This window comes from Pleurodeles waltl, chromosome 1_1 (genome assembly GCF_031143425.1).
Source record: "Pleurodeles waltl isolate 20211129_DDA chromosome 1_1, aPleWal1.hap1.20221129, whole genome shotgun sequence".
In the NCBI taxonomy this organism is placed as follows: Eukaryota; Metazoa; Chordata; class Amphibia; order Caudata; family Salamandridae; genus Pleurodeles; species Pleurodeles waltl.
In genome coordinates, this window is record NC_090436.1 from 276792568 (window position 1) to 276864656 (window position 72089).

Below are 72089 nucleotides of genomic sequence, written 5' to 3' on the forward strand. Positions count from 1 at the left end.
CATTCCTTCACTGCATCAAGGCTGCTTGCTGTAGAGAATTGTGTGGCTGTCTGTCACATATTAGCCCTTGGCCACATGAATGCACAAATTGCATTCAATACAACACTACAAGGCAGATTGGCATGGTGCACAGTGTGAAAGGCAGAGTGATGGACCAAAACTGATAGATGACCAAACTAACATCACTTTGTTAGGGCCTGCGGGCTATGTAATGGCTAGAGGGAATTGAAGGCACCCTGGTGACATGGTGCAGTGTTCTCAGTAGTGGTGTCCATAAGTGAAACTTACATAAATATAGCCATGATATGAAAATAAGTCCATCAACATGGTAAATGAGGCCCTTACATGCACTCACCCTTTCAGCAAGGACAGGCCAGAAAGCTGTGTAACTGCTGTGCAATGTCTGCTATGACATACAAATGCCCCCCTTGTGTTTCAGTGGTTGTGTGAACAATGTCCATATATTGCCATTTGCAAATCAAAAATAGTGTAACTTTCCCTGATTTTTTGTTAGTAACACATGTTCAGCACATCTATGTGTAACATAAAGTGCAGCTGATAATGCTTAACAACAGGCCTCAACATCTGACACCAGTGAGGTTGCCACAGAGCTGGGGACCATCCTTACCACCATGGCATCTATGGAGCGCACCAGAGACGTTGTTGCATTGCTGAGAAATCATCAAACTCTTGTCAGTGATGTGATGCCTCCCTTGCTGGCACAGACAAATTCAGGCTGGGCCAGTGGAGCCACATCTTCTGCCGCTGATGTGTGTGTGTCTGTGTGAGCCCAAATGCCTCCCACACAAACACCACCAAATGCAGGTGAGGCACAGCACCCGTCAGAGGAGGAAGATGTCAGCTTCTCTAATTACCGTTGGCAAAGAGCCAGGTAACATTTGTCTGTGGTGCCTGGACATTTCCCCAGTGGTTCTGTGTCTATCATAATGCCACCTCCTTTGCTACCCATGAGTGCCCCTTTTTATTTGTCCATCTGTTAATCATATCCACTTGTGTACTGTTGAAGTGGCCTACCTTCCCTACTGGCAATTTGCATCTCCTCACTGAAATTTTCATTACCTCTACATGTCACATGACATGCCTCCCAAATGGACTCTGCCTGGACATCCTTTGCTCACTTTCAATTTTGGTGCCATTGCCCAAACAATGCAAAAATTGACATGCTGACCAACCCTCGCTTGTAAATACATGCACTCCTATTAAACTGAGTGTTGTATGTCTGGTGCAGAAATTACTACTTATACCATGGTGGATGTAGATATACAAAACCCACTTAGCATCTCAAGGAGATTGAGCTAAAGTCACTATCACCTGCTCTTGTTGTATATACCCAAACATCATGTACATCCACTGCCATGGTATTATGCAGAATGTCTTGTCTAACAATTGAACATCATGGTGTGACAGCTTCAGTTACTTGACTGGCACAGAGTGAAAATGCCTTACTAATCTCCTAAATGCCTACCTGTTAAAAATGGTCTCTGTGAGGCATGTGAGACATAACACAGTTTCACTCATCCACATATATCTAGCCTAGTGAACATGACAGTGTGATCAAGCATATATGATAGCCTCAATGCTTCCACTGAAGAGATCCTAAAGCACCTAATTTATGCTTGCAGTGATAATATGCAGATACTCAGGCCCATACTCCTTCTGAATTTACATCATACCTATGCCACACAAGGATGTACAAGGTCGGTCAAACACCTTGGATGTCAGTATGCATGAAATGCAACTAATTATTTTTGGGGTCCTGTATCTACTGATGCATTGGGTTGAAAGGTACACTGGGATACGTATGATAAATGTGTTCCTCTGCCCCTGAGGGGCCTCACTTGTATTTCCTGTGAATTAAGTGTGAATGTAACAACACATGACATCAGTTGTACAAAATACACACATATTACTGATTAGGAACCACAGCACAGATCCAGGAACAAATCAACACCTTCACAGAGTAAGAGGAAATGGTAGACTTGTGGTTTTCAAACTTTGCAAGTAGTTGCACAAAGTTACATGCATGTAGTGCCACACTTAGCAAGTAGTCAGTACTTAGTTCTCCAAGTAGGTGGGGGTCATATTCATGATTTGTAGCCAAATAACAACAATGACCTCTTTGCACAATGGTGCAAGGGTGTGTGTTAGTGGCAGGCATCAGTGTGTGTCCTAGCACAGCCCGGAATCAGTAATCTGTAGTGACAAAGCCATCTGACTTATACATGCTGTATCTCTTTCACACACAGTGCTACAGTAGGTAACTATCTGTCTTAGGTGGACTGTCAAATCATACTAAGACAACCACTTACAAATGCATTAAGATTGTAAAATGGGGGGGTAGCCAACCTTTGATGGCGCCGGATGTGTGCCCATGAAACTCTGCAATCCGGGCCCTCCTGGTGGCGAATGTTCTGCACAGCAGGGGTGCAATCAGTGATGGTGGGGCCCCAGGTCACCTAGTACCCCCCTGGGACTGAGTGGAGTTGGACCACTGTTGGGGAAGAGATGCCTGAGACTGCTGAGAACCGAATCATTAAGGGGGCTCTTGCAGTAATAAGGCTGTGGCAGGGAAAGAGGTGGGGCAGAGTAAAGTCGCCAATCTTATGGCACAGGAAAGCTCCGGGCCAGGCCCCTCTACTGGAGGGCTTGTGCAGCCTGTGCCTGGTTCCAAGGTTAACAAGACTAGGGCCATGAGGAGCACCCTAAAGTGGTTAGAGACACCTGCCGGCACAGAATGGCCCGTTGGGAGGCCCAGCGAGACTGGACTCCCTGCTCCAACCTGGTGATGCATGACTCCTGAGGGCCCAGTGGTGGGAGAGGCCAGCTAGGTTATGGCACACAATGTGGGAAACCAGAGGAACGGGCCCTCTGGTGTTAGAGGTGCTGAGGCCTAGCACTGGGGATTTACCCTGCGGCCTGCTCGGCAGACTGCCTAAACTACTGGAGAAGCAGGGACCAGACTGACCTGTCTCCTGAGGTAGACGCATCAGTTTGTGGACCCCAAATCAGTGGATAAACTGGGTGGATGGTGTCTCCAGTGTCATCCTGCATCCGAGAGTGGGAGCACTGGTCCACTGTTCCAACAGATAGGGATTGAAGGATTGTGGTGACCCCTGGTGCTAGGTGCCCCCTATGCTCTTGGCTGTGCACACAATGTCCTGCAAATGATTGCTACTGCCTCTGCATCCATGATGGTGTGCATCAAACAATCGGAGACCGGCCTGCTACCGGAGGTTGGAGGGGATGGAGGGACCATGGGGAAAACTGCTGGTCCAGCGCTGGGTGAGGGATTGGAGGCCTATGGAGCAGAAATTCTGGCTGCCATAGGGGATACCAAGATGGCACTGGAAGGCAAGATCCAAGCTGTGGCCATAGACTCCAGACTCCTGAGAGTGGAACACCGCAAACTGTCTAACAGGGTGGAAGAAACTGAGCAAACAGTACAAAGATGCAGCCCACATTGAAAGACTATGACAAGCAAATACAGAAACTGCGGCACAAAGTGGGGCCTATTCAGGACAGGATTGAATATGTGAAAGGCCGCTCAGGCTATAAAAATGTGCGAATAGTGGGCCACCCCAAATGTAGCGAAGGGCCCCGAAGGAACCTCTCCATGGAAATGTGACTCCTGCAGGAAGTTCTGGGTGGCTAGGACTCAAAATACTTTACTGTCGAGAAAGCACACAGGGTGCTGGAGGACCCGCTAAAACCAGGGACGCCCCCTAGATCTTTGGTGGTCAGTCGCCTCAATTATCGAGACAGGGATGACATCCTCCAGAGAACATGGGTACACGGTCCATGGCAGGTTGATTGGGGACTGGTAAACATTTACCCGAAGTACACCCAGGCAGTTTAATGTTGGTGAGAAACCTTCATGGGCATGAAACAGCAGCTGAGGGCACTTGTTTTGAAATATGCACTCTGCTTCCCCACTAAACTTCATGTGGTGGACCATGGAAACACACATGTTTTTACCTCTGCTAAGGAGGCATGGACATGGCTAAAGAGCAGGGACTGTGCTCCGCTGACGGACTCCAAAACTGCGGCTTGGGACAAAAGGACAGTGCTCAGATCAAAAAAGAATGCCCGTTGTCGACCAAGAGCAGCCCCATAGAGGGCACAGGCAGAAACAGAGCAATCAAAGGTTGTGAAGGAAATACAACACACATACATCCTACCATTGTGTATGAAATGAGCTGAGCTAGATCATACTTCCGAGCACCAGGATAACTCTTCCCCTGAATCCAGGCCCAGCGAGGAGTTTAAGAAAGGGCCAGTGGTGACTTCAATGACCGTGAATCTGCTCAGGTGAGGATGTGACTTTTAGGGGCCCACATGATGGGGCCAAGCAGCTGATTGGACACAAAAGACCAGTGCTTTTTAGGGCCTGAAATGGACACACATGGATGTACCAAAAGGTCCACGTGCTCCCAAGCAAATGGCCATCTGAGATTTTGCTTTAGAAGCACAATGTTCTGAATGATTTCCATCTTGATTGTATCATTGGTGTGTCAGGCATCTCGGGCACTGGGGTGGTGGGTAGTTTTAGGCCCGGAGTGCGAGATGATTGGGAGGGGGGAGCTGGGGCTAGGGGGCTTATTCTACTGAAGACATGGGCGAGATTAAAAAGATTTGGAAGGGCCAGATCAGATGGACACTGCGAAATCTCCAAGGGCTAATGGAGGATGAAATAAAAGGGGTACAGCACTGAGGCTTGACCATGAAGCTTCTCTAGTAGAATGTCCATGGTCTGGGGGATAAGCAAGGGATGGTGAGAAAGTACCTACTCTGACATAACACAGACATAATCCTGCTACAAGAAACTCATCTGCTAGGCAATAATTGTGGGTTCCTGTATAGAGGCAGATGAAAGGTACTGGCACATGCAGGCTTCACGAAGGGATCAAGGGAGGTGAGCATCCTGATTTGCCACTCTTTACCCATGGAGGTCATCCATACTTGGAAGGACACACAGGGTTGCCAAGCTGTGATCCATGGCCGTTGCTGTGGAGAAGATGTGGTCATTGGGTCATGGTACTTCCCCCGACCTACAATCTAAGGGTTTGGAGCGCATGGGGGCCTGGCTGACAAGCTATCTGGATGTGTTGACCATCATAGGGGGGGTCTCAATCTGCCACTACCGGGGTGAAATGGACAGGGTGACTCAATCCAGAGATCTGGGGAGACCCAACACAAGACTTGTCGCGCCGCGTGGTGCGGCGCGAGCCGAATGTTCGGCACAAGCCGGGCGTTTGGCTGGGGCCGCACAGCGTGTTTCTAAAACGCGGCGCGCCCCCAGCCTTTCATGCACTTTTCGAGGCCCCAGGCATTGCATGGGGCCTCGCTCTATCGTTTTCCACCGCCTTGCTGGGGTCTCCTGACCCCCCTTACCTGTTCTTCTTTCTTCCTTCTTGTCCTCTTTCTTTTCTTCTTTCTGGGGTCTTTTTGTTGTACTTTTTTTATGTCTTCTTCCCTTCCCAGGTTACCTTTCTCTTCCCAGCATTCATTGTTCCCTATTCTCTATGGTTTCTATTCTGTTTTGTTCTATGTACCTCTCCCTGTCTAATATGGTGTCCTTTTACTTCCTGTGGGTCACTTCCTGTCTTTTGGTATATAAGGGCTGTGTTTTCTTCATTTCCTTGCGCTGCAACACTTTCTGCTCAGTTAGTGTCTTCGCTCCTGATTTCCTCCCCTTTTGGTTCTGGATTTCAGCATTCTGTGTTTCCTGACTTTTGCTCCTTTTGGATTCCTGTTTGTTTGTTCTTGTTTTTTCCAGGAATCTTCCTGTTTGGAGGTTTTTCCCCTTTTCCTAAGGGTTTTTTTCCCTCTGGCGCTATTTTCTGAAGGGCACGGTCTCTTCTTGGCGTCTCCATTGCCTACAGCACCGTGGCTACCAGAAAGAGTCGCCCCTTTTTGGGCCAAAGTCGAACATTGAAGATCCACGCCACCAGATCTGCAAATTCCAGGCGCAAGCAGCACGTGAGTCGTGACAGATTGCAGCGCCCAACCATTCCGACGTCCTCAAACACCATGGATGACTCAGTGGCGGCTGCTGCAGATCCGGAACAATCTCTTTTGACCACGATTCAGCAACAAGCTCAGGAATTGCAACAACTACGCAATTAAAATGCTGCGTTACGACAGGCTTTGGCTCTCCGCACCAGTGATGTTCCAACTATCTCCGCTTCCACCCCTTGTTTCTCTGGTGAACCAACCAAGCTTCGCGAGTTCCTGGATGCATTAACAGTGTACTTCGCCTTCCGACCTACCCAATTCTCCCACGACAGGACCAAGGTGGGTTATCTTATCAGTGCCTTATCCGGTCCAGCCTTGGCCTGGGCAACCCCGATGGTGTCCTCCAACGACCCTGTATTGTTGGACTATTCCACCTTTGTGAGTCGCTTCAAACAGATGTTTAGCCGTCCTGGATTGGAAGCCTCTGCTGAAGAAGCCCTATGTGACATCCAACAAGGCTCGCAAGACGTCCTGCAATATATAACCCGTTTTCGTCAGCTGGCGGCAGAGACCACTTGGGTGGAACGTACTCTGGTAACTTTATTTCGTAGAGGACTCAAAGAAGAAATAAAGGATGAACTAGTACATTCTACCAGAGCAGAAGAGCTTCGTGGCCTGATGGATCAAGCACTGTCCATCGAATATCGTCTTCAGGAACGGAGATCGGAAAAGAAAAGGAGTAGAGGGTTTTCCCAGCCAAGTAGCTCACGAGCTTGCCTACAGCGTTCCGAGGAACCTCGCACTCCTGCTAGAGACATCGAAGGGGAACCCATGCAGGTGGATACTACCCGAGGTCCGCTCTCTGCTAGTGAACGAGAAGACAGACGCAAGAGAGGGTTGTGCCTGTACTGTGGTTCTGCTGGTCACATGCTTCGTACCTGTCCTGTACGTCCGCCCAGGCCTTCGGGAAACGCCACCTCCCGTCCTCTGTAAGAAGGGAGGGGACGGGATCTACAGCTATACCTTCAATCAGCTCCTTTAATGACAATACAACCGCCTTGTTCATTTTTCCTGTCCTGTTACAACTTCCTGACGGTCGTCAAGAAAAGACTATGGCATTACTAGATTGTGGTGCTAGTGGTATATACATGGACAAGACGTGGGCTGCTGCTCACCAAGTTCCTACACAAGCAAAAGAAGTACCCGAACAGGTACACACCGTGGATGGATCCTTGATATCCTCGGGTCCTGTAGACACCACTACCCTGATGTTAAGTCTACAGGTGGGAAACCATCAAGAACACATTTCCTTCGATCTCATCACGTCCCCCAACCATACCATCATTCTTGGAATTCCGTGGTTCATCAGACATAACCCGTATATAAATTGGGTAACCCGGACAGTTTCTTTGTCTTCGCAATTTTGTCATGAGAACTGTTTTACTTCCGACAAGTATTGGTCTCCGAAAAGATCCTTAGATACTGAAGGTGCCACTGGTATGTCCATTAATACGGTCCAAGGGGTCCCAGACCACTATTTGGAGTTTCAGGATGTTTTCCAAAAACCGTCGAAACCTGTGCTACCTCCACATCGAGAATATGATTGTGCTATTCCATTGGAACCCGGCACAATTGTTCCTTTTGGGAGGATGTACTCTCTCACGGAACCCGAAAGAGAAGTTCTAAAAGAGTATCTGGACGAAAATATACAGAGTGGTCTTATTGTTCCATCGTCGTCTCCGGCTGGGGCTCCTCTCTTTTTTGTGCCCAAGAAGACAAAGGATCTTCGTCCTTGCCTGGATTTTCGAGGTCTGAATAAAATAACAATTAAAGATCGTTATCCTTTGCCTCTCATCAGGGACATACTAGAAGCTATCAGAGGGGCTCAACGTTTTACTAAATTAGATTTACGAGGAGCTTACCACCTTTTACGCATAAAAGAAGGCGACGAATGGAAGACAGCTTTCAGGACTCCATTTGGCCATTTTGAATATAGGGTTATGCCGTTTGGTCTCACTAACGCCCCCGCAATCTTCCAGAGATTTATGGACTCAGTGTTTTCAGACCTTCTGAATCAGACAGTCGTGATCTACCTAGATGATATTCTTATTTATTCTAGAAATCCTGAACTCCATTCTTCCCATGTGAAACAAGTTCTTCAAAGACTTCGTGCTCATCAACTATTTTGCAAACCAGAAAAATGTGAGTTCGAGATGACGGAAGTCAAATATCTGGGCTATCATTTAAGTCCCACTGGCATAGCTATGGATCAAGAAAAGGTACAAGCTATCCTAGAGTGGCCTTCTCCTTCTTCCATAAAAGAAACACAATGTTTCCTAGGGTTAGCAAACTTCTATCGACAATTCATTCTAGACTTTGCCAGACTGACTAGCCACATAACTCACACCTTAAAAAAGGAAAATTTAAAGAAAGGGTTTGTCTGGACTGAGGCGGCTGAAGCAGCCTTTCAAGAATTAAAGAGAGTCTTCACCCAAGCCCCCATCTTGAGACATCCAGATACCACCAAACAATTTATAGTCGTTACTGATGCTTCTGAGAGAGCCATCGGAGCTGTCTTACTCCAACGACAAGAGGATGATGGTCTTGAACATCCTGTTTTCTACTTGTCTCATATCCTTTCCTCAGCTGAACAACACTATTCTGTACTGGAAAGGGAATTATTGGCTCTGAAAACAGCCTGCCTTGAGTGGAGACAGTTTCTGATGGGTTCCAAGGAACCATTTGAGGTGAGGACAGACCACCGTAACCTACAATGTTTACGAAATTTTGTATGCCAGAATAGTCGTCAGGCCCGCTGGGCCTTTTTCTTCAGTCAGTACGATTTTTTTATCACATATATTCCTGGATCTCAAAACATTCTGGCTGATGCTCTGTCTCGCCGATATCCAGAGTGTACTCCTTCCTCATCTCAGTATCTTCTGGAACCCCGTAAGATCATTGGAGTGGCTCAGTCTTTCCTGGAAGAAGTACAACTGGAATACGCCAACCTATCGGACCACAACATTGAAGAACTAAGACCATTAATACATAAGAAACAAGGATATTTTTATTATCAAAACCTGATATTCCTCCCCACTAACAAGGTGCAAGAAAAAGCATTACAAATGTGCCATGATTCACCTGTAGCTGGTCATAGAGGCATCAAGGCCACACAAGAACTTCTTTCACGATTTTTCTGGTGGCCTACCTGGAAGCTGGATGTGGAAAGATACGTTCAGGCCTGTCCCATATGTGCCCAAATCAAGATACCCCATACCAGACCGGCAGGATTACTACAGCCTTTGCCTGTTCCACCGGCCCCATGGCATACCATCTCTACTGATTTTATGTGTTGACTCCCACCATCAGCAGGAAACCGGGTCATCATGGTCACGGTGGATTCTTTCACGAAGATGGCTCATTTCACTGCCCTGAAAAGGCTACCCACTTCTCAAGAACTAAGTCAAATATTCATTGATCATATCTTCTGTCTCCATGGACTTCCACATACCATAATATCTGATAGAGAACCTCAGTACATTTCCCGATTTTGGAGGCATTTTTGTAAAACATTAAGGGCCTGATTCTAACTTTGGAGGACGGTGTTAAACCGTCCCAAAAGTGGCGGATATACCACCTACCGTATTACGAGTCCATTATATCCTATGGAACTCGTAATACGGTAGGTGGTATATCCGCCACTTTTGGGACGGTTTAACACCGTCCTCCAAAGTTAGAATCAGGCCCTAAATATTAATAGAGCCCTGTCTTCAGGATTCCATCCTCAGACCAACGGCCAGACCGAGCGTCTGAACCAAGGACTAGAGCAATATCTTCGATGCTTTTGCAATTCTACCCAAAGTAACTGGAACACTTACCTCTCTATAGCAGAATTTTCCTACAATAACTCAGTCCATAGTGCCTCCAAGGTCACTCCCTTTTTCTGTTCATATGGTTTTAATCCTACCTCTTTTCCTACTTCTCCACAATCCAACTCTCCTCTACCCGCTATTACCTATTTCTCCAAACGCCTTCTCCAAATCCATAGACTAATTCGATCTAATTTGTTACATACCAAGAGATATATGAAGAAGGCTCTGACAAGAGACGTGCTACCAATCCAGACTATCATCCGCAAGATAAAGTCTGGCTCTCCTCCAAATTCTTACCCTCACGTCTTTCTCAAAATAAGTTCACACCTCGTTACTATGGGCCTTTCCGTATTCTTCAGTTGGTCAATCCTGTCACTGTCCGTCTTCACTTACCTCATACATGGAAGATTCATCCGGTCTTTCATGTTTCTCAGCTTAAACCTTATGTGCCTGACCCTTACTCACGTCAGTTTCCTTGTCCACCTCCTGTACTCGTGGATGATGTTCCTGAATATGAAGTACAGGAAATTTGTGACTCTCGTCTTTTTCACAAACGCCTTCAGTATCTGATTCATTGGAAGGGTTATCCTCTCAGTGAATGCTCTTGGGAAGATGCATCTCGCCTGATTCAACTCTTTCACCGTTTATTTCCTCTCAAACCTGGCCCTTCGGGAGGGGGACCTACTGTCGCGCCGCGTGGTGCGGCGCGAGCCGAATGTTCGGCACAAGCCGGGCGTTCGGCTGGGGCCGCACAGCGCGTTTCTAAAACGCGGCGCGCCCCCAGCCTTTCATTCACTTTTCGAGGCCCCAGGCATTGCATGGGGCCTCGCTCTATCGTTTTCCACCGCCTTGCTGGGGTCTCCTGACCCCCCTTACCTGTTCTTCTTTCTTCCTTCTTGTCCTCTTTCTTTTCTTCTTTCTGGGGTCTTTTTGTTGTACTTTTTTTTATGTCTTCTTCCCTTCCAGGTTACCTTTCTCTTCCCAGCATTCATTGTTCCCTATTCTCTATGGTTTCTATTCTGTTTTGTTCTATGTACCTCTCCCTGTCTAATATGGTGTCCTTTTACTTCCTGTGGGTCACTTCCTGTCTTTTGGTATATAAGGGCTGTGTTTTCTTCATTTCCTTGCGCTGCAACACTTTCTGCTCAGTTAGTGTCTTCGCTCCTGATTTCCTCCCCTTTTGGTTCTGGATTTCAGCATTCTGTGTTTCCTGACTTTTGCTCCTTTTGGATTCCTGTTTGTTTGTTCTTGTTTTTTCCAGGAATCTTCCTGTTTGGAGGTTTTTCCCCTTTTCCTAAGGGTTTTTTTCCCTCTGGCGCTATTTTCTGAAGGGCACGGTCTGTTCTTGGCGTCTCCATTGCCTACAGCACCGTGGCTACCAGAAAGAGTCGCCCCTTTTTGGGCCAAAGTCGAACATTGAAGATCCACGCCACCAGATCTGCAAATTCCAGGCGCAAGCAGCACGTGAGTCGTGACAAGACTGGCCACTTTGGTGGATGCTATGGGCTTGGTTAACTTATGGCAGGAGACATGCCAATATTCACATGCAGCTAAATCAATGAGAGCGATGTCCCACCTGAATTCTTTTTTCATGCCCACATTTCAGAGTACTAGGTACTCTGGGACCGCCTTCTTCTTCCCCTGAGGTATATCAGACAACTCGTCATTGCTCACTAAGGTTCACAACAATGTCCCGAACTGGATGGAAACATGGAGACTGGATACGTGGGAACTGGAGGGCAGAGAAACCAAAACAATGGTGACCAAGGTGACAGCCAGATACCTCACCAAAAATTAAGGTACCGCCTGCTCGGCCACTGACCCATGGGAAGCATATGAAGCATTCCTGCGGGATCAGTTGATTGCCTGCAGGGTGGGCTTGAGAAGGGATAGGAGGAATGCCAGAAACTGGAGGAGCAATTATTGCAGCTCGAGGTTGATTATGTGGCCACATCTGATGGGGACTGGGCACGCAGAATTGGGAAAGTCAGACTGGAATATGAAGCACTAGTGCATCAGGAGGCGAGAGCCCAATTTCTGGCCACTCAGGGCCAGATATATGAGGTTGGCAATAAGGGCAGCAAACTCCTAGGGTGGCTGGCAAAAAAAGGTTGGGAGAGGTGTTGGTAGCTACAGCACAGCTGAACAATGTTAAAACTCCTGGTCCAAATGGATTCCACACAGAATTTTATAAATGTGTCAACTCACAAGCGGCGAAGCCCATGCTGCCAATGTTTAATACGGCTAGGGAGGCGGGTATCCTGCCACCTGACCCCTGAGAAGCCACAATTGTCCTGAGTTATAAAGAGGGAAAGTTAGCTGATGATTGTGCCTCAAAAAGGCCAATTTCCCTATCAACCCTGAGATTAAAGTTTTGGCTATGATTCTGGCAAATCGTCTAATACAAGTGATCAAATCCCCTGTTGCTCCAAACCAATCTGACTTTATGCCTTATAGAGCTACATGGCTTAATCCGAGGCAATTGATGGGATGCTTTGTGCGCAGTGGTTGCCTGCAGGAGCCTGGAGTCTTCTAAGACTTGGAAGCCGAGAAGGCCTTCAAGTCAGTAGAATGGCCATACATGATGGTCATCCTTTGGAAGATAGGCTTCTGCAACTATTTTCTGTCCTGGATCAGCCTACTATACACAGACCGGTTGACTCAGGTCCATGTGAATTGGGTACTCTCTGAGTGAATCGACCTGTCCTGGGGTACCAGTCAGGGCTGTCCACTCGCCCCTCAAACACCTGGCATAGTGGATCAGGGTGGACGCATAAATTAGGGGCCTTTGATGGGACCTGGGCAGGGAAGACGTTGTCTCCCTACACACCAATGTTTTTCTTTATCTGGTGGACCCCCAGCACTTAATACATAGAATCTTGGATATTTTAACAATTTGTTTCATTTGCAGATTTTCGAATAAATTGGCATAAATTGGTCACCTTTCCACTGGGGACTGATACCTCAGCAATGGTGGTGAATTGCTCATTTCATTGGGCAACCCAGGGCTTGCGATAGCTGGGTATTTATGTTACAACTAATGTAGTAGCCCTCTTTATGCAGGAGAACATGGAAAGCATATTGTAGGTCTACTGAAGGGATGTAGAGAGAGGGTGAAAGATCCTGATCTCAATCTTGGGTTGAGCAGCCCTCTATAACATGATATACTTAACCAAATTCTTATTCATCCTGCAGAACACCCCTTATCCAGTCCAAGTCGCGTTCTTACGAAGGGTGGATAAAACTACAAGAGTGTTTCTCTGAGATGGGGATATCCAGAATATCCCAATCCACACTGACTAGACACCAAACAGATGGAGGCATTGCCCTCCTAAATCTCTGGCCCTACAGCTGGGCTGCAAAGTTGTTGACTGTCAATGACTGGTTCTTCTTATCCCAACAGGAACCTTCCCTGCAGGCAGATGGTACTGCCATGACCTCAGAGGAGTACCTCCAAAGACTGTATGGAAGGAGGGCGCTCCCTTTCACCCCGTCCCAATGAGGACAGTGGTCCACATTTAGTTACAGGTGATGTGTGCTGTGGGATGGAAGGGCAAGGTGACATTATGTACTCCCCTCTGGGTCTCAGATCTCCGCCAGGGCCTAATGAACATAGAGGATCATCAAAGATGGGCCCTGCTCGGGATATCATACTTGGAGGATGTCTGGAGGGATGGTGATGTAATCCTGTTCAACAAACTGCAATTGGAGTACAAATTATCTGATAGCCAGTTCTAGTGATACAACAAATGTCGTTTCTGCTCGGCAAGTGTGAAGCATTGCAGGCCAAGATAGAGGAGGAATTACAGTATGGGGTAGAGAGATTTTAGTCATTAATTATTTACATAGTTAACAGTATTGTCTTATTGTATTGAGTAGTGGTTTCTTATAGATATTGTGTGTTTTTAATATAGTTATTTTATTTTATTTTTTCAGAATGGAGGAGTCCGGATGCATTCCTGATTCCGGAATACACAGTTGTTTGTTTGATTCACGGGGTGTCAAGGGTACCGGATACTTAGAAATTGTGTAGGATATGTTGTTGTTATCTAGATCCGGAGGGGAAATAGGTCTTTAGTCATTTCAGGGAGAAATATAGGGATATTTGAATATGGATTAAAAAAAATATATTGACTAAGTGAATTCTAATGTTTCAAGTGGGAGAAATTAAATTCAAAACTTACAATTTAAAATTAAAAATTTAAAGAATGGTTCCTATTTATATTTATATATTTATATATTCATATACAATTGGGTACGTTGAATTTTTACATATTTATACTTGTTAAAAAAAATATTGAATTCATTAAAACGAATAAGTATAAGTTATATTAAAGTTTTATAATTTGGTATTTTATATTTATATTTATATATTTATATGGGTATTGATTAATAGTCAGTCAAGAAATTGTATCATGTTTAATTGGGTGTTTATGATAATATAATCCCTTAACTTGTCATTCATGGAAGTAATGTGCTCTTTAATATAAGGAAAAGTATTAACTTACTTATTTATTTATCATGAATAAGTTGTATTTAGTAATTTTCTATAGATGTATTCCTATTTTTCCCATATTTTGAAAGTCAATACAATATGTAGTCCTGTTTCTATGTTTGTATCCGGGGGGGTATTTAAACTAGGTGTACATTGGTGGAACTATACACGTGATCAAGGCTGCTTGACAGCCGAAACGCGTTGTGTTTATAAACACTCTGTATACTTTTTTGTGAATTCCTGAGTGTGCGTCTCTCTGTGGAAGTTTTTTGTATTGTATATATATATATATATATATTTTAAACAAAAGCGTCCTCTCTGTGAAAGCGCACTCCCACCAGGTTAATTTAGGAAAATCGAAATTCAGCAACTCACAGCGAATTCCTTTCAGTCTTTTCAAAATATATGCAGCTAATTTGAAAATTCACGTCGAATTCGCCTACTAAGGAATTGTATTCTTTTCATGATTTTGTCTGGCTCCAGCAACCCACTTTGGGTGCAACTACAAATGCGCAGGACTACTGTAACCAGTATGCACTTGGGCTGGTACTTGAATATATTAATCAGGTGCTTGCAATTGAATTTGCTGAACGAGCCAGGTATGTGGTCTTTAAAAGGAATGAGAGTCTGGAACACATCCAGCAATGGCTGCACCTACGAGGGTGATATATTTTTTAGTTTCTCTGCTGATGAGGGGATCAACCCCGAAACACGTGTCCAGAGATGTTTTTTCGATATAGGCCTGAATTTTGAAAAGACTGAAAGGAATTCGCTGTGAGTTGCTAAATTTCGATTTTCCTAAATTAACCTGGTGGGAGTGCGCTTTCACAGAGAGGACGCTTTTGTTTAAAATAAATCACTGGCTGGTCCAGCCGGGAAAGCAGCACCACTGTGTTCTGAGCAGGTCGGTGTGACTAAAATGGATTGTCACACTTCGAGCAGCAGGTTGGAATATATGCAGCTAATTTGAAAATTCACGTCGAATTCGCCTACTAAGGAATTGTATTCTTTTCATGATTTTGACTGGCTCCAGCAACCCACTTTGGGTGCAACTACAAATGCGCAGGACTACCGTAACCAGCATGCACTTGGGCTGGTACTTGAATATATTAATCAGGTGCTTGCAATTGAATTTGCTGAACAAGCCAGGTATGTGGTCTTTAAAAGGAATGAGAGTCTGGAACACATCCAGCAATGGCTGCACCTACGAGGGTGATGTATTTTTTAGTTTCTCTGCTGATGAGGGGATCAACCCCGAAACACGTGTCCAGAGATGTTTTTTCGATATAGGACTGAATTTTGAAAAGACTGAAAGGAATTCGCTGTGAGTTGCTGAATTTCGATTTTCCTAAATTAACCTGGTGGGAGTGCGCTTTCACAGAGAGGACGCTTTTGTTTAAAATAAATCACCGGCTGGTCCAGCCGGGAAAGCAGCACCACTGTGTTCTGAGCAGGTCGGTGTGACTAAAATGGATTGTCACACTTCGAGCAGCAGGTTGGAATATATGCAGCTAATTTGAAAATTCACGTCGAATTCGCCTACTAAGGAATTGTATTCTTTTCATGATTTTGTCTGGCTCCAGCAACCCACTTTGGGTGCAACTACAAATGCGCAGGACTACCATAACCAGCATGCACTTGGGCTGGTACTTGAATATATTAATCAGGTGCTTGCAATTGAATTTGCTGAACAAGCCAGGTATGTGGTCTTTAAGAGGAATGAGAGTCTGGAACACATCCAGCAATGGCTGCACCTACGAGGGTGATATATTTTTTAGTTTCTCTGCTGATGAGGGGATCAACCCCGAAACACGTGTCCAGAGATGTTTTTTCGATATAGGCCTGAATTTTGAAAAGACTGAAAGGAATTCGCTGTGAGTTGCTGAATTTCGATTTTCCTAAATTAACCTGGTGGGAGTGCGCTTTCACAGAGAGGACGCTTTTGTTTAAAATATATATATATATAGATATATATATATATATATATATATTTATATATAGTAGTTAGTTTATGTTTAGGTTTATTGTAGGTATTTTTATACAAATACTTAACATCAACCTCCCACCCACCAAAACAATTAAGAACTGAGAAAAACATATAAAACATTTACCTATAAAAACTATTACAAGCTAAAACCTAACTACACTAAACCTATCACTAATTAACTCTATGCCATTAATCCAGGACAGAGTTTGGATGAGTTGGGAGCACCTGTACCAGGGTCTCCCCCATTGTCTCTACTCATTGCCTCAGACTGGCCTGCCCCCCCAAATCCCCTCTAGCTGCAGGTTAATTCTGTTCTATTTCCTCTATATACAGTACTTGAATAGGGAGTCACATTATCTTCTGCACCTCCTGACCCGTGTGATTGTGGGCTGGCTGGCTGCAGGTGTTGTGGCTGGCACGTGGGGTTGGGGTGCCTATTGGAGGCTTGGTCCCACTGTGGTTAGGTTTGTTGTAGAGGTTGCTGCTGAAGGCGTTGTGGTCTGAGGGACATTCCAGAACCACGCTGCCTTAGCTTGCTAATACAGTCTTGACACCTTGCAGTAGGGCTTTGAAGTATTTGTTATGTGCCGGTATTGGTCCCACCACATGTCAAAGGTCCTGACCTCTTCAGCTGTTGTGTTATCTAGAGTGGTAATGGAAAACATTTGTAGCACAAGTTATACATGTACATGTTGTGTGTGAAAATAGACTGATATTGTAACACAAACATATGTGCCTGACCAGTCCAACTAAAGAATTAGAGGTGGATATATGGGCAATATTCTAGCACTACATAGACATCCCCTACTTGATCAAGGTAAACATAGTCAAGTGCCATCTGTGTAGGTGCACAATATATAAATGTGGTCACAATGAGATTAAAACCATATCGTACAGAACAATGATAAACACTTATGAAGATGTCCAGATTTAAAATTTGACACATGGTCCAGATTTTGGAAATTTGGGATTTGAAATTGAATCGTGCAAGTGAGCTGGACTTTGCTCACAAACATAAGTAAACATGTTTAAGGTGATACAGTCCACACAGTGTGGCTCTGCATTGCATACCCCATTTGGAGGACGAAGAGGCAGCACACATTACTGGCATTTCTTATGCTGTGTCAGATAGCCAATACATGGATAGGAGGTTGGTATTTATCTTCCACAAAAAATGACTGTTGTACATTACAATTATATACCCTCAGGCAAATGTATGGAAATGTGACATGTAGCTTCTGGTTCACACTTGTAGCCAAAAACATTGTGCGCCATACTTAAACATGTTGCTGTACACACATCATCCCAAGGCTGCATTTGTCAGCACTCATTATAAATTAGACAATGCATCTCAGTAGTATATGTGTACAGGCTGAAGTCCTTCTCTGACCAAGAACGTTTTTGAATATAATGCAGGGACCCTTGTACCATGACTCCGAAGAAGGCTCAGGTACCCCTGAGGCTGGATTACAACACCTATACCTCGTGGTAGGCTTAAAAATTGAAGATCTGTCCATGTGATAATGTACAACTCATGAACAAACACACATACAGCCATGCCATTTGTTGTCTGTCACGGGTCAAATACATTGATGAGGAATAATTTTGCACATCTTAAAATATATGGCACATCTATCAGAGTCAAAATTAGTTAGATTGTGATGGCTACCCTGCTGACAGTGCCATACATGTATTTAAAATTCTGCTTTGATTTGTCATACTGCTGCAGGGACAGGTATGTTGTCTACAAACAAATTAGGTAAAGAGCAGGTATGTTTGGGCACTTTTATGGTCAGTCAAACTGAAAAGTTGTAGCTGGAGATCTCAAAAGTATGCAGCATGTCCGAGCAAAGTATGCTGCATGTTGATGGAACATATGTGGCATAATCACATAGGCGGTCGGTGTTAATATGGAGGAAAGCACTACCAACAGGCTGGCAGTACTTTTTTCCATGTTATGACATTGGCGGTTTGGTACCACATCGACCGCCACTGGGTTAACGACCGCCGGGCTGGAGACTTCATTCTCCAGCCCGGCAGCCGACACTTGCCTGCCTGTGAGATTATGACCCCGCCTACCGCCATGGTTTTCGTGGCATCCTTACCGCCATGAAAACCATGGTGGTAGGCACTATCAGTGACAAGGAATCCTTTGCCTGTCACTGATAGGGGTATTCCCCACCCTCCTCCCCCTCACCAGGCTTCCCCCCTTACTCTCCAGACTCCCCTTCATACACGCCTCTCCCTTCACACACGCACCCATGCATACACACACCCCTTCCAACATTCCACGCAAGCATACATCCATTCAAACACACATCCACACACACTTACATACATACACGTAGACATGCATTCACACAACTCAACATACACGTGCTCACTCCCCCAAACATGCTCACACATACAACATGCAACTTACACCCCCAATCATGCATGCACAGACATACACACACACCTCCACTAACACACACAACACCCCCCACCAGCTTCCCCTGTTGGAGCACCTGACTTACCTCTAGTCAGGAGGTCCTCCGGCAAGAGACGGGACGGGGCTCTGCTGTCAGCAGCAGCGTCCACCAGCAGAACACTGCCAGGCCATATTATTCTCATAATACAGCCAGCGGTGGTCTACTGGCGTGCTGCTGCTGCTGGCAGCAGCACCTCCTTACTGCCATTCCGCTGGCATGGCCACAGCCGGATTTCCGCAATCCGGCTGTGGTCATAATCCAGCGGATGGCTGGTAGCCGCGGCGATGGTCTTTTGGCAGCCGTCGCCATGGCGGTAGGCGTTTTTTACCGCCATGGTCATAATGACCCCCATAGTTTGTGACTCATTTCATGATTTTATAATATCTACCTGTTAATGATTGCTAACAGTGTTTGTGTTTTATTATTGCACATCATCTGCACCTCTGTCATACACTATTTTGGACATATGCACCAGAACCCTGCCCAGACATGCTTAACACAACACACTTTACTATGCTGCTACATAAGTTCAAACATGATTGTTTAAGTTTGTGCCATTTGTTGCACGTGCTAATGTGTTTGTGTTCAGTGCATGTAGATTATGCACAAGATTATGCCAAAAGCTGCATTGAGTATACAATTGCGAACATTAACACAAATGCAAAGATGCTTAGACCCTGTGGGCCTGTTTATATACACCCTACATTCACAATAAAATTCCTCCTTGTTCATTCCAAATGAATCTGTGGGCAGGTTCTGTTGTGTTTCACACAATGACAGCAAATTGGTATTAGGTGATTGTTACCTTCCACAACATATCACAATGCTACATTTCACATAGACCGTACACAGACTTCAAAATGCTACGTACATGTACTAATAACACTTACTGATAACACTGGGGCCATGGAAGGAGTTTACCTCTGCACGGATAAATGGTAGATGTCCATCTAGAAGACATGATTTTGGATAATGCATTGTAAATTTTGCTTTTACATGTGTTTACATTTATATCTTACAGTAGTTCTGATTTATACAGCAGCTTAGACACACATATCTAAATATGACCAGACAATTGGACGCAGCTAGTCTGCTTGGAGGCCTGAGCTGGCTGGATGATGAAGTTCATATGTATCCATCATCACATGCTGAAGCATGCCACAGGCATGTGGCATATATTGTAATGGTGGCCGCCATCATGCCAGACTCCTTTATACCATGATACACGGGTTTCAACATTGACTCTCAGAATAACAGAGTGGTGTTATGATGAAAAAGGACAGGCATACACTATATTTAATATACTGTAAGCCATAAAAAGGCTTTACTGACACTGGTGCATAGAGTGTAGACTAGTGTTAAATCTTTGTACCTTCCAACTTTGTACAAGGATGCATACCTTGTCAGCTGGTATGGTGTTTTGGTGTTGCCCTGTAAAAACACAGTTCTGCACACATAGACATGTGTAATGCATAGACATCTGTGTACATGTGTAGCACAATCCATCACACATGGAAAATGTAACTTAAATGGTGTTTGGACATAGATCTCCAGCTTAGCCTTTAACAGTGGGTACTCTGGCAATTTGGATGCATTTTCAGGTCATCCAGGTATGTAACATCAGAAAATGCTCATAATTCCATGCATTTTCTCAAGAATTTCCACCCACTAACCATTGAGCAGCCCCCATGCCAGGGTATGGCAATGGAGCCATTGTCACTGTGCTTGCTTTATGTTTGCTTAATGTAGGCACACAAAGTCCACAGAGGTTTCATCATTTATTTTTATTATTTTAGTGTTGCTATACATTGTACATGTTGCAGTAAGAGGAAACAACTAAACAAAGGAAGTACAGTCCATGTTTATGTTTGGCATTACTGATATAGCTACATCAAAATGCAGAAGGAACATATATACATACCTACAGGTCTTCCAATCTCCAGCCCAAGGAGACTGATGAGCACAGCTTCCCATGTCACCACATCACCCCATCAGTGCTTTATTTGGACACTGGTCTGATCAACCAAAAAAGTCTTCTGGTGGTGCCAGCTCACACACTGCCATTGATCCTTCTAATCCTTGACTGGGTAGCCCTGGCTCACCCTACACCCAGCTACCAATATCCTGGACAGGTAATGGACAATTATCCATTTAAGCGCACCCAACTCTGCCTCTGAAAAAAAATATCTTTCTCCTCCCAGACATGTCTCTATCCCTCTGAAACACACTAAACCCTAAATAATGCCCCCTAACAGCTATAACTACCCTAAAAGATTAAACCCAAGACAAATTCCCAACAATACAGTGAGAAATATCTTGACAAAACACTAAAAAAGGACATAAAGAAAGTACACAGACACATGACACAGAGCACACACTGACAAGATCAAAAAACAACAATCACAAAGACACTCTTAAAACACCTACAGCACCCAGCTGAAACTAACAGAGAGTAAGAGAAAGTGAAGATAACTTCACACTTCTTAGTATCCAGCCTGCCACACCCACTGCATAATTTCCTGTGTGTATTACACTCGTTTCCAACAAATACATTGTTTTTTATGATACACCTGTACTGGAATTTCCATTGTCTGATGAACCCACAGTACATTAGCAGCTATGCAGTTGTCTCCATGCGTGGCCACCATTATGCAGCTTATGAATGGTGCAACTGGTGCAATGCACCACGCAACCTGGGAGTTGGTTGGGTTTTGACCAACGCAACAGGCCTAATTTGTGGGATCTAATGTTGAGGACTGTGAAATTTAGGAAATTACAGCTTGAACACGCTTCCATGGGTCCTGGATTTATTGCAGACAAGTTTACAGTTTTGGTATGTGTGACACAATCTGTCAGGAATCCTGCCATAAGATGTGTTATGGATGAAGCACATAATTAGGGAAGCACAGAGGCAGGCTGGCTCACACGTACTACAATGTCTGTGCCACCCAGATTGCAGATTTACTGGAATTTAAAAAAGAAAATTTGGTGTTATTCTAATATGGCACATGTGATTGTCAGGCAGCCATATATTTGCACCCAAAGCTAGGGAAGGTCTGTTATGTAATGTGGTGGTAAAGGCACGTCTTCACTGAGGGCTGTATGTGGGCTGTATGTGGGAACTAATATGTGCGGTGCTTGCACAATACATCATGGTAAGTGTGCTACGCAAATCTATTTGTATTTTGTTTAAGCCAAACAAGCTTAGCTCCGAGAAGTGTCCTTAATACAAGGTATTGCAAATGCCTGCATTTTCTTACTCTGATCCAGAGAGAGGCTCCTTGACACTTGCATGGTGTACCCATTCACATCTGATGGTTATATATGCATTCTCAAACATACCAAACCAGATAAACTTTGAAATGCGTTAATAAGTACTACATTCCCAGGAGAGGCATCACAAGGAGTTAGACCTAAAATACTCCTCCTTACTTCCTTCTTCTATGTGTTCTGTATTCAGCAGCACAGATAGATGGTACGGCTCACAGTATATTCATGTTAGCAAGAAGATACCCCTTCATGCACACATACAATCCTGCTCGCAATAACTGCATCCTTGCTTCATAGTGCAATTGTGCCTGAACTGGCACTGGGCAGCCAAAACAGCACAAGGGAAAAGGCATGAATCTTTTGTATTTGGTTAGCTACAGCTCATTACTTGCAATTTCCTTTCACACAAAGCTATGCAGTAGGGAGACTATCTGTGCTGCACTGTGAGGCCATGAGCATTCTTTGCCCCCCTGTTTACTATCACAGGACATTAGCGCAACTCTAATGTGATCCACTTGTGTCAGACATAAACAAACATCATGATGTACAGAACACACACTCAGTCATCACACATTGTTTGGTTCTACAATCCATTTGAACTGCACCAGATTGTCTGAACATGAACACACTCTACCAGCCCTCACACTTTCAGCATGTGCACACTGTTCCACATTGCAACATTTCTGTTGTGTATGTCTTCCACCGGTACATGTTTCTGCATATGGTGTTATCATGCAAACATATGTCTATCAACATGATGTTGGGCAGGGGTGAGTGTGACACACAGCAACATACCATTAGAATAGGTGAGTGAGCCACCAGGCCTAGGTCACATGATCATGTACACTACTGATGTTCAATGAATATCTTGCTACTAAGCACACATGACCTCTGTCATACTCATAGCCGTACATCTACTCTGAGGGCCGGTCTGTGTGTGGCCCTCCTGGTCCAAGAAGATAGCATTCCCTGACACAGGCCTGTATATTGGCACACACACAAATACAATTTCCCCATTGGGCTCATACAAAATGTATGATCCCTCAACTATGCACTTGTACACTCAGGGCAGGAGTAAACTACTCTTGCCATGCAGATCTAAGTTTTTATCCAAATTCCTCCATCACACCATGTTTAATGAGTAAGTATGTACACATATATTTTTGTCTGACTTATGACATAGACAAATCACACACTTGGCATCTCTGTATTCTTCAGGTGTTATGATGTTTGCAAAAACATCCCTATTGCCATACTTATCTGGGGAATTACTCACATTGCAGTGTCATCTGCTTACATTGTTGTGCAACTGGAATATGAGTTTCATCACATTGCTTGGCAATGCCTGTGAAATGTGCATTTTGACATCCATGGCCTGAAGTGGTATATATGACAATGTGGCCAGGAAATGGCTCATGTGTAATGTTTTGATGACCTACAGACATGCATGCATGCATTCTGTAAAACAAAATTCGATCTTGTACACATCATACTTGGCTTTTGTCCATGACAACTGGCACTCATGATTTAAGAAGATACGTTCAACAGCATTTGCTCCTGCCAACTGATGGTTTTGTGCATACTGCAATATTGGTGTGACACACTACACTGAGTGATTTGTTTCAGGTATGGGCATATTGAGTGATTTGTGTTGCAACACACACTGAATACCATACAAAACACACTTTGCTGCTGCAGAAGACAGCAAGACTGCTAGCTGTGCAGTAATACTCTGCTGAAGAGTATGGGCTAAGATATGTACTATTTAGATGTGGATATGTGGCAAGGCTGGCCTGTCCCTTACATGCAGTACACTACATCACATTGCACTGATGTGTTGGGTGACTGAATCATCGGAGCCATGACCCCATGTTGCTCATCTACTCTGACAACATGATTGATACATGTTTAATCCCTTCCCCGCCAAGGCCTTAGTGGCTATGTCCGGTGGCGCGGCGCTGATGTGCCACGGACATAACCACTATATCTTGGTATAGGCCCTCGGGGGAAGTGCTGGCGCTCCCCCTGAGGGCCTCCCCCCACCTCCCTACAGCAGGGCTGGAAGAGAAATCGCTTCTCCTTTCACCCCCAGTGACATCTGATGACATCAGTTCGCAAATGCACGCTGACCTCATCAGAGGTCAACTCCTGTCAAGCTGGAAGCAATGCTTCCAGCGCGACCTGAGGAGAAACTGATTGGTTTCTCCTCGGTACAGGGGGCAGGGGAAGCAGAGAGGCATGAAAAGGGAAGGAAAGGCCTTTCCTTCCCTTTTTAATATTTCTCTTTGCATTCCTGCAGCACGATCGCTAATGCCCACTAGACACCAGGGACTTTGTTTACTTTAGGTAAACAAAGAAGGGGAGCGGCCCCTTGGGCAAGGGTCGGCCCAAGGGGGGGGTGTTTAATACAAGGCCATTTCTGCCAACCTGGGCACCAAATACATGGGGCCAAAGTTGTGCTGATGGGACAATTACCCCCGATCCACACCTGGGGGGGCAGAAAGTCTACTAGATGCCAGGGAATTAAAAAAAAAAAAATAGTGTGGTGGTGGCTACCAACCAGTATGGGCATGGTTATGCCCCCACCCCAACTGAAGGGGGTAACAGTCTTTCAACTCTCCCACCGCACACTAAAACATCTTATCCCACGGCTAGCAAGAAGACATTTGATAATTTGGGGTATTGGTTTTACATTTGGGCCATGAGAGCCTGGCTAACTCTCAAAATCGTACCACTTGGAATGGTGAGGGCTGCACTTTTTGGACGTTGGGGTGCTGCCATGTAGAAAAATCCACAAGACCTACAAACATCTGAAAACTAGACATCTGAGTGAGCCCAAGGTGGTGTGCTTCACATGTACCCCACACCGTTTTCTTACACACAATGCCCTGCAAACCTCCAACTTTGCTGGAAATCACACATTTTTTCCACATTTTTGTGGTGGAACCTTCGGGAATCTGCAGGAATCCCCAAAATTCCTACGACCCAGCATTGTCTCATCTATACCGATAAAAATTCTACCCCACTTTCAGCCTAAAAATGTTTTTTTTCAAACTGCCCTTTTGGACCCGCTTTTGTTCCCCCTCAATTTCAACAAGTTTTTGGCTCTTCCCTGTCACAGGCACTTGGCCCATCTACACAAGTGAGGTATCATTTTTACCGGGAGACTGAGGGGAACATTCGGTTGTAGGATATTTGTCCCGCTGCAGTGATCCCACACAGAAATGTGGGGGAAATGTGGTTTTTTTAGCTAAATTTGAGGTTTGCAGAGGATTCTGGGTAAGAAAACATTGGGGGATCCACGCAAGTCACACCTCCCTGGATTCCCTCAGGTTTCCCAATTTGGCTGCTGAGCCCAGGACCAAAAACGCAGGTCCCCCCGCAAAAACATTTAGCTCAGTATTTGATAATTTTGATGTGTCCACATAGGGGGTCATTCTGACCCTGGCGGTCGGTGATAAAGCGGCGGCCAACCCGCCAACAGGCCGGCGGTCAAAAAAATGCAATTCTGACCCTGGCGGGAACCGCCACCACAGCCCGCCGCATTAACACTCTGACCGCCACGGCGGAACAAACAAACAGCGCGGCGGTCACCGCCAACAGCCAGGCGGCAGACAATGTACCGCCCACCCTATCACGACCCACCAATCCGCCACCTTTTCCGGGGCGGGAGCACCGCCGATAAAAACACGGCGGAAACAGACATTTCCAATGGAAAACGCTCACCTCGAGACACTCCACGCGGAATCCGGACAGCATGGAACCCGAATCGAACATCATACCTGCTCTCGTCTACCTGCTCATCTACCACGAGTACGAACTCCGTCGCAGACGTCAACGGTGAGTACTGCACCTACGACACACGGGAGGGGGGAGGAAGAAAGGTTACGGGCATACACATATGCGACCCCCCCACCCCCCCAATATGTACACACCAATGCAGAGCAGGAAGTCACAGTGACACCACACAAAGACCCTTTAAAAATACAATGACACAACCAAATTTGGAATAAATTTTCATTTACAAAAAAAGCACCTGGAAATAATTGAGCAACCGTGAAAAACATTTACAAAAACCAAAAAGATATACACATCAGTGTATCACTGAAGTAACAAGTCCTGCACATCCTACGAATCTAACATGTACGTGGGCCAAGGTTCTGCGAAACAAGGGCAAAGCCCACACACGAGACCTGAGTCCTTTGGAGAGAACACTGCAGGGGCATCCGATGTCAAAACTACAGGCACCTCAGGGGGAAGGGAAGGGGGGGCCACCACAGCCACATGAGTCCACGACGCCAGATCCACGAGGAGCCACCATGCCCACTGTACCATCCTGGGGAGTGCAAAGCCACAGTCTCTCAAGTCTCTGCAGTGGGTGGGTTGCCCACTGTACCATCCTGGGGAGTGCAAAGCCACAGTCTCTCAAGTCTCTGCAGTGGGTGGGTTGCCCACTGGACCATCCTGGGGAGTGCAAAGCCACAGTCTCTCAAGTCTCTACAGTGGGTGGGTTGCCCACTGTACCATCCTGGGGAGTGCAAAGCCACAGTCTCTCAGGTGGATTACAGAGTCCACTGGTCAAGGAGGAGGCATGGTGGGCACAGTGAACCATAAACAGTGCCTGAGACGGCGGGACCCAGCGGAGCGGTGCTTGACAGGAAGGGCCCAGCGGAGCGGTGCTTGAGACGGCGGGGCCCAGCGGAGCGGTGCTTGACAGGAAGGGCCCAGCGGAGCGGTGCTTGAGACAGCGGGGCCGGGCCCAGCGGAGCGGTGCTTGACAGGAAGGGCCCAGCGGAGCGGTGCTTGAGACGGCGGGGCCCAGCGGAGCGGTGCTTGACAGGAAGGGCCCAGCGGAGCGGTGCTTGAGACGGCGGGGCCCAGCGGAGCGGTGCTTGACAGGAAGGGCCCAGCTGAGCGGTGCTTGAGACGGCGGGGCCCAGCGGAGCGGTGCTTGAGACGGCGGGGCCCTGTTCAGCGGTACCTGTCTTCACGGCGGGGCCCTGTTCAGCGGTACCTGTCTTCACGGCGGGGCCCTGTTCAGCGGTACCTGTCTTCACGGCGGGCCCTCTTCAGCGGTGCTCTTCTGCACGGCGGGGCCCTCTTCAGCGGTGCTCTTCTGCACGGCGGGGCCCTCTTCAGCGGTGCTCTTCTGCATGGCGGGGCCCTCTTCAGCGGTACCTGTCTTCACGGCGGGGCCCTGTTCAGCGGTACCTGTCTGCACGGCGGGGCCCTCTTCAGCGGTGCTCTTCTGCACGGCGGGGCCCTCTTCAGCGGTGCTCTTCTGCACGGCGGGGCCCTGTTCAGCGGTACCTGTCTTCACGGTGGGGCCCTGTTCAGCGGTACCTGTCTTCACGGCGGGGCCCTGTTCAGCGGTACCTGTCTTCACGGCGGGGCCCTGTTCAGCGGTACCTGTCTGCACGGCGGGGCCCTCTTCAGCGGTGCTCTTCTGCACGGCGGGGCCCTCTTCAGCGGTGCTCTTCTGCACGGCGGGGCCCTCTTCAGCGGTGCTCTTCTGCACGGCGGGGCCCTCTTCAGCGGTACCTGTCTTCACGGCGGGGCCCTGTTCAGCGGTACCTGTCTTCACGGCGGGGCCCTCTTCAGCGGTGCTCTTGCAGTATGTCAAGGGAGTCATACCTGGCCTGGACACCCTGCTCAGTCGCCCTCCGACCGTGCTGTGTCAGGCCCCTTCGGGGAGTGAGTCCTGGGCCCTTTGGTGTCGTCCCTTGCAGCCGGGATGGGGCTTGTGGGGCCCTCCTGCTCCGCGCTCCTGGTGGTTGTCCTCTCCGCCCTGCTGTCCTTCCGCTCCTTAGATGGGGCTCTCGGGCCCTTGCCTCCCCTGGCTGCTGTGGCCGGTGAAGTGGCCGGAGTCACCTCCTTGGGGGCAGCCGTCTCTGTCCGCTCACGGCGGCCCTTCAATTTCCGGGTCCTCTTGCCTGGGGGGGGGCTGGCTGTTCCCTTGCTGCTCACCGAAGTGTTACTGCCGCCAAAGGGTGGACTCCACATGCCATGCACCACTTGCACTGTAGTAGTTGGGCTGGTGGTGGCTGAGGTGCCCTTGGGACTTTTCCCAGTTGGAGGGGGTGGGTTGGGGGAGGGAAAGAGGTCAAAAGTGGAGAGGTAATTTTTCTTGGGACCAAGGTAAGGGGTAGGAGTAGTGGTGAGAGAAGTGGAGGAAGAGGATGTGGTTGTATGAGAGCCAGGTGTGCTGTCCTTGGGTGCAGGTGACTGGGACGTAGGCTGTGGTGAGGTGGTTGGCTGTTGTTTGGGTGTCTGCCTGCGTTTATGTGTCTTGGAAGAGGGGGTGACAGACACAGTGGGAGAGGACACAGGGGACGTGTAAATGCCAGTGGGGGTGGTGACTGCAGGTGTGCGGACTGTAGTGGAGGGTTTGCTGGTGGTGGAAGAACTGGCTGATGTTGGGGTGCATGCAGGTGTGAGTGTAGACGTCACAGGGAGGGAGGAGGGAGACGAGGAGGACGGGGACACAGAGGTGGTAGTGACTGTTGATATGTCTGCATCTGTGTGTTGCTTGGGTGAATGCTTGTGTCTTCTGTGGTGCTTATGTTTGGATGAGCTGGCCTTGGGTGTTGAGGTGTGTGCAGGCTGGTCTGATGGTGTGGATGGGATAGGTTGAGGTACAGGAGACAGAGAAAGGGTGGAGGCAGATAGAAGAGGGAGACTGGAGACAGGGACAATGGCTGCCGTCAGTGCTGAGGCCAGAGCAGTGAACGCTCGTTGATGGGCAGCCTGACCCGAATGAATGCCCTCCAGGTAGGCATTGCTCCGATGCACCTCCCTTTCCACCCCCTGGACGGCATTCAGAAGGGTAGTCTGCCCAACAATGAGCGTCCTCACCAGGTCAATGAGCTCCGCACTGAGGGCAGCAGGGGTAACAGAGGCAGGGGCTGAGGTGCCTGGGGCGAAGGAGACGCGCGCCTTCCTGGCCGAGCGGCCACGGAGCGAAGACTGAGGGGCTGCTGGGAGGGCGGTGCTGGTGCGCTGGGTGGCGGCTGTACCTGTTGTTGCGGGGGGCACAGATGGTGCCGCCCCCGCTAGGGAGCTCCCAAACGAGGACGTGTCCGTGTCGCTGGTGTCTCCACCGGCCCCCGTTGTGGTGCTCCCCTCGCCCTCCGGATCACTGGTGCCTTCGGTGTCTGTGTCAGTGCCCACCGGGGCCTGGTGACCTGCAGCTCCCTCCTGCTCCGACGCCAAATCTCCTCCGCCTGATGATGCTAAAACACAAGAAGACAAAGATTTAGGGTGGGGGGAGAAATTAAACAAAGTTGAGTGCATGCCTTAGCAATACCCTTTGCGGAGAGGACAGACACAGGTGCCTCGTGCACTAAGTCGCGAACTTGGGGTACACTACTCAGTACTTCTGACTAGGCAAACAGGTCTAGGGACAACACACGCGCACATGGGTGATGCGGGAGCATGGGTAGCTGCACTTGGCACCCTACAGAGGTGGGGGGCGGGGGCACAGGGCCATGCCTAAGGGAGCGGACTACACTACAGAGAGCGCCCGGGCCTAATGTCACCCACAGCCCTCCTCCCCCACCCAGACGCCTCCAATGCGCATACAGATAGGAGAATGTGCGGATACTCACCCCCTTGTGTCTGCTGTGCTGTCCTCAAGCGCCCATCCAAATTAGGGTAGGCCAACGCCAGGATCCGGGACATCAGGGGGGTCATGGTGCGACTGGCACCCCTCCTAGGTCGGGAGGCCATCCCCAGCAGTGTTTATGCGGTCTTCCTCGTTCCGCGGCGGATGTCCTCCCACCTCTTGCGGCAGTGGGTGCCCCGTCTGTTGTGGACCCCCAAGTTCCGGACTTCCTCGGCGATGGCACGCCAAATATCGATTTTCTGGTGGGCGCTCACCTGTTTGACATGTACAGGGTGGGAAAGAGAAACCGTCACATATCTGCATGTTTGGAGTACATGCCCCCCCTCCCCAACCTTGTCATGGTTCCCATTCTCTCATCTGTCGTGCGTTGCACTCCCCATTCCCTCCACACCCCACCAACTTACATCCCCCCCCTCCACACAGGCATAACCCATTCAATGTGCACTGAGTGTACTCACCTGTTGCTCTGGAGGACCGTAGAGTTGCGCATACTGGGGGAGGACCCCGTCCACGAGCTTCTCCAACTCTTCTGAACTGAAGGCGGGGGCCCTTTCACCAGTAGCAGCAGCCATTGTCACTTCCAGACCGAGTTCACAGCAGCACTTGCAGTATAGGTCCTCTCCTGTGGATGATCAGGTCTCGAATGATTGAGCTGATAGAAAATGGCGGTCACGCCCGCGGCGGTGCGTACCGCGGCGGTGCGTCCCGCGACCGCCGGCGCACATCGTCATTGGCTCCTGAAACCCATAGGCTTCAATGTTAACCAATGCGTCTTCGCACAGCGGTCTTCGACCGCCTACCGCCACGGTGTGCCCCGCCAGCGCAGTGACCTCACATCCCATTGTCCCACTTCACAGGTCAGGCATCGGCCATTTCAAGGGCCCACATGGCTTAATTTCTAATGCGTCACACAGGCCTAGGCCTTGCAATGGCACACATACAAACATATCAAACCATAAATGTACCTGTACTGTGCAAGCTGTGTTGTACGTACCTGTGAGTGGATTGACTCTGTACTCCATATTCTCCTTCCTAGGCACCGTCCGCTGGGACTAGCGATGAGAAGGAGGAATCCTCGCGTGTACCGGCCGCTGGTGGACCTGTCGACAATGGAAGAACGCCATATAATACTACGATACCGACTTGACCGTGCCTCCATCCATGAACTGTGTGCCCAGCTGGAGCCAGCCCTGATGTCCCCCATCCGCCAACCCACAGGAATTCCCCCTCTGGTGCAGGTTCTGTCAGTCCTCCATTTCTTTGCAACTGGCTCATTCCAGACAACAGTGGCCATGTCATCTGGGATGTCTCAGCCTATGTTTTCCAAGATCTTATCCAGAGTGTTGTCTGCCCTGATGAAACTCATGCGGAGCTACATCATTTTCCCAGAGGAGGGTGATTTGCCTACAGTGAAAGCTGATTTCTATGCCCTTGGACACATCCCCAACATCATTGGTGCAATTGATGGGACCCATGTGGCTTTAGTCCCCCCAAATGACGATGAACAGGTGTACAGGAACAGGAAGAATTACCATTCAATGAATATCCAGGTGGTCTGTTTGGCTGACCAGTACATCTCCCATGTAAATGCCAAGTTCCCAGGGTCAGTGCATGACGCGTATGTTATGCGAAATAGCAGCATTCCCTTTGTGATGGAACAGCTACAGAGACAACGTGTGTGGCTAATAGGTGACTCTGGTTACCCCAACCTTCCGTGGCTACTAACCCCAGTGAGGAATCCCCGGACAAGGGCAGAGGAACGGTACAATGAGGCCCATGGGCGTACTAGGAGGATGATTGAGCGAACCTTTGGGCTCCTGAAGGCCAGATTTAGGTGCCTGCATATGACTGGTGGATCCCTAATGTACTCACCAAAGAAGGTGTGCCATATCATCGTGGCGTGCTGTATGCTTCACAACCTGGCTTTGCGACGCCAGGTGCCTTTCCTGCAGGAGGATGGTCCAGATGGTGGTGTTGTAGAAGCCGTGGAGCCTGTGGAGAGTGAAGAGGAGGAAGACTCTGAGGACGACACAGACAATAGGGACAGAGTGATACAACAGTATTTCCAGTAACACCCAGGTAAGATTCACCCACGCCATTTCACAATTGCTTATAGCCTCCTGCATCTGTACTTTCTGTAGTTCCCCACAGATGTTTTTCATTAATTTTTGCCTTTCCCTTCCCTTCTCAGTGCTGTCTGACTCAGTACCTGACTTCTGCTTGGTTCGCCCATGAAATACAGCGTATTGCCATTGGTATGTTGTTATGACTAATTGACAGAACAGAAATTGAACAGTAATATGTAATACATTTGTTAATAATACAGCATGACTCAAAACAGATTTGTGTGCAAAATGTGATTTATTTACAGTGCTAGATATCGGTACATGTGATTCTAAGGGTGATGGGTGGGGGTGGAGGAATATCCATGGCAGAGTCCAGTTCTCAGTCTCACAGGTGCATTGTTCTTTTGCCTGTGGAAGGATGGAGCATAGGCAGTTCATGGTTGGACAGGGTGGCAATGTGGGACAGTGGGAAGACTTGAGGGGGTATGTCCTGCTGGCGAGGGTCTTGACATCCTACTCTGTCTTTTTTTTTGGTCTCAGGCTCCTCTTACGGGGTGGTTGTTCTTCAGCAGGAGGTGGGGTTCTGGGGGGCTGTCGAGGTGTTGGGACCTCCTGTCCACTAGCGCCGGCGGAGGTGGTAGGCTGTTCCTGGTCCGGCCTAGTGACAGGGGCCCTGTGTGGTGCACCATGGTCCCGCAACGCGTCCTCTATCCTGTGGAGGGCCAGGACGATGGTCCCCATTGCGGTCCCGATGATTCTCAGCTCCTCCCTGAACCCCATGTAGCGTTCTTCCTGCTGTGCCTGGATCTCAGTGAACCTGGCCAGGACCGTCGCCATCGTTTCTTGGGAGTGGTGGTATGCCCCCATGATGGTGGTGAGGGCCTCTTGGAGAGTGGGTTCCCTGGGCCTCTCCTCCCCCCCCTGTCGCACAGCAGCCCTCCGAGCTGCCCGGTTTCCCCCGGCCTCTGTCCCCTGGACGGTGTGCCCGCTACCACTGCCCCCAGGTCCCTGTTGTTGTTGGGGTGTTGGGTTAGCCTGGGTGCCCTGTAGTGGCGGACACACCGCTGATTGAGCTGTCCTAGAGACAGAGGCATGGGCCCGCTGGGTGGGAGCTGTGCTGGTGTTGGCAGAGAGGGTCGGGTCTGGTGTGGCCTGTGGCTGCCTGAGGGGAACCGACTGCCCAGAGGTCCCCAATGGTCCGGGCTGGTCATCAGGTTCACTGTCGACAGAGCTGCTATCCTCAGTGTGGGCCTGTTCCGGTGGTGGGATGGACACTTCTGGACCCTCCTGGCTGGTGTGTTGTCGTTCGGGTCCTGCATGGGGTAAGAGAGTTTGGTTACTGTTTCTGTGTGTGCAATAGCGTGCGTGTTATGGGTGCCCTTGTCCCCCAGTGCAGGCATTCCCTTGAGGGAGGTGTTGTGAGGGTAGTTAGGGGGGGGAGGGTAGTGCATTGGTCATGCTTAGGTGATGGGTGCCCATGATTTGTGTTGGCATGCAGGAGTTGGTGTTGGGATGGGTGGGTTGTGCTGGTGAGACATTGTCAGGGAGGATGTGTGCTGGGGGGTTGGGGGTGAGGGTGGGGGTGTGGGTTGGCATGCTGGTGGGGTGGGGGGGATATAGTAGTTGAGATTGGACTTACCAGAGTCCATTCCTCCGGCTACTCCTGCGAGGCCCTGAGGATGCAGGATGTTCAAGACGTCTTGCTCCCACGATGTGAATTCGGGAGGGGTGGGTGGGGGTCCGCCGCCAGTCTTCTGTACCGCGATGTTGTGCCTGGAGACCATCGATCGGACCTTCCCCCGTAGGTCGTTCCATCTTTTGCGTATGTCCTCCCTATTCCTGGGATGCTGTCCCACCGCGTTGACCCTGTCCACGATCCGCTGCCATAGCTCCGCCTTCCTAGCTATACTGGTGTGCTGCACCTGCGAGCCGAAGAGCTGGGGTTCCACTCTTAGGATTTCCTCCACCATGACCCGGAGTTCTTGGTCCGAAAAGCGTGGGTGCCTTTGGGGTGCCATGGGGTGGTGTGGGTGTGGTGTGGGGTGGTGTATGTGATGATAAGTATGTTGGTGAGTGGTGCTTTGTGCTACTATGTGGTGTGTGTGATGGTGTAGTGTGCCTCAGTGTGTCTTGCTTTGGATTGTCTGCTGTGTCTCTCTCTCCTTCTCTCAGTAATTATGGTCGCAGGGGTTTGTGGGTGATGTGGGTGTGTGTTTTATAGTTGGTTGATTGTGTGGGAGTGGTGTGTGTATGTGTATCAGGTGTGTGTATTTCAAATTGTCCAATGTGGCTGTGTTTTGGTGATGTGTGTGTATTCTGACCGCGGCGGTGTGTACCGCCAATGGAATACCGCGGTTGAATGACCGCCGTGTGGATTCGTGGGTCGTAATGGCATGGGCGTATTTCTGTTGGCGTGACGGTGGAGGTTTGGTCATCTCCAGTTTATCGCTGCCCGCTGATGTGGCGGCCTGCAGTGGAGGACGGAATTTTGGAGGTTTGGCCGTTGTGGGTCAGAATGACCGTGGCGGTTGACCGCGGCCGAATGACCCCCATAGTGTTTTGAGGCATTTCCTTTTGCAGGCACTAGGCCTACCCACACAAGTGAGGTACCATTTTTATCAGTAGACTTGGGGGAATGCTGTGTGGAAGAAAATTTGTGGCTCCTCTCAGATTCCGGAACTTTCTGTCACTGAAATGTGAGGAAAAAGTGTTTGTTTGGCCAAATTTTGAGGTTTGCAGAGGATTCTGGGTAACAGAACCTGGTGAGAGCCCCACATGTCACCCCATCCTGGATTCCCCTCGGTGTCTAGTTTTAAAAAATGCACAAGTTTGGTTGGTTTCCCTAGGTGCCGGCTGAGCTAGAGGCCAAAATCTACAGCTAGGCACTTTGCAAAAAACAAATCAGATTTCAATGTAAAATGTGATGTGTCCATGTTGCGTTTCCTGTCGCGAGCATTAGGCCTACCCACGAAAGTGAGGTACCATTTTTATCGGGAGACTTGGGGGAACACAGAATAACAAAACAAGTATTATTGCCCCTTGTCTTTCTCTAAATTTTTTCCTTCCAAATGTAAGACAGTGTGTAAAAAAGACGTCTATTTGAGAAATGCCCTGTAATTCACATGCTAGTTTGGGCACCCATGAATTCAGAGATGTGTAAATAACCACTGCTTCTCAACACCTTATCTTGTGCCCATTTTGGAAATACAAAGGTTTTCTTGATACCCATTTTTCACTCTTTATATTTCAGCACATGAATTGCTGTATGTCCGGTACAGAATGAAAACCCATTTGCAAGGTGCAGCTCATTTATTGGCTCTGGGTATCTGGGGTTCTTGATGAACCTACAAGCCCCATATCTTCAGCTGTTATTTTCTGTAGGTAAACCTTGTAGGAGCTACACAAATTACTCCTTGCTGAATTCAAAATGTTGTCTACTTTTCAGAAATGTTTGGCTTTCTGGGATCCAGCATTAGTTTCACACCCATTTCTGTCACTAACTGGAAAGAGGCTGAAAGCACAAAAAATATAAAAAATGGGGTATGTCCCAGTAAAATTCCCAAATTATGTTGTAAAATGGGGTTTTCTGATTCAAGTCTGCCTATTCCTGAAAGCTGGGAAGCTGGTAATTTTGGCACCGCAAACCCCTTGTTGATCCAATTTTCAGGGAAAAAAAACACAAGCCTTCTTCTGCAGCCATTTTTACCCAATTTTTTGAAGAAAAAAAAATGTTGCTGTATTTTGGGTAATTTCTTGGTCCCTTTCAGGGGAACCCACAAAAACGACGCAAATTTGGCATGGATAGCTTAGGTGGGCAAAAAGTTATGAGGGCCTAAGCGCGAACAGCCTCAAATAGCCAAAAAAAGTTGGCCACCTGAGGAGGAAAAGGCCTGGTAGTGAAGGTGCTCCTGTGCCAAGGCCGTAACCATTACGTCCTCGGCACGGAGCACGGAGGGAGCGCTAGCGCTCTCTCCGTGGGGTTCCCCCGCCCCCCCAAGGCGGGGATGGAAGAGGAAGACCTTCCCCTTCCACCCCCTCAGCGCCTCCCACCCCCCCATAATGACGTCAGCGCGCAATCGCGCACTGACCTCATTACCCACTGCCGGTCGCACTCAAAGCCATTTGCTTCCAGTGCGATCACAGAGAAACAGGTAAGTTTCTCCTCCGGCGGGTGGGGGGTTTGGGCCAAAGAGGCACCGGGGGAAAGGAAAGGCTTTTCCTTTCCCCCGGTGTCTCTTTGAGCATTCCTGCTGCCCGATCGAATTGCGATCGGGCAGCAGGAATGCCCACTAGACGCCAGGGATTTTTTAAATTGTTATTTTGATTGCAATGTTTGTGTGTGGGAGCGGCCCCTTGGGCAAGGGTCACTCCCTTTTGGGGGCATGTTTATGTTGGCCATTTCTGCCCCCTTTGGGGGCAGATCGGCCTATTGTTTTTAGGCCGATCTGCCCCCAAGGGGGGCAGAATCCACTAGACACCAGGGATTTTTTTTTTTTTTACTATTTTGAAAATGTTTGTATTTGGGAGCGGCCCCTTGGGCAAGGGTCGCTCCCTTTTGGGGGCATGTTTATTGTGGCCGTTTCGGCCTATTATTTTTAGGCCGATGTGCCCCCGAGGGGGGCAGAATCCACTAGACATCAGGGATTATTTTTTTTTGTTCTAGTAAATGTTTACATGTTTGGGAGCGGCCCCTTGGGCAAGGGTCGCTCCCTTTTGGGGGCATGTTTATTGTGGCCATTTCTGCTCCCCTTGGGGGCAGATCGGCCTATTATTTTTAGGACGATCTGCCCCAAAGGAGGGCAGAATCCACTAGACGCCAGGAATTTTTTTTTTTATTTACTTTAAAATGTTTTGCGTTGGGGAGCGGCCCCTTGGGCAAGGGTCGCTCCCATTTGGGGGCATGTTTCTTGTGGCCATTTCTGCCCCGTTGGGGGCAGATCGGCCTATTATTTGTAGGCTGATCTGTCCCTAAGGGGTGCAGAAGCCACTTAGACACCAGGGATAGTGTGTGTGTGTGTGTTAGTGGGGGGGGCAACCCCTTGGGTAAGGGTCACCCCCCTTTGGGGGCACGTGTACCAAGGCCATTTCTGCCCCCCTTGGGGACAGATCGGCCTATTTTTTAAGGTTCATCTGCCCCCAAGGGGGGCAGAAACCACTAGAACGCCAGGGATTGTTTTTAATATGTTTATTTATGTGGGAGGGTGTCCCCTTGGGCAAGGGGCACCCCCCCAAGGGGGGCATTGAACTGTTGGCCATTTCTGCCCCCCCTTGTGGGCAGATGAGCCTCTTTATTTTTAGGCCCATCTGCCCACAAGGGGGGCAGAAGCCACTTAGACAACAGGGATAGTGTGTGTGTGTGTTAGTAGGGGGTGCGGCCCCTTGGGCAAGGGTCGCTCCCCCTTTGGGGGCACGTGTACCAAGGCCATTTCTGCCCCCCTTGGGGACAGATCAGCCTATTATTTTTAGGCTGATCTGCCCCCAAGGGGGGCAGAAACCACTAGAACGCCAGGGATTTTTTTAAATATGTTTATTTAAGTGGGGGCGTCCCCTTGGGCAAGCGGCACCCCCCCAAGGGGGGCATTGAACTGTTGGCCATTTCTGCCCCCCTTGGGGGCAGATGGGCCTATTTTTTTTAGGCCGGCAGAAGCCACGTAGGCACCAGGGATAGTGTGTGTGTGTGGTTTGTTTTTTGTTTGGGGGTGGGCCCTTGGGGACACACTACTAAAGGTATTTTTTGTCCTCCTTGGGGCAGATAGGCCTATTTTTTAGTAGGCTCATCTGCCCCTATGGCAGAATCCACTTAGGCACCAATTTCTAAATGCTTGATGGTGGGATGTTTGTCAACTGACGAAGTATTTGCATTTGTGATAATTTTTTTCGTCCTTTTTGTTCTAGTTCAAAGCTTTTGCTTTCTTTGCTGTGGCTCCTTGTGGTTTTGGCGATGGTTGACCTGCGGTTTGCATAGTTGCATGTTTTAGGTAAGTAAAAACAATTTACTCCAAAGGAGTATTGTTGCCATGCATGAATGACATGTTTGTAGGTGGTGTACTAAATGCAGGTTTGTGTGAAAATGTCCTTAGATTTGTGCACAATGATATTTGTGTTGTATTATTTCTAATTTGCTTTTCTTTCTTTCTTTTTATTGGGATATCATTGGTGATTGCTGTGTCTGTGCAGAGTAGTTGCTGGTGATTCAAGCTTTTTCAGGCAAGTGAGTGGTATAGTTTTTGAGTTTATAACTCTTACTAATAAAGCTACACTTTATTACTTATCTTACACAGTGCTGGTTGTTGGTGGTGCATTTGTCCAGTTAATTTTAGTAGGAAAGATCACGGCTAGCCGCAGGATGACTGCTCAGCAGGTGGTTGGTATGCTTTTGAGTCATTGTCTGATCATGATTATGAGACAGACTATGCATCTGAGGCAGAGGAGGAAGTGAGGGATTCTGGCAATGAATCTTCTGCCGGAGAGGAATCTTCTGATTTGGAAGCCACACTCAGTGCAGATGAAGGGCCTGTTTCAGAGGAGGACACTGATGTGCCATTAGTGCAGCAACCTGGGGCTGAAAGGTTTCCCGTTAGAAGACCTGAACTCTGGGTTGCCCCAAACATGGACCAGCCAGAGTTGCCTGCCTTTACTGGTCTCCCGGGGTGTAGAGTCAATACTGAGAACTTTTTGCCTGTCAATTTCTTTGAGTTATTTGTGGATGATGTATTTTTGGAAGAGATTGTTGAGCAGACTAATTTGTATGCGGAGCAGTATTTGAGGGACAACGCTGCTAGACTTAGGCTGCACTCTAGAGGTGCCCAGTGGATTCCCACAAATTTGGAGGAGATGAAAAGGTTTTTAGGTTTGACTCTTTTGATGGGGTTGATAAGGAAGCCGTCACTGGCTTCTTATTGGCCTACTAGTCCCTTGATGGCAACAGCTATATTTCCTGCAACAATGAGTCGTAATCGGTATTTGCTTCTTCCTAGGATGCTGCATTTTATTGACAATGCATTAGCCTTGCCAGAAGATCACTCTGATTCTGACCGTCTTTTTAAGATTAGGCCTGTCCTTGATCATTTTGTAGATCGTTTTTCAGAGGTCTATGTTCCAGGCAAAGAAATAGCTGTGGATGAGTCTTTAGTCCTCTTCAAGGGTTGTTTGGTTTTTAGGCAGTACATTCCTAGAAAGAGGGCACGATGTGGAATTAAATTGTATATGCTGTCTGAAAGTAGTACAGGATATGTGTATAATTTCTGTGTCTACACTGGTAGGGATTCCAGTATTGACCCCCCTGGTTGTCCTCCCACTTTTGGAGTTACTGAGAAAATTGTGTGGGAACTTGGTAGACGACTGTTTAACAAAGGTCACCATTTGTATGTAGATAACTTTTACACTGGAGTGCAGTTGTTCAAGGAATTGTTTAGAGTGGACACTGTTGCTTGTGGCACAATTTGTTGTCACTGGAAAGGCAATCCAAGGGAGCTTGTCTGTAAAAATCTTGAGAGGGGACAGTGCAGTGCCTTGCGGAATGATGAGCTGCTAGCTTTGAAGTTTTCAGACAGGAGGGATGTCTACATGCTAAGTACCATCCATGATGAGAGTTCTTCCCCCGTGACTGTTTGGGGCCAGGTTGCTGAAGTGCGCAAACCTGTGTGCATTTTAGATTATAATAAGCACATGGGAGGTGTAGATAGAGTTGATCAGAGGTTGGAACCTTATACTGCTTTTCGTAAGTCTTACGTTTGGTATAAGAAGTTAGCAATTCACCTCTTCCACTTAGCAACTTTTAATGCTTTTATTGTGTTTAAGGATAGGTCTCCAGAGTCAAAGATGACATTTGTGAAATTTCAGGAGTCAGTGACAGAGAGCCTTATTGTGGTGGAACAGGTCAGAGTTCCTAGAGAAGCAGTGGTGGAGGATGTGGCTAGATTGAAAGATCGCCACTTTGCTGAGCACATTCCTCCCACACCCAAAAAAGACTTTCCAGCTAAGAAATGTAGTGTGTTTTCGAAGAGGCATCCGGAGGGAGACTCGAATGTACTGCCCAGATTGTCCTTCAAAGCCTGGGCTGTGTGTGGGTGGTTGTTGCAAGAATTACCACACCCAGAAGAATTACTGGGAACAATCATGAGTGTAAACTCAGGTCTGTTTTGTATTTTCATGTGTTCAGTTTCAAGGTTAGCATTTCTGTCATGTACTTAGTTAGAGCTTTTGTGTTTGTAGTTTTGTAATTATTTCTAATTAGTTAGGGGTTTCTTTGTTTAAAAAAAAAGAAAAGAAAAAAGTGATGCCATTGTGTGTGGAGTGGGGCTTGGCTGAGGGTGTACATAGTGTACATATTGACTTGCTGTTGGCTACTGCAACACACTGCCAGCCAAACACCAGTCCACACACTCCCATCAGCTGGTGTGATTGTTGTATCAGGCATGTGGGCGTATGTAAGTGATGGGCCCTTGAGAGGCGCTGTCTGTCGATGTGAGTGTTGTAATGTGCTGGGCCCGTGGCTGGCGGTGTGAATGGTCTTGTGCTTGTCATGTATGAGAGGTGTGTGAATGGACTGTAAAGCGGTTGGTGTCTTGCCGTGGCTTTACAGCTCACGAGCTGTGAGTCATTGGTTCAGTTTTTTGCCTTTCAGTTATTAACAGTGCATTTCATTTTTGTGAAATCTCTTGTTAATAAAATTTGATCCACTGAACCATCACTCACCCTCGTGCCCAATCCAACCAGTATGTGTGGTAACAATTACAAAACCTGTTCCGCTGTAATCAGGCGTCGCAGCACACCTGTGACACGCTAGGGGCCTCAGGTGGGACCCCGATGATGAAGCACGCCACCAACTTAGTTGGTGGGTGAGGGGTCTTTTTCATATAACCTAAGTGCGCTTCTTTTCACAATTTTAGTGTTTGGCACATCACAGACATATGTGGACACATCAAAATGATATATTACAAAACTGCCTGTGTTTGGGGGGGAGGGGGCACCTATGTTTTTGGTCCTGGGTGCGGCCTTCATCTAGGGAAACCTACCAAACCCAGACATTTTTTTAAACTAGACACCCCAAGGAGTCCAGGGAGGTGTGGCTTGTGTGGATCCCCCAACGCTTTCTTACCCAGACTCCTCTGCAAACCTCAAAATTTGCTTAAAAAATAATATTTTCCTGACTTTCACTTGTACGATCACCGCTCCAGCACAAAATTCCTACTCCCCAGCGTTCCCCTCAGTCTCCCAAGTAAAATGACACCTCACTTGTGTGGGTCCCCAAAGCAGAGTCAGACTAAAGATGTATAAAAGAAGAATATGTCCAACTCGCTGTGCTTTCCTCTCTATCTCTACAAGTTTTGGGCCTTAATCTGTTGCAGGCACCTGGCCCATCCACACAAGTGAGGTATCATTTTTACCGGGAGACATGGGGGAACGCTGGGTGGAAGGAAATTTGTGGCTCCTCTCAGATTCCAGAACTTTCTGTCACCAAAATGTGATTTTTTAGCCACATTTTGAGGTTTGCAAAGGATTCTGGGTAACAGAACCTGGTCAGAGCCCCACAAGTCACCCCATCTTGGATTCCCGGACGTCGCTAGTTTTAAAAAATGCACAGGTTTGGTAGGTTTCCCTAGGTGCCGGCTGAGCTAGTGGCCAAAATCTACAGGTAGGCACTTTGCAAAAAACACCTCTGTTTTCTATCAAAAAATGGGATGTGTCCACGTTGTGTTTTGGGGCATTTCCTGTCGCGGGCGCTAGGCTTACCCACACAAGTGAGGTATCATTTTTATCGGGAGACGTGGGAGAACGCTGGGTGGAAGGAAATTTGTGGCTCCTCTCAGATTCCAGAACTTTCTGTCACCGATATGTGAGGAAAATGTGTTTTTTTAGCCAAAGTTTGAGGTTTGCAAAGGATTCTGGGTAACAGAAACTGGTCCGAGCCCCACAAGTCACCCCATCTTGGATTCCCCTAAGTCACTAGTTTTCAAAAATGCACAGGTTTTGTAGGTTTCCCTAGGTGCCGGCTCAGCTAGAGGCCAAAATCTATAGGTAGGCACTTTGCAAAAAACACCTCTGTTTTCTGTCAAAAATTGTGATGTGTCCACGTTGTGCTTTGGGGCATTTCCTGTCGCGGGCGCTAGGCCTACCCACACAAGTGAGGTATCATTTTTATCGGGAGACTTGGGGGAACGCTGGGTGGAAGGAAGTTTGTGGCTCCTCAGATTCCAGAACTTTCTGTCACCAAAATGTGAGGAAAATGGTTTTTTTTAGCCAAATTTTGAGGTTTGCAAAGGATTCTTCAGTAACAGAACCTGGTCAGAGCCCCACAAGTCACCCCATCTTGGATTCCCCGGGGTGTCTAGTTTAAAAAAATGCACAGGTTTGGTAGGTTTCCGTAGGTGCCGGCTGAGCTAGAGGCCAAAATCTACAGGTAGGCACTTTGCAAAAAACACCTCTGTTTTCTGTCAAATAATGGGATGTGTCCACGTTGTGTTTTGGGGCATTTCCTGTCGCGGGCGCTAGGCCTACCCACACAAGTGAGGTATCATTTTTATCGGGAGACTTGGGGGAACGCTGGGTGGAAGGAAATTTGTGGCTCCGCTCAGATTCCAGAACTTTCTGTCACCGAAATGTGAGGAACATGTGTTTTTTTAGCCAAATTTTGAGGTTTGCAAAGGATTCTGGGTAACAGAACCTGGTCAGAGCCCCATAAGTCACCCCATCTTGGATTCCCCTGGGTCTCTAGTTTTAAAAAATGCACAGGTTTTGTAGATTTCCCTAGGTGCCGGCTGAGCCAGAGGCCAAAATCTACAGGTAGGCACTTTGCAAAAACACCTCTGTTTTCTGTCAAAAAATGGGATGTGTCCACGTTGTGTTTTGGGGCATTTCCTGTCGCGGGCGCTAGGCCTACCCACACAAGTGCGGTTTCATTTTTATCGGGATACTTGGGGGAACGCTGGGTGGAAGGAAATTTGTGGCTCCTTTCAGATTCCAGAACTTTCTGTCACCGAAATGTGAGTAAAATGTGTTTTTTTAGCCATATTTTGAGATTTGCAAAGGATTCTGGGTAACAGAACCTGGTCAGAGCCCCACAAGTCAACCCATCTTGGATTCCCCTAGGTCTCTAGTTTTAAAAAATGCACAAGTTTGGTAGGTTTCCTTAGGTGCCGGCTGAGCTAGAGGCCAAAATGTACAGGTAGGCACTTTACAAAAAACACCTCTGTTTTCTGTCAAAAAATGGGATGTGTCCACGTTGTGTTTTGGGGCATTTCCTGTCGCGGGCGCTAGGCCTACTCACACAAGTGAGGTATCATTTTTATCGGGAGATTTGGGGGAACGCTGGGTGGAAGGAAATTTGTGGCTCCTCTCAGATTCCAGAACTTCCTGTCACCGAAATGTGAGGAAAATGTGTTTTTTTGGCCAAATGTTGAGGTTTGCAAAGGATTCTGGGTAATCTGACATTGCAGGAAAAGGTTACAGAGTAAAACGTACAGAAAAAATACGGTTTTTTTCACCTCAATTTCAATATGTTTTTTTTTCAGTTGTTATTTTCTGTAGGAAACCCTTGTAGGATCTACACAAATTACCCCTTGCTGAATTCAGAATTTTGTCTACGTTTCAGAAATGTTTCGGTTTCTGGGATCCAGCATTGGTTTAATGCCCATTTCTGTCACTGACTGGAAGGAGGCTGAAACCTCAAAAAATCATAAAAATGGGGTATGTCCCAGTAAAATGCCAAAATTGTGTTGAAAAAGTGGGTTTTCTGATTCAAGTCTGCCTGTTCCTGAAAGCTGGGAAACTGGTGATTGTGGCACCACAAACCCTTTGTTGATGCCATTTTCAGGAAAAAACCACAAGCCTTCGTCTGCAGCCCCTTTTTCCCATTTGTTTTTAAAAAACAAACTTTTCACTGTATTTTGGCTAATTTCTTGGCCTCCTTCTGCGGAACCCACAAAGTCTGGGTACCTCTAGAATCCCTAGGATGTTGGAAAAAAAGGACGCAAATTTGGCATGGGTAGCTTATGTGAACAAAAAGTTATGAGGGTCTAAGCGCGAACTGCCCCAAAATAGCCAAAAAAAGGCTCGGCACAGGAGGGGGAAAAGGCCCGGCAGCGAAGGGGCTAGTTGAGAAGATGTGATTGAGTTGATGTTTCTATTGAATGTGACATACAGACAACACAATGAATTTATTTATTTTAATGTTGAACATTATTGACTTTTTCAGACATTTTGCCCAATGTGGAAAATAATTAAGAACAGAAATTAGGCACAATGGTGCTGTGTCACCAACATGCAGCCATTGTGTGTTGTTGGTCTCCATCATTGTTCTCCTCCTCCTCCTCCATTGGCTCAATCTTCTCTGACTCCTAGTCCCATGGCACACTTGTCCAGACAGAAATGTTGTATAAAATGGCTCATACCAAGATGATCTGGTACACCATAGGGAGTGAGTAGAGCAATCTTCCTGCAGACACATCCAGACAACTAAATCTGGACTGCCAACCACTGGAGGTCCATTCCACAATGTTCCAAGCCTTGTTCAGTACCTGGTTGTACCTTTTTTCAGCATCCATCTGAGGATGAGGAAACAGGGTCATCACCCAAAGCTGCATGACCCAACATGCTGACTTTCATGTTCAGGCAATAGATTACTGTGATAGATATTTATGAAATGTGTGAACAACACTATGGCCCTCATTATGACATTGGCAGTAAATCCCACTTACCGCCACGCTGACGGCCTCCAATTTACGGCAGGGGCGGCGGATATCCGTTCACTATATTATGACACATACACACCAATCTGACAGAATTCAGCCACACACACAAATCCACCAGCCCAAAGGACAGTGATAAACTGGCGGTATCAAAACCCACACCGTTACGCCAACAGAACTATGCCCACCACATTATGACCCACAAATCACCAGGGCGGACATTCAACGGTTGTAAACCATTGGTGGTACATACCGTCACACTCACAATGGACAACCACATACAAAACAACACCACATTGGACAATTCAAACAGCACACACCTGACACCCATACACACACCACACCAACACACCCAGACCATTATAAAACACACACCTACATTACCTACAACAACAGAGAGACACTCAGATTACTGACACAATTAGAGTCACACACTACTCACACCTATACACCACTCACACACTTCACAAAATACACACATCAACACATTACCCAACACACCCTCACCAACACACCTCACATTACACCCATGGCACCACAAAGACACCCCTGTTTTACAGAGGAGGAGCTAAGGGTCATGGTGGAGGAAATTGTCAGGATAGTGCCACAGCTATTTGGAGCACAGGTGCAGCAGATATCTATAGCTAGCAAGATGGAGCTATGCAGAGAATCGTAGACAGGGTCAATGCCGTGGGACAGCACCCAAGAACTAGGGATGACATCAGGAAGAGGTCGAATGACCTACAGTGGAAGGTACATCCCATAGCAGCAAGACACCAGCTTGCTATACAGAGGACTGGCAGTGGACCCCACCTCCTCCCCCACAACTCACAGCAGGGGAGGAGCACGTCTTGGCAATACTGCATCCTGAGGGCCTGGAGGAGGACTGGACTCTGGTAAGTCAACTCTACTATTATCACCACCCATACCTGCATGCCATCTCACCCCCTCACCCTCACTCCCATCACTCTGCTGCATCCCACACACTCCACCCTCACATGTCACTCATCCCAATGCCAAGCCCTGCATGCTGTACCCATGCATGGACACCACTCACAGCCCTGCATGGACATTCATCACTAAAGCATGCACACCATAGAGAACTAAAAATCCCACCATACACTAACATACACACGTGAAAGCTGGCAGGGCAAATCCAAACATAGAAGGGATGCCACAGATGTACAATATGTCAGACACATTAACCATAAAACTTCATTTACATCCCCACAGGTACCCTAGTCAATGTCACCGGAGAAGAGGTGCCAGCACTATCCAGTCCCCCAACTGAAGAGGCCCATCAGGGACCACTGGACAGCTGGTTACCCAAGCCCTGTCATACACCACCACAGAGCCTCCCCCATCAGGATCCAACACCACAGCACCCACCCAGTGTACCCACACCTCAGTCCCCAGGACATGTCAATCAGCAGTATGTCCACCTCTACAGGGACCCCAGGCCACACCTCATACCCAAGACAATCAGGGACCTGGGGTCAGTGGCAGTGGGCACACGGTTCAGGGGACAGAGGCGCAGGCCAACAGGGAAACTGGGAGGAGTGCTGTGCACCAGGGTGAGGACAGGCCCAGAGAACTGACTCTCCCGGAGGCACTCTCCGAGAATCTGGGAGCCTATCAACATTCCCAGAATAGGATGGGCCAGATCCTGGACAACGTGGAGGAGAACAGGCGGCTGCAGGAGGGGCAGTACCAGGGGATCAGGGAGGACTTGCAGGCCATTAACAACACCCTGATCTCCATTGCAGGGGTGCTGGCTGACATGGCCTACATTATGAAGGCCTAGGGAGGCAGTCTCACACCAGCGGGTACCTGCCACTAGCCAGACATCTCAACAGCCTTTCACTTCCGCTGCCGCTAGTGGCCAGGAGGCCCCGCCACAGGACTCACAGGCCACCAGGACCACTCCCCATGTGGAAGGTGAACCACCCGCAAACATTTCCTGTGATCCAGACAGAAGCCAGAGACACTTGCCAAGACCCCCGTCTGTAAATGAGACTCTCCTGATTGTCACCCTTGTGTCCCACTCAGTCACCCTGTCCACCTTGAACTGCCATTGCTCCCCTTCCTATGTCCCTTTGGTCAATGCACCTGTGCTACGAACAGACTGGAACAATACCCTGGCCTTTCCTCCATCATCACCCCATGCTATTGCACTTGTCCCTCTATATGTTAGCACTTCAATAAACATCCTATGAAAAATAAACATTTGGATTATGTCATTTATATCAAATATGTATTCATTGAAACAGGTACAAACATTGCAAATTAACTGTACATAGAAAGAGCATAGATTAATGACCTGTTGCTGGCTGTAGTGATCACACCAGGAGTATCTGTCAGGTCACCAACATCTGCAAAATGATTTTCCCGAGGGAACAGCAAGTGGGTATAGAAGTGGTAAATATCAGCATGCCATTGCCACACAAATTACAATCAAAGTCATTGAAATGTAAAGTAACAGTGTCCTACCTGTGTGTCATTGGAAGTATTGTCGGATCACATATGTTCTGTTGTCCTCTTCCTCATCCTCTGCCTCCTCATCCTCACTGTCCACAGGGTCTACTGCTGGCAAACGGGCATCTCCAGCCTCCTCCTCCTGCAGGAATGGGACATGGCATCTGAGGGCCAGGTTATGCAACATGCAGCATGCCACTACTATCTGTCAGACCTTCATGGGTGAGTAGCACAGGGAACCACCTGTTAGATGGAGGCACCAGAACCTGGCCTTCAGGAGGCCAAAGGTCCTTTCAATGATCCTTCTGGTTCACCCATGTGCCTCATTATAACGTAACGTTCTTCTGCCCTTGTCCTGGCATTCCTCACAGAGGTCAGCAGCCATGATAGGTTTGGGTAACCAGAGTCACCTGCAAATATTGAGAGACAACATTTAGCCACACACTATCCTATATGGCCCACACCATACCCATACACCAACATATACTGGGTGGGAACCAGGGCTCACCTATTATCCACACCCTGTGCCTCTGTAGTTGACCCATCACATTTGGGATGCTGCTATTCCTCAGGACAAAGGCATCATGCACCAACCCAGGATACTTAGCATTGACGTGGGAGATGTGCTGATGTACTGGTCCGCCAAGCATACCTTCTGAACATTCATGGAGTGGAAACTCTTCTGATTCCTGAACACCTGTTCATTCTGCTGGGGGGGGGGAACAAATGCAATATATGTTCCATCGATCACACCAATTATGTTGGGGATATGTCCCATTGCATAAAACTCGGCCTTCACTGTGGCCAAATCCTCAACCTGGGGAAAAACAATGTAGCTACACATGTGTTTTATCAGGGCAGACAGCACTCTTGTCAGCACATTTGAGAACATTGATTGTGACATTACTGCTGCCAAGCCCACTGTCACTTGGGGAAAGAACCAGTTGCCAGGCAATGGAGTACTGATAGCACTTGCACAAGAGGGGGGAGACCAGTGGGGTGACGGATAGCAGATATCAGTCAGGTTTCAACTGGGCACACAGCTCTGTGATTGTGGCCCTGTCAAGTCTATAGGTGAGGATAATGTGCCTGTCCTCCAGTGCTGCCAAGTCCACCAGGGGTCTCTACACGGGGGTATGTCTCCATCTCCTATTCGTCCTCAGTGGTAGCAATCTAAGGGACAAAAGAGTGAGGTGCCGGTCACAAACTGAACAATGGAGCTCCAACAGTAGTTTGCATGTTGTAAACATGTAATGGGTAAGTGTGAATTGTCCAGTATGTGCTAATATCTTTTGTGATGCAGCATTATTCAAGGGCCTGCCCCCACCCCTGATATGGCGTCCGCTTGTCCTGAGTGGAGGGACAGGTGGAAGTTAGGTAATTCCGCTGACGTTGTGTGCCGTTCCGGGAACCGGCATGCAACTCGTTAACGTTGTACCCTATGGGATAGAGTGGCCAATGGTGATCTACGCTGGTGGTGACGGTATGCACCGCCGCGGACATGACTGCAATTTTCTATCACATTCATCACTTGCTACCTGAACTTCCATAGGAGAGGACCTACACTGCATGTGCTGCTGTGACCTGTATCTGGTTCCTACCATGGCCCGTGTGACCTGGGAAAGGGCCCCAGCCTTCACTTTGGAGGAGCTGAATAGACTTGTGGATGGGTCCCTACCCCAGTATGGACTGCTGTATGGGCCTCCAGATCAACAGGTAAGTTCACTGTGGGGACGATGCATGTGGCATGAATGCATGGAGTTGTGTGTGTGAGGGCCTCGTGTAAGGGGGGTGGGTGGATGTTCTCTTGGCAGCATAATGGTTGTGTGCTGGGCCATGTGTGTGGCAATGGTGATGGGAACGGGTATGGTGGGCCATATGTGTAACTAGGCAGGACTATTTGTCTAATGGTATTTTCCTGTGTGTATTGCCTCTGCATGTCAGCACCCATCAAAAGAAGGGTATATGGCATGCCATCGCCAAAGAGGAGCGGACCCTGGGGCTCTATGGCAGATGGAGCACCCACTGTCGCAAACGGTGGGAGGACCCGAGACGCTGGGCATGGAAGATGGCGGAGGCCCAGCTGGGGATGGCCTCCCAACGAGGAAGGGTTGCCCATCGAACCCTGACTCCCCTGATGGCCCGCATACTGGCGGTGGCCTATCCAGAGCTGGATGGACACATGAGGGCATCACAGCAGCCACAAGGGGGTGAGTGCAGTGCCCATCACTACAACTCACGCATGGTAGGGTGGTATCCGGGAGGTGGATGTGTGTCAGTGGGTGCCTCTAGGCCAGGCCTGGCATTGCAGCGTAGGTCCCCTGGTGGCTAGGGTTCAGAAGGGATAATCCTGCTACATAGCTCGTAGGCATCCACTACTGTTCAGGGCTGCGTGGGTCCCAGGTGTGCTGTATTTGGCGTTGTGTGTCCATCCCCATGCCTTGGTGGCTAGCGATTTCTCTGGTAGTACAATGCATAGTGCGTAGGGCTGTTCCCTGTGTATGAGTGAGCTGTGTACGCCAACGGTGGTGCTGGTTCAGCCATTGACCCAGTGTATCCTTTGTCAATTTCCCCCCTTTCTTGTTTTGTCATCCTGTCCTTATGTGCATTATCATCATCTGGCAGAGGAGCAGAGGCACCTGCGACGGAGGGAGCTGCATCCCACAGGACCCAGGCGGCAGAGTCCACCAATGGTGAGGGCACCAGTGGGATGGAGGACGAGGGGAGCACCTCGACGGAGACTGGAGGGGACACTTCAGACACAGATACCTCCTCTGATGGAAGCTCCCTGGTGGTGGTGGACACCTCTGTGACCACCCCAGCTACAGGTACAGCCGCCACCCCTGTACCAGCACCTCTCTCCCAGCAGACCCTCATTGAGTTGCCCGTGCCCATTCACCCAGGAAGGTGGGCATCTCCTTCGCCCCCGGCACCTCAGGCCCTGAGTAAGCCAGTAAGCCCTGCTGCCCTGAGTGAGGAGGCTATTGACCTCCTGAGATCCATCTCTGTAGGGTAGTCAACCATTGTGAATGTCATGCAGGAGCTGACATCCCAGATGCAACAATCGAATGCATCCATGGAGGGCATTCACACTGGATTGGCGGCCCAACAGAGATCGATTCAGGCTCTGGTCTCCTCTTTGATGGCAGCCATTGTCCCTGTTTCTACCGTCCCCCCTCCAACTTCCACTGCCCAGTCCCATTTTCCTCCACCCCAACCCATCTCAGGCACACATACAGATGAGCAATCAATCAATCAATCATAGAATTTATAAAGTGCTCTACATACCCGTGAGTGTTTCCAGGTGCTGAGGGGGGGGGGGGGTGCTGCTGCTACTGATCGAAGAGCCAGGTTTTGAGGAGTCTTCTGAAGGTGAGTAGATCTTGGGTCTGCCGTAGGTTGGTCGGGAGGGTGTTCCAGGTCTTGGCGGCGAGGTAGGAGAAGGATCTGCTGCTGGAGGTCTTTCGTTGGATGCGGGGAACGACGGCGAGGGCGAGGTTTGCGGAGCGGAGCTGATGGGTGGGGGTGTAGAAGCTGAGTCTGTTGTTCAGGTAGGCTGGTCCGGTGTTGTGGAGTGCCTTGTGAGCGTGGGTGAGGAGCTTGAATGTGATCCTCTTGTCTACGGGGAGCCAGTGAAGGTCTCTCAAGTGGTGGGAGATGTGGCTGCGGCGGGGTACGTTGAGGATCAGTCGGGCGGAGGCGTTTTGGATGCGTTGGAGGCGTCATAGGTTTTTTGCTGGGATACCTGTGTAGAGTGCGTTGCCGTAGTCTAGCCTGCTGTTGATGAGGGCCTGTGTTACTGATCTTCTTGTTTCTGTCGGGATCCACTTGTATATACTATGGAGCATGTGGAGGGTGTTGTAGCAGGAGGAGGAGACTGCGTTGACCTGTTTGGACATGGAGAGGGAGGAGTCAAGGACAAAGCCCAGGTTGCGTGCGTGGTCGGTCGGCATCAGTGGGGTTCCCAGGGAGGTAGGCTACCAGGAGTCGTCCCATACAAGACAACACCCAAGAGTGTCACAGGCAAATACAAGCACCACACTTCATAACACAGGCACTGACACAAACACCATCCAGTTGCAGACACAACAACATCTACATTTTCCACTATCTCTCCATCCTCCCCCTCCACCACCTCCCTCTCAACCACATCCACACTCACACCTACATGCACTACATCATCATCCACAACCAGCATCATCAGTACACCAAGCAGAATACACACCTCACTTGCAGACACCTCCACAACATCCATGCACACAACCCCTGTGTCCTCTCCCACTGTCTGTCCCCCCTAAAGTACACAAGCACTCAGACACCCAACAGCCATCCACCTCACAACAGCATACAGCCCATGCACCTGCACCCAAATCCAGCAGACAGACACCTCGAACAACCACTCCCTCACCCTCCACTCCCATTCGTTCTCCCTCTTCCCGGCCAAATGTCCCTAAAAAACTGTTCCTATGCACCATTGACCTCTTCCCTAACCCCCGTCCTACACGTTTGACCAGGGTATCATGAACCCTGCCAAGTACCTCAGCCACACAGTCCACGGACCCAGTTCTAACCGCACCCACTCATGGTAGAAAGAGATCCAGGACACATGTACTGAAGGGGAAGGAGCCTGCACCAGCCAGCCTAAAGGGGAAGGAGCCTGCCCCAGCAGGCAAGTAGGGCAAGGAGCCTGCACCTGCAACTCAAAAGGCCAAGGAGCATGCACCTGCCATCCGAAAGGCCAATGAGCTTGCACCAGCAGGCAGAAAGAGCAAGGAGCCTGCACCATCAGGCAGGAAGGCCAAGGAACCTGCACCAGCAGGTAGGAAGGGCAAAGAGCCTGCACAAGCAGGCAGGAAGGGCAAGGTGCATGGGCCGGCAGCTGTGCGGGAGACCCCCAAACCAGCCTTGGTTCTGCATCCATCCACCAGCAGCACCACCACCGTGCATCCTTCCGAAGGTGCAGGGGATGTGCAGGAGCCTCCACCCACCAGCAGCACCACCACCGTGTAGCCGTCACCGCCAGCTGACGCAATGTAATCCTGCCTCCATGGGCTGCTGTGCGTGCTGCCCCCTCCAGAACCAGTGGGCAAGACACCCACCGAGAGACTGTGGCCCATCGCTACCCAGGATCAAGCACAGGGCATGTTGCCCCCTCCAGAACCAGTGGGCAAGACACCCACTCGAGAGACCGTGGCCCATCACTCCCCAGGATCAAGTTCAGTGCAGGTTGCCCCTCCAGAACCAGTGGTCTTGTTTCATCTTCTGGCTGAGGTGCCCCCCGTCCTCCTGAGGTGCCTCCCTATTTACCAACTGATGCCCCTGCAGTGTTCTCTCCGTGTTGAAGCAGGTGACAAGTGGGGCTTTGGTCTTTGGCCTGTGGCCATGTGGCCCACGCAAATTGAGGACTTGACTGTGTCCTTTTTTCTGTAAATTTGCATATATCTGTTATATTGCCTAACTTATTATTTCTACTGTGTTGATCTTATTACAAACAGTTTGGCAAAATAGTTTTGTCTTTGTATTTTTCAGGCGATTTAGGGGGATTAACTTGTTTTCTTGTGCAGCTCGTTGTGTGTATGTGGTGTGTGTGTGTGGTGTGTGTTGTGCGTGTGTGTGTCACTCTCTTTTTCCTCCCCCCCTCCCTTGTGTGCTAGGCAGCTGTACTCACCGTCGTCATCTTTGCCGGTGTTGGTGTTCGTGGTGGAGCAGAACATAGAATATAATCGGAAATAACTGCAGGTCTGGTTCCATGGCGGTGTGGTTCTTCACTGTGTCTCCAATAGTGAGTCCTTTCACTTCTGTGCAGTGTTTCCGCCAGGCTTTTGATGTTGTTGGTACCGCCCCAGAAAAGGTGGCAGTTTGTGTTGTTGTAATATGGTGGGCGGAACTTTGACTTCTGCCTGGCTGTAGGCGGCTACCGCCGCAGTGGCTGTTGCTTCCGCCCTGGCGGTCAGTGTGGTACATTGGCTGTCTTTCGGAGATCTGTCCGCCATGGTCATAATTTCACGGTAGTTACCGCCAGCGTTTTGGTGGTATTACCGCCACTTTATCACCGACTGCCAGGGTCGTAATAAGGGCCTATCTTCCAATTTGTGAAGTACCTTCAAGGTGTAGAACGGGTCATGTCAAATGCTAAAGCCACACAACTTGCATTGAATAAAGTTGAAAGCTACACCCCCAGCCACGTAACCCTTGTCTCTTGCAGTACGGATTTCACTGGAAAGGATACTGTTAAAATCGCTGCTCAAACTTCAGTTTTTTACTTAATTTTAACAAACTGTGCGCTTTAAAACGTACATAACTTTTTATTGCAGACTTTTTGACCCAGCACTTTGCATATCATTGCTTACTTGCTATTTGTTTTTCTTTTTTACGATAGCTCTAATCTCTCCAGGACTTTTTACTCATTGTCATGACTTTAATTAATCTAACAATAAAGGTATCACTCTTACACACAGATGTTCTGTTGCTACTGCCATTATAGGTTTTTTTTAAAGTTTATTTATTTATTCAGTTTTATAAACATACAACAACAAGCCCAGGATCAGAGCAAATACAGACACAGATAATCCGGCAGTGTCCAAACGTCAACTGTTTGTGCCAGCCAATGATGAGTTACAGCAAGGTAAATATTCCCAACTTACTCAAAACATCAAGTTCTATTCAACACAGCATGCACTGACCATGGGGAATAGCATTAGAAACACACCGCAAGGATAGAGGCTAAATGCTACCACACTCCCAGGACGGAAAGGAACAGATCAACAACCAACAGGAGAGAGATGAAGGGTGGCAGAGAGGGCACAGGCAGCATAATCATCCATCCCAACAACGGATATGGCGCTAACGAGCAACAACCCAAAGCTGATCCTCCATGTGCATGACCAATCAAAAAAAGCACACCACATTTCATTCATGAGACTCCAAAAAGGAGCGCAGTGGTGCCCAAATGTCCCTTGGGCGGGAGCCCTCTGGGACCAGTTCCCAAAAAGTCATTAATTGCTCCTGACATAACGCCGCATCTCGCAACCAGTCAACCTCGCAAGGGGCCCTGCCCCTCCCCAACACATCGCCACTCGACGTTTAGCCAACAATAGCAACAGCCCTACCAGTCTCCGCCATGTAGGCGGCACTCCATCCAGCAGCGCCAGCACAGGGGAGATGGGCAGATCCAAGGCAGTCATCTCCGCAATCGCTTGCATCACCTCCAGCCAAAAGGCACGCACTTCCCCACAATTCCACGCCAGAGGCATAAAATCAGCATCAGGAACGCAGCACCTTTCACAATTAGCATCTGCGTGCAGCCCCATAGCATAGAGACTTCGAGGGGTGTAATATAAACGATGTAGGAATTTAAAATGAATACGCCGCAGTCGATAGTTCGGCGACAGTGCTCTCATGTGTGCGCAGCATTTCTTCCACATTGCCTCAGAAAGGTCCTCCCCATTGTCCATTTCCCACCTGGCTTTAGCAGACAAGGCAATGTCCCTCTGCTATTCCTGCAAACACCCATACAGCTTAGTAATGAGTTTGCGCGGCGACTGTGCACACCACAACATCTCCAGTGCCTGGCATGTCCTCAGGATCGCCGGGAGACCTGCAAATCGCACGCAGAGCATTGCATAAACACTCAGAGCATATAGCCGGTGCAAAGCATTATCTGCTCCATCTCCAAGCACCTCCTCCTGAGAGATCAACCGCCTCCCTCAAACCAATCTCCCAAAGAGGCCAGCCCCGAACCATTAAGGAAGTCTTGCAACTGTACATCCCGGGACATCCTCTCATCGGCGACATCCAGCACCGGCATCGCAGGAGCAAAGGGCTCACATGTCTTGGACTGGCGAGATAAAGCCACCCAAGCTCCGTAGGTGCACGCCACTGTATCTACCCCACTGGACCGAGGCCGAGACAAGCACCCAAGGACCCTCAGCAGCCTATCCGGCCACACCGCATCGCTCTCAGGCGCAAGATGCGGTAGACAGCGCACAGGGCTAATCCAATAATATGCAAAATGGGCCTGCGCACAATAGTAGTAAAGCTCCAAATCAGGGGCAGCCAGGCCACCCAGCTCGAAAGGCAGTGTTAGCTTCTCTCAAGCAATCCTAGGCAACCCACCCGCCCAGACCAGCCGCACCAGAGCCGAACGGAGCCACCGCAAAGTCCCAGCAGTAAGCGCCAGAGGAAGGTTCACAAATAAACACAGAAATTTTGGCAGCACGACCATCTTGGCAATGTCAATGCACCCTATAAGCGACAGCGGCAGCGAGCGCCACACCTCAATCCTGTCCTCCAACCAAGCTACTAGCCTGCAGTAATTAGCCAGCCAAAGAGTTTCTACATCACAGCTCAGCCAAATTCCCAAGTGTCTGACCGGACCGCTCGCCCACTCGATAGGATACCGGGACAGGAAGCTCGCAGTTCCAGTAGTAAGAGGCAGCACAACCGATTTAGACCAATTGATCATTATACCAGAAAAGGCACCAAATCAGACAACCTCATTAAGCAGGACATCTAGGTTCTTGCTTGGCTTGCGAACATACAACGCAATACAGCATACATCGAAATTAATATAGGTCGCTGCCATAACGGCCACCAGCGGCTCCATTGCTATTGCAAAAAGTAATGGGGACAGGGGGCAACCCTGGCGGGTCCCCCGGGCTACTGGGAAGGGGACAGAAATACTACCATTCAGCTGCAGTCGAGCGACAGGATCCGTATACAGCAATCGAATCAGCTTCACAAATCGCGGGCTCATTCCCACCCTACCAAGCAACGCAAACAAATATTGCCAGGTCAGCGAATCAAATGCCTTTGTGGCGTCCAAAAACACTGCTGCAGCCTCCTCCTCCACCGCAAGGCCACCCACAACAGCAAAGAACTTTCGAAGATTATGTGTCGTCGACCGCCCGGCACGAATCCGGACTGGCCAGGGAGCACCAACTGTGGCATCAACAGCTGCAATAGTGCCGCTATCATCTTAGCGAAAATTTTATTATCTACATTGATCATAGAGAGTGGGCGGTACGAATCACAGCTATGGGGGTCCATTCCAGGCTTAATTAGTGCCTCCCCGAGGGAAGTAGGAAGAGCTCTATTCTCCATCGCCTCAGCATAGACCTCCAACAGTTGGGGGCTAGAATATCAGAGTACTCTTTCTAAAAGGCAGGGGTCAGGCCATCTAATCCCAGGGACTTGTCACCGGGCAAGCCGCTAATTGCCGCCTTCACCTCCTACACAGAGAAGGGTGCCTCAAAGTAAGCTCTATGTGCATCTTCAAACCAGAGCAAACTAATCTCGGAAAAATAGTCCTTCGCAGCTTTGCAATTCATCTCGGTGGGTGCGGAATACAAATCCATAAAGTATCTAGTAAAGACTTTCATGACTCCCTCCGTTCCAGCCAAGCGCTCACCCGCCAATCTATCTATTTCAGTAACATAGCTGCTAGCCCAGGGTTTACGCAACATATTCGCCAGCGTACGCCCGGCCCTATCTCCCTCGCCATAGTGCCTCACCTTGGCGTATTTCCCCAAGAAGCAAACTTCCTGCAGGGATGCCTCCTCGTACAGAGATACTGTGCTCCTCAGAGCCGCCAATGTGTCGTCAGCCCAATCTGCCGCTAATTTCGCCTCCAGCTCAGCAATTCGCATCTCCAAATCAGCCAGCTCCCGCCGCAGTGCCCGGAGCACTCCATGCTGCTTCGAAAGACACACTCAACGAATGACCACCTTGAAGGCCTCCCAGAGCGTCCCGGCAGAGCTCACCGACCCACTCTTCTCATCCAAAAATTGAATGATAGCCTCATGAACCTCCTCGCGGAACACCGCATCTCGGAGTGCCCCCTGAGGAGGACGCCAGGCAAAAGCGGCACTTGGTCCCCCAGGCATCGCCAGCTCCAACTTGACTGGGGAGTGGTCCGAGAGAGTTCAGGCCAAGTGCTCCACCGATCGTGACCAGAGTTCCACATCCCAAGGGTAGGTCGCTCCCCCTGCCGCTGCAGCTCCTCTAGCTCCTCCAGGTTCCTGAGTTCCTGAGACCCACCTCACAGTAAGTACCCCCCACCTCCCAGCCCCTCGCCCTGCCCCGCGCTACTCACCCTCTCTCCTGCTCCTGCTTCTTTTCTTCTTTTCTTCTTCTCTGTTCTTCCTCCTCGCTCCTCGTCAGTAATCTTCTTCTGTACTCTTCTTCTCCGCGTCTTCTCTCTTCTTCTGTGTGCTTCTCTGCCTCTCCTGTCGCCTCTCTCCTTCTTCATCTTCTTCTGAGGTCTTCTGCCTGTCTTCTGCCTTCTGTTCCTCGTCTTCCGTATCTTCATCTGTGATCTTCCGCTCTTCTGTGATCTTCTGCTCTTCTGTGATCTTCTGGTCTCCTGTTCTTCTGTTCTTCTGTTCTTCTGGTCTCCTGCTCTTCTGTTCTTCCGGTCCTCTGTTCCCCTGTCCTTCTTTTCTTCCGGTCTTCTGTTCTTCTGTTCTTCCGGTCTTCTGCTCTTCTGTCTTCTGTCTTCTATCTTCTGCCTTCGGCTCTTCTGCCTCCTCCGTCTTCTTCTCCCCGCGCCTGCCCTCCTGCTCCTGCCTCATCCCCCTCCCTCACTCGCCTCCCCCTCTCTATCACCCCTATCTAACCCGTTCGCTATCTACCTCCCTCACTACTCCTATCTACCTATCTCTCTATCTCTCTATCCCACTATCTAACTCCCTCACTCTCCACCTCCTCCTATCTACCTATCTCTCTATCTATCTATTTCTCTATCTATCGATTTCTCTATCTATCGATTTCTCTATCTATTTTCACTATCTATTTCTCTATCTCTCCCCCCTTCCCGTCACCCCCTCTATTACCTATCTTCCTATCCTCTCACTCTACCTCTCACCCACCTCTACAATCCCCCCTCCCCTATCTTCACAACCCTACTCCTATCTCTCTCCCTAATCTCCTAAACCTCCTAACACTCACCCCCCTCCACCCTTAAACCCCCCTTCCCCAGCTCTTCTCACTCTACCTGTCCCCCCCTCCCTAGCGCTTTCCCGCCGCGACCTCCTGCACGACCCTGACCCCCAGCTCCCATTCGCCCTAGCTGACCCCTCCCCCCTCCTACCTCATATGGCGGCCGCTGCGCGACAGTGATAGCGACCCTTGACCCAAAGGTAGGTCGCTCCACCTGCCGCTGCAGCTCCTCCAGCTCCTCCAGGTCCCTGAGTTCCTGAGACCCACCTCACAGTAAGTACCCCCCACCTCCCAGCCCCTCGCCCTGCCCCGCGCTACTCACCCTCTCTCCTGCTCCTGCTTCTTTTCTTCTTTTCTTTTTCTCTGTTCTTCCTCCTCGCTCCTCGTCTGTAATCTTCTTCTGTACTCTTCTTCTCCCCGTCTTCTCTCTTCTTCTGTGTGCTTCTCTGCCTCTCCTGTCGCCTCTCTTCTTCTTCATCTTCTTCTGAGGTCTTCTGCCTGTCTTCTGCCTTCTGTTCCTCGTCTTCCGTATCTTCATCTGTGATCTTCTACTCTTCTGTGATCTTCTGGTCTCCTGTTCTTCTGCTCTTCTGGTCTCCTGCTCTTCTGTTCTTCCGGTCCTCTGTTCCCCTGTTCTTCTGTTCTTCCGGTCTTCTGTTCTTCTGTTCTTCCGGTCTTCTGCTCTTCTGTCTTCTGTCTTCTATCTTCTGCCTTCGGCTCTTCTGCCTCCTCCGTCTTCTTCTCCCCGCGCCTGCCCTCCTGCTCCTGCCTCATCCCCCTCCCTCACTCGCCTCCCCCTCTCTATCACCCCTATCTAACCCGTTCGCTATCTACCTCCCTCACTCCTCCTATCTACCTATCTCTCTATCTCTCTATCCCACTATCTAACTCCCTCACTCTCCACCTCCTCCTATCTACCTATCTCTCTATCTATCTATTTCTCTATCGATTTCTCTATCTATCTATTTTCACTATCTATTTCTCTATCTCTCCCCCCCTTCCCGCCACCCCCTCTATTACCTATCTTCCTATCCTCTCACTCTACCTCTCACCCTCACCCACCTCTACAACCCCCCTCCCCTATCTTCACAACCCTACTCCTATCTCTCTCCCTAATCTCCTAAACCTCCTAACACTCACCCCCTCCACCCTTAAACCCCCCTTCCCCAGCTCTTCTCACTAAACCTGTCCCCCCCTCCCTCGCGCTTTCCCACCGCGACCTCCTGCACGCCCCCGCCCCCCAGCTCCCATTCGCCCTAGCTGACCCCTCCGCCCCTCCTACCTCATATGGCGGCCGCTGCGCGACAGTGGTAGCGACCCTTGACCCAAGGGTAGGTCGCTCCACCTGCCGCTGCAGCTCCTCTAGCTCCTCCAGGTTCCTGAGTTCCTGAGACCCACCTCACAGTAAGTACCCCCCACCTCCCAGCCCCTCGCCCTGCCCCGCGCTACTCACCCTCTCTCCTGCTTCTTTTCTTCTTTTCTTCTTCTCTGTTCTTCCTCCTCGCTCCTCGTCTGTAATCTTCTTCTGTACTCTTCTTCTCCCCGTCTTCTCTCTTCTTCTGTGTGCTTCTCTGCCTCTCCTGTCGCCTCTCTTCTTCTTCATCTTCTTCTGAGGTCTTCTGCCTGTCTTCTGCCTTCTGTTCCTCGTCTTCCGTATCTTCATCTGTGATCTTCTGCTCTTCTGTGATCTTCTGGTCTCCTGTTCTTCTGTTCTTCTGGTCTCCTGCTCTTCTGTTCTTCCGGTCCTCTGTTCCCCTGTTCTTCTGTTCTTCCGGTCTTCTGTTCTTCTGTTCTTCCGGTCTTCTGCTCTTCTGTCTTCTGTCTTCTATCTTCTGCCTTCGGCTCTTCTGCCTCCTCCGTCTTCTTCTCCCCGCGCCTGCCCTCCTGCTCCTGCCTCATCCCCCTCCCTCACTCGCCTCCCCCTCTCTATCACCCCTATCTAACCCGTTCGCTATCTACCTCCCTCACTCCTCCTATCTACCTATCTCTCTATCTCTCTATCCCACTATCTAACTCCCTCACTCTCCACCTCCTCCTATCTACCTATCTTTCTATCTATCTATTTCTCTATCTATCGATTTCTCTATCTATCGATTTCTCTATCTATCTATTTTCACTATCTATTTCTCTATCTCTCCCCCCTTCCCGCCACCCCCTCTATTACCTATCTTCCTATCCTCTCACTCTACCTCTCACCCTCACCCACCTCTACAACCCCCCTCCCCTATCTTCACAACCCTACTCCTATCTCTCTCCCTAATCTCCTAAACCTCCTAACACTCACCCCCCTCCACCATTAAACCCCCCTCCCCCAGCTCTTCTCACTCTACCTGTCCCCCCTCCCTCGCGCTTTCCCGCCGCGACCTCCTGCACGCCCCCGCCCCCCAGCTCCCATTCGCCCTAGCTGACCCCTCCCCCCCTCCTACCTCATATGGCGGCCGCTGCGCGACTGCACCGCTGGCGCACCGGAGGCACGCCAGAGGCAAGCCCGTCTGTGCCTGGCCCGCGCCCAGCGCCACGACCCCTGGTCCCCAGCTCTCCCAAGCCCTGCTGATCCACTACGACCCCACCACCCTCCACGCCCTCAACCCAGGGCGCTCCAACACCTGCTTCCAAGCTCACCCCAAACGCACCCATGGACCCTTCGCCTGCAACTCCTGCAAACGCATCTTCCACCACGCAACTACCACGACCACAAGACCACGCGCCATCAACCACCACAAGTGCATCCTGGTCAACGCTCGTTCCGTCCACAAGCACGCCGTTGAACTCTGGGACCTCCTGGACTCCACAGCACCGGACGTCGCCTTCATCACGGATACGTGGATGAACGCCTCCTCTGCTCCAGACATCGCCACCGCCATCCCCGAAGGCTACAAGATCTCCAGAAAAGACCGCACCAACCAAGTAGGAGGAGGTATCGCCATCGTCTTCAAAGACTCCATCAGCGTCACCACCTCCACCGAAGACACCCCTCTCGCCGCTGAACACCTGCATTTTCAGATTCGCACCTACCCGAGGACCACCCTCAGAGGATCCCTCGTCTACCGTCCTCCCGGACCGCGCGCCCCTTTCAGCGACGCCATCGCCGACTTCATCTCCCCGCACGCCCTCGCCTCACCGGACTACATCCTCCTAGGCGACCTCAACTTTCATCTGGAACAAAACAACGACCCCAACACCACCACCCTGCTCGACAACCTCGCCAACCTCGGCCTCAAACAACTGGTGAACACCGCCACCCACATCGCCAGACACACGCTCGACCCTATCTTCTCCGCCAGCAAACACATCTTCTTCAGCCACACCTCCGCTCTACACTGGACAGACCACAGCTGTGTCCACTTCACATTACGACGCGAGACCCGCCACCTCCTCACTCAACCCATCCCTCGTCGACAGTGGAACAAGATCCCCGAAGAGCAACTCTTCTCCGCACTCGCCGCCAACCAACCCACCCTCACCACCGACCCCAACGACGCAGCCCTCAGCCTCACAAACTGGATCTCCAACTGCGCAGACAACCTTGCTCCCCTCAAACGCACGCATCGACAGACCAACACCAAAAAACCTCTCTGGTTCTCTGACACCCTCAAACAATAAAAAAAAACTTGTCGCGCCATCGAGAAGGCCTGGCGCAAGGACCACACCGCTGACAACATGACCGCCCTCAAGAACGCTACCAGCGAACACCACCACCTGATCCGCGCTGCTAAAAGGAACTTTTTCACCGACAGACTGGACAAAAACAGCCACAACAGCAGAGAACTCTTCAGCATCGTCAAGGAGTTCTCCAACCCCAACGCCAACGCCATCACGCCCTCACAGGATTTGTGCGAATCCCTCGCCACATTCTTCCATCGCAAGATCAGCGACCTCCACGACAGCTTCGGACACCAGACCCAACCAAACACCACCGAACCCGCATCCCCGGCCATCACCCTCAACAACTGGACCGACATCAACACTGAAGAAACCAAATCCACCATGAACTCTATCCACTCCGGCGCCCTTTCGGACCCCTTCCCTCACTTCATCTTTAACAAAGCCGACAACATCATCGCCCCGCACCTCCAGGCCGTCATCAACTCTTCTTTTTCTTCTGCTACCTTCCCCGAATGCTGGAAACACGCCAAAGTCAACGCCCTACTAAAGAAACCTACGGCTGACCCAAGCGACCTGAAAAACTTCCGCCCCATCTCTCTCCTGCCTTTCCCAGCCAAGGTAATAGAGAAGACCGTCAACAAACAGCTGACCACCTTCCTGGAAAACAACAACCTGCTCGACCCTTCACAAACCGGATTCCGAACCAACCACAGCACGGAAACCGCCCTCATCTCAGTCACAGACGACATCAGAACCCTGATGGACAACGGTGAAACAGTCGCCCTCATTCTCCTCGACCTCTCGTCTGCCTTCGACACCGTCTGTCACCGCACCCTAATCACCCGCCTCCGCTCCACCGGGATCCAAGGCCAGGCCCTGGACTGGATCGCCTCCTTCCTCTCAAACCGTTCCCAAAGAGTTTACCTCCCTCCGTTTTGCTCAGAACCTACCGAGATCATCTGCGGTGTACCTCAAGGCTCATCACTCAGCCCGACACTCTTCAATGTCTACATGAGCCCCCTCGCCAACATTGTACGCAAGCACGACATCATCATCACCTCCTACGCCGACGACACCCAACTTATACTCTCCCTCACCAAGGACCCCGCCAGCGCCAAGACCAACCTACAAGAGGGTATGAAGGACATCGCAGATTGGATGAGGCTCAGCCGCCTAAAGCTGAACTCTGAAAAAATTGAAGTCCTCATCCTCGGCAACACCCCGTCCGCCTGGGACGACTACTGGTGGCACACGGCCCTCGGCACCGCACCGACCCCCACAGACAACGCCCGCAACCTCGGCTTCATCTTGGACCCTTTTCTCACCATGACCAAGCAAGTCAACGCCGTGTCCTCCGCCTGCTTCCTCACCCTCCGCATGCTCCGCAAGATCTTCCGCTGGATCCCCGCCGACACTAGAAAAACCGTGACCCACACCCTTGTCACGAGCCGCCTGGACTACGGCAACACCCTCTACGCTGGGACCACAGCCAAACTCCAAAATCGCCTGCAACGCACTCAAAACACCTCGGCCCGCCTCATCCTCGACGTACCACGCAACAGCCACATCTCCGCACACCTGAGACACCTGCATTGGCTCCCGGTCAGCAAAAGGATCACCTTTCGACTTCTCACCCACGCACACAAAGCCCTCCACAACAACGGACCGGAATACCTCAACCGACGCCTCAGCTTCTACGTCCCCACCTGCCTCCTCCGTCCCTCGCATCCGCTGCTCCACGGCGGGTGGGAGATCTTTCTCCTTCCTGGCGGCCAAAACCTGGAACTCCCTCCCCACCAGCCTCAGGACCACCCAGGACCACTCCGCTTTCCGGAGACTCCTAAAAACCTGGCTTTTCGAGCAGCAGTAACCCCCTCTTTCCCCTAGCGCCTTGAGACCCGCACGGGTGAGTAGCGCACTTTATAAATGTTAATGATTTGATTTGATCCCGCGTGCCCAGCCAGCGATCTATACGGGTCCAGCTATTGTGCACATAGTTAACACACGTGCCCTCCCTCTTATCTCCATGTTTCGCCCTCTATATATCAATCAAGGTGCCGTCACTCATAACAGTCGACAGAGCAGTGTCGCGCCCTGGATGAACTTTCCCGATCCCTCTCCGGGTCCAGGACCACATTAAAGTCTCCCCCCCAAATCACAGCGCCACTCCCCATCGAGTCGACCAGACGCCACATTTCGCAGAAAAATTCAGGGTCATCAACATTGGGGCCGTAAACCGAGACAAGCCTGCAGGGCCTATCCAGTGTAGTTCCACTCAGCAAAACATAACGCCCATTCGGATTCACTATTACTCGGTGAGTGTGCCATTGCAGCCCCCTACGCAACAGGATTGGCACACCCCTCGCATACCGCGAGAACACCGCGCCATGACATTCACCAATCCATCCAGCTTTCAAGCAGTTCAGCGTAGACGCCACCAAATGAGTCTCCTGCAGCATGCATATATCTATGTGCTGGCGCTGAACATAAGCAGACATGAGCCACACCTTGCGCCTGTCATTCAAGCCACGCACATTCCAGGTGAGACAGCTAATCAAAGTCATCCTCGCCACCACGCCACTCCCCCCGCCCGCCGCACCTAGAAAGAAAAAGCAGAGAGAAAGGGACCAGAAAACAAAGAGAAAACAAGTTACAACTAGACCCACCTCCCACCCACGCAGACCCCCCAAACGGGTCAGAGCAAGGATCCAGCCCCCAAACCCACAAAAAAGCTATCAAAAACCCACAACATAGTGACAGGACTCATCCAAGGGCCGTAAGGCTAGCCACCCAACCCACCAGCTGAACAGGCGGGCAGGGGAGGGCAAAGGGCCCAAGAAGCAGTTATAATGTCAGAGCGGCACATGAGAGGGAAACAAAGGAGCAACAGCAGCGTTCCCTTATAGTCATCAAGACCTACTGGTCCTCCGGCACCATAATCATTTAATCATTGTCACTTAGGACCGCTCGCTCACTGCCAGGGTCATCTGCTCTCACAGTCGCAGGCCTCCGGGGAATCTTAACAAACTTAGCCACCAGCTACGGGTCAGTAAAGAAATGCAATGTGCCCCCGTGCTGTATTCAGGGTAAATAAGAGAGAATCGAGCATCAGTCAGGCTTAGCGAATGTTTAATTGGCAGGAAGGCCCTGCACGCCGCCTGTACACTTGGAGTGTAATCCGGAAAGATGTTCAGCCCAGAGTTCTTGTAGATCACAGGACGTCTTTCTCTGGCCAACCTCAGCACAGCGTCTCTATCAGAGTAGTTCAGCAGATGGATAATAATAGGTCGCAGCGGAGTCCCAGGCGGGGGCCAAGGCCCGAGCGACCTGTGAGCTCTCTCCACCACAAGCATCCGGGAAAGCTCTCCAGGAAATAGGTCTGCAAGCATTTTCTCCACAAAGTCCTCCATCCTGCCCATATCCGTGGACTCCGGAAGACCAATCATTCAATGTTGTTGCGGCAAGACCGTGCTTCCAAATCTTCATTTTTATTGCGTATTACCTCCAGCACCCGTTCCATCCGCAACAATTGTTCTTGCTCTCCAAGCCGTTGATCCTCCAATTCCGAGGTGTGCGTCTCTAACTGGTCAAAACGAACATCATGATCATCCACCCTGGCCTTGATGCGGTCCATCTGCTCAGTCAAGTGATCTAGTTTAGCGTCTATGCCAGCTAAACTGCTCTTAAGATCCAAAAACATGGCTTTAACCGATGTGTCCGAGGGTCCTTCCTCCATCGGCGGCTCCCCGGATTGTGAGACGGAAGTGCCACCCTTCCTACTGCCTCCATCAAAAGAGATCTTCACCTGCCTCTGCTCTGCCTTTACCATACTAACAGCCACCGAAAGCCCACAAAGGGTAACTCACCGCTGAATCCTGAAAAAGGGAAATCAGCACACCAAGTTTGCCCCAGAGACAGCACAACAGATAGAAGACTCCAATAATGGTGCAATATCCCTCAGGGAGCGGACCTCTCTTTCGTAGTCACCAGTCCCAGCCCACCTTCAAGGTTGGCAGCCCACCTCCAAACAAACAGTGGGCACAATGCGAGTCCCAGATCAGGCCTCCTAAGGCGCAGGAACATTGTCGCCAGCTCCAAAAAATTCAAAAAGACCCCCCGGTCCGACCTGACCGGCGATGGGGCCACCCAGAGGGCCCTCCTTCAGCCACCCCTCACCAGAGAGGCCAAAGCGAGCCCAGTTCGAGCAAAGGGCCGCGCCCCAGACCCCCCCACGGCAAAAGGGCTCCACTCGAGCATCAAGTCCGGGGGCACCGTCCCAGCCGAAGTCTCTAAGGCCGGGCATGCCCCAGTGGGCCGTCCAGGAGCCTGGCCCCGTCAGGAGCTGCCGAGCCCACCGGCGCCAAAAGCAGGGCAGTGCCGCACCCCACAGGGCTGTAAGGCCGCAGAGGCTCGGGGCCACGTTCAATGCAACCGCTGAGCCGGCCCCTCAATCGTCACCTCGCCCCCGGCTGGCTCCAGCAAGCGCCCAGCAGCTGCTCCTCCACCGCTGTCCCGCCGGTGCTCAGCCGACAGCAAAGCAGAGACGCGGCTCCGGTGCAGCGGGCCAAGTGCAGGCCCAAGCCCGCCCCTCCGGCGCCGGCAGCCGCAGGGCCCCCACCAGCCCGAAACCAGGAATGTGCAGGAGCACCGTCATCTGCAACAACACATCCAGCCAGGGGAGCGCTGTATCAGCCGCTCCGACAGGAGAAATGCAGGATTAAGCCCTTAGCCCGGCAGAGCCTCACAGAGTGACAGCCATCTTGCCGGCAGGCTAGCCACGCCCCCACCACCATTATAGGGTTAGTGACGGAACAACAGATTTTAAAAACATTGCCTACACACTGCTGTATGTTTTTCCCACTAAGCACATGTGATATTAGAGGCCAGATAATTGATACATGTGCATAGTGCAGCACCCCAAGTGACCTTGCTGTACTGCACTGCATCACTGGGAAGAGGCAGAAATGCACAGTATTTAAGCCAAACGGTACATTACTGTCCTTTCACCCTGCAGTGGTACACAATGGGCTGCCTAGCACAAACACAGGCACCATTGCAACATGCACATAAACTATCCTTAGAGGCATATTCCTCTGTCTATGTGTGCCATAGGATGAAGCCAAATAGGAAGCAGAAGTGACATGGACGCTTTATGTCATTTCTTCTTGTTAGGCCTCACATGAGTAAGCATATTTTTTTTTACACATTACCAGGTTTACCATGTTTGGTATACATGACGTGAGGCATCAAACATGGGAGTTGCATGGCTGCAACCACACAACCACATGGAATACCTTCCTTACGCACAGTAATGTATCACACCATTTGCCACTGTGTTGCATGACTCCCAATTTTTTCCAACATTCCAAACCACACAAAGTGGCATGGCATGTCCTCAGATATGTAACTCATGGGTTTGCATTACACATTTATTACAATGCCAGGTTCAAGTATGAGGCACACAACTCTTACATATCCAACTAGCTCCATCAACAGACACAGAGATGGCTATTATGTCATACATTTTTACATGTTTGCTCATATGATGCATACTTCACATGGACTTACCAACAAGTAGGCCATTCCCATATTGGCCATTCTGCAAGCGTTTGTTGATAATCTTGTGCCTCAAGGTGTAGGCATCATGAGCACTTCCAGGATATTTGGCTAGCACATTGGTAAACATCCCCAGATGGTCCATGATAACCTGGACATTGATTAAGTATGTATGTTTGAGCTTCCAGCACAGATGTGATGTTTCTGATGGATGAAAAAATTGCACATGTGTGCAATCTGTGGCACCCAAGACATGGGGAAATCTGTTAAAGACATAGAAGCCTTGCTTGATCTCCAGCTGCTTTTGTTGGGGTTTGGGGAAAAGGAGGTGCTGGGGTGTTAAGTGGATGATGGCATCTAGGACAGTGTGGAAGAAGGCAGAAAATGATGCCTGAGATATTCCTGCCATTGTGACCTGGAAGGAACTAGCAGCAAGTATGTGGAGCACAGCCATCAGTTTAACCTAGGCAGGAACGTTGATGGGACTGACAGTTGGTGGCAGCAGACTTGGCCCAATCTTCTGGAGCAATTCTATAATGGACTTCTTGCTGAACCTATAAAATTTGATTACCTCATCCTCCCTGAGGTCGATGAGGGAGATGTGGTGCCAGAACACATGCTACCTCCTCCTTCACTGCATACGTGGTAGTGGTGATTTCCTTGTAACTCGAAGCTGCAAGATAACCTCCACGGTGTAGCTGAGCTTGCTAAAGTGTTTTTGGATGCTCAGCTTTTTATGTCACAACCACTGCATCATTTACTATGCCTGGGTTACCGATTCACAGATTTTTGGGTGCATTCTAGACTTTGTGTGGCGCATACAAATGATGCATTTGCCAAACCAATAAATATCAAATAGCATTTGTTTTGCATGATATTTTGCAGGGGAACACCTACCTTGCAAATTTAATCTGTGCATGGTACAGCTGGTTTAGGTACAGCTTTTGACTGACGCAAGCCTAAAAAATGACACATTTGGGCAAATGCCTCATCTCATAGATATGGAGTAGTGCTTGCACCACTGTTGTGTCAAAATGTTTGGTGCAATGGCGGCACATGCCTCTCATAAATATGCTCCAAAGTTAGAAAAATAGATCAAAATGTAATAGATAAAACAGGACCAAAACAACAAAAATCCAATAAGTAGACCTGGAGATATTGAATTTCAAATATTTTAAAGTAAAATTATGGTAAGAAGTGTAAAGCGCTAACCATGGATATTTGGTCATGCCAGACCATGACAAAGTTAAATTTGAGGCCGACCATAATAGAGTGCAGGCCGACTAAAGGTATCAAGTTAAGCCCATTGAAACAAGAACATTAAATCCTAGGTTGTGGAGCGCTGTATGGATTATCATCAAAGATGCGTCACTCAGCAGAGGTAATGTGCCAGTTCTGAGATGTGGTGAGGCTGTAGTGCATGGTCCTGTAGCATCGACATCCATGATCCTGTTGATGTGGATTGAGATGCGATATTGAGGATGCATTGCACAGTAGAGGCAATGTGTTGGTTGTAATGTGGAGTTTTGTCATCCTCGTCAAGGCTGCTGTCAAAGGGAGATGCGAGGAGCTTGCACCAGGAAAAGCATTGCGCAGCGCCGGACTGAAGGCCATGCACCAATGCCAAGATGTATGATGTGGTACCTATGCAAGTGTTTTGTAATGGGTCCAATTCAGGCAGTAGCAGTGATGCGTCGGTACTGCTAAAATATTTGCCACTCAGCTGAGGAGATGTGCTGCTTTTGCTCGGGGAAGCATTGTTCAGCAGAGGATGCATCGGTTATGCTGAGGAAACACCTTAGACCCACTTCCAAGGGTCCAGGGCTGAGGTGGCACCACTTGGCAGGGCAGACTCACAGATGGCAGAGTCCAGGTACAGAAGTAAGGGTAGATGGAAACATTTTATGTCCCTGAGACTTCATATCAGGAGGACAGCCAGCTAGCTCTTGGAGCCCCTCAGTTCAGTTCCAGTCCCTCTCACCCAGGCAAAGAGGTAGCAGGTAGCACGGCAAGGCAGGAGTCCTGAAAAGCAGCAGTCCAGTAGATTGGCAGTTCTTCAAACAGAATTCCTTGTTCCTAGCAGAGTATTCACAGGTCCAGAAGAATACTGAAGTTTGAGGTTCAATACTTATACGCAGTGGTGCCTTTGAACTGGGTGAAACTTCACAGAAAGGCCTTTTCTTTTTCTGACCTGGCTCCAGACTCACTACAGTGTGGCACTTTGTCTGTGGACAGGACCTATTCTGCCACCCACCCCAGGCAGATAATTAGAGAAAGGCAGCAGGCACCAAATGGCTAAAGTAAGAAAATGCCAACTTTCTAAAAGTGGCATTTTCGAATTTCAAATCTGACTTCACCTTAAATTTGGATTTTAAATTAGGATTACAGAGACATTACACTTGCAAGGTTTGTCTCTTCCCATTTGGAAATGATGCTGATAAAATGTAATAAGGTATCCTGAAGGGAGAGATAGGCCTTACAGTAGTAACAACAACTTTGGGAACTTTCCACTGTCAGGACATGTAAAACTTAACAGTACATGTCCCACCTTTTAAGTGTATTACACCCTGTACTCTAGGTTGTCCAAGGCTTACCCTAGTGGTGACATATGTATAGAAAGGCAAAGTTTGTTCTGGCAAAAGTGTTCTTTTGCCAGGTCGACATGGCAGCTTAAAACATCACAAACAGGCTCTTCAGTGGCAGGCCTGACACATTGTTAGAGGGATACTTAAGTGGGTGGCACAATCAGTGCTGCTTGCCCATTAGTAGCATTTATTTTACAAGTCCTGGGTACATGTAGTACACTTTACTAGGGATTTAAGAATAAAATTATTTATGCCAATTGGGGATAATCAATATTACCTTGTTTAGGGGAGAGAGCGCAAACACGTTAGCAGTGGACAGCAGTGGTAAATTGCCCAGATCCTATTACCAGCAAAAACAAGGTCAGAAAAGTGGAGGAGGTTGGTGAAAAGTTGGGGGAAGGCCACTCTAAGGCCATCAGGTCTATCACTGCTTCATCTCCATAAAAAAAGTCTGAAAATAGGGGGATAACTCTGCACACCCGTGGCTGACAGGCGCTAGCTTGGTCACATCTGAGGCATGTATTCCCTGGTGAGCTGTTTTCAAAAATTGTTTTTTTTTTTTCAGTCCAGCATTGGTAACAGTAACAGTGCTCATGTCTATATGGTTCTTTTTTTCCAGAATTCCTGATCCCTGAACTATTGCTAATCTTTGTTTGCATAGTTTTCCTATTCCTGATCCATAGTATAATCCTTGATCCTCGAACTATTACTGTCCTGCAGTGTTTCCTTGTTTTCTTGTTTCCTGAGCTAGTGCTTTTTACAGCATTCTTGTTTACTGAACTTCACTATTTCATTAGTTACTCTTTTCCCGGTCCATGTCTACCTTTCTTTCTTCCTCAGTTCATGTTTTCAGTGTGTTACCTTCCTGTCCCTGCTGCCTTAGTTCTGTGTTTTCTGAGTGTGATTTATTTGGCTTTATCTGTCAAGTGTTTACTTTGTTTTTCCTTCTTTCTTGTTTAGCAAACTTTTCTGTAGCTCCATTTCTATTATTGTTCTGTTTTTAGTTCCCCATCCTTGCTGTTACTGCCTTGCATGTTCCTTGGCACAGCTGACAATCTATCTTGTGTTTCTTGTCCACTATGAGTATTGTCTTTATGTTTCTTTTCATAACATCACAAGAGGGCAGCACAACAAATCCTGTCTTCGCATATACATCCTGTATGTGGATATTTGCAGTCAGTATCTGTAACAGTAATTGTTGATGAGTAACTTGCAAAGCCTCAGTCTTCCAGTGGGGAGCGCCCAAGTGCTTTACCCAACATTCCTTTTATTATTAACCTTGTTGTGTTGATGTCTTCCACATCTTTTGTGTTAGATATTCTGAATTGTCTCTTGAGTATCTGATCCTTCTGAGCTTTCACTTTTTTCTACTTTGGGAAAAGCATTCCTGGTACATTCATGTTTCCTTATGACTCCTTGTGTGATCGTGGACAGCTCTGATACCTATATTCTTCTCATTAAGTCCACCCGGACACTAGTCCTTGCCAATTCCTGACAATACCACACCTGGGAAGCCCAGAATACAGTAATTTCCAGCCATGGTATTAACAAACTATTAGAAGGTGTCCATTATGAAATGGGGAATTACTGCAAAAGTTAATAGTGATTGTATAATTTCAGTAGGTCATTTCCACAGAACAAGGCACTTTCAATGGTGAGTTCAATGTTTTACTTGGCAAAATCTGTTCTCAGAAACCCCCAGGTGAAATAATTTTGCATGTGTTAATACTGTACATCTTGGTATGATGACTGTAGCCGAAACTCACGTTTCAGTTCAAATAATTTGTTCCTAGATACTCTGAATCAATGCCTGAATATTAAAACATGCAGCTGCCACACACAGGTCTTTAGTTCACAAATCACAAAGGATCACTATTCACAATAACATTGTAGCAAAGAAAATAATTTTATACTATTGCCAGCTTCATTTTATTCACAGGAAATTGTTAACTCCAATCCGCATGTATAACCCATATTTACCGTGAATGACACTATGGTGGTCATTACAACCCTGGCGGACGGTGTTCAAGCGGCGGTAAGACCGCCAACAGGCCGGCGGAAAACAATTTGCAATTACGACCGTGGCGGAAACCGCCAACAAAGACAGCCACTTTAACACTTCGAACGCCACGGCGGTACAAACAAACAGCGCGGCAGTCACCGCCAACAGACAGACGGGAGACAATGTACCGCCCACACTATTATGACAGGCCAATCTGCCACCTTTTCCGGGGCGGATTCACCGCAAATAAAAACACGGCAGAAACAGGAATTTTGAAGGAAAAACGCTCACCTCTACACACTCCACGAGGAACGAGGACACCATGGACCTGGAACTCCAAATCCTACCTGCGATAGTCTTCCTGCTCCTGTACCAGGAGCACCAACGCCGGCGGCGAAGACCACGGTGAGTACTGCACCTATGACACAGGGGAGGGGGGAGGCAAAAAACAGGGACACACACTCGCAACACCCCCAC